This window comes from Phyllobates terribilis, unplaced genomic scaffold (assembly GCF_046119375.1).
Source record: "Phyllobates terribilis strain yellow unplaced genomic scaffold, ASM4611937v1 Scaffold_4__5_contigs__length_816908805, whole genome shotgun sequence".
NCBI lineage: Eukaryota > Metazoa > Chordata > Amphibia > Anura > Dendrobatidae > Phyllobates > Phyllobates terribilis.
In genome coordinates, this window is record NW_027362764.1 from 528,780,314 (window position 1) to 528,852,402 (window position 72,089).

A 72,089-nucleotide genomic window follows, 5' to 3' on the forward strand; every position below is an offset into this window, starting at 1 on the left:
CCACTATCCCAGACTAGATGGCCTTCTGCCGAGGGCACGGTCGCTGTGTGCTCACTTCCGCCGTTCGCATCCCGCAGCTCAGCGACTTACATCTCTACAGAAGTCGTTGGGCCTGCCACTTCACCGGCTAAAATGCGATGTGCCTACCCGGTGGAATTCAACTCTGCACATGTTGCAGCGACTGTGGCAGCACCGACAAGCCCTGGTGCAATACGTTCTGACGTATAGCCTGGGCCAACGAGATCCAGAGGTGGGGCAAATCACGCTGGAGGAGTGGTCTCAGATCAGGGACCTATGCACCCTTCTGCACAGTTTTGAAATGGCGACGAAGATGTTTAGTGCTGACGATGCCATTATCAGCATGACTATTCCGGTGATTTACATGCTGGAGCACATGTTAAACAGAATTCGGAGTCAGGTGGTGGCACAAGAAGAGGTGGAGGAAGTAGAGGAGGAGGAGTTGTATGCGGAAGGGCTAACATCTGCAAGGTCCAGACGGTCGGCAGCACCAAGGCGGCAGGCATGTGAGGGTGGGGGAGATGGTTTTACCAGGGCGCACGGTAGCAGCCAAACTAGTGAGGAAGGTGCAGGAGCCCAGGAAGAAGTGGAGGACGAACTGATGGAAGACTCATCAGATGAGGGAGACCTTGATCACATTTCTGTTGTGCGAGGTTGGGGGGAGAGGACAGAGGAAGGAAGCATGATTGTTACCTCGCCACCAACACAACAGGGACTTGGTGCTCCTGGATGCGCAACACACATGAGTGCCTTCTTGCTCACTACCTGCAACATGACCCTCGAATTGTGAGAATTAGAAATAATCCTGACTACTGGGTTGCCACACTGTTAGATCCCCGGTACAAAAGTAAATTTGCCGAAATTATTCCTGCCATAGAAAGGGATGCACGCATGCAGGAGTATCAGCAGAGACTGTTGCAGAATCTTACATGTGCTTTTCCACAAAACACCAGTGGTGCACGTAGTGAATCTCACAGTTCCAACTTGCCAACCGTGGGACCGTCAAGTGTTCAGCACTCAAACCGTAACAGAACCACAGTATCTGCTGGTAACATCAATTTTGCGGAATCATTTCACCACTTTTTTAGCCCATCCTTTGCAAGGCCACAGGAGACAAGAAGTCTGACACATAGTCATTGCCTAGAGACGATGGTACAGGAGTATCTACAAGTAAACATTGAAGCCATGACTGTGTCACTGGACCCTTGCTCTTTTTGGGCTTCCAATCTGGATAAATGGCCGGAGCTAGCCACTTACGCCTTGGAGATCTTGTCATGCCCCGCTGCCAGCGTTCTGTCTGAACGTGTGTTCAGCGCTGCTGGTGGTGTGCTGACAGATAAGCGCACGCGGCTCTCCACTGATAATGTAGACAGACTCACGTTCATAAAGATGAACAAATCATGGATCCGAAACAACTTTTCTACCCCTGTGTCATCCTGGGGAGAGTAAAAGCTTGATGATTGGTTAAAATCACCCTACCAACCGTTTTAAGCTTTCAAATTACTAATCATGTTTATCTGTATCTTGGCTGGAAAATAATTTGGGCTTTGTAGCAGTGTGCAGCACTGATTCTATTAGGCCATCTATAATAAGCTCCACCAGATTTAAAATTACTAATCATGTTTATCTGTATCTTGGCTGGAAAATAATTTGGGCTTTGTAGCAGTGTGCAGCACTGATCCTATTAGGCCATCTATACTAAGCTCCACCAGATTTAAAATTAATAATAATTTTTAGCTGCATCTAGCCCGGAAAATAATTTTGGGGCTCCGAGATGCGCAAGACACATAAGTGCCTTCTTGCTGCACTACCTGCAACATGACCCTCATATTGTCAGAATTCGAAGTAATCATGACTACTGGGTTGCCACACTCTTTGATCCCCCAAACTTTTCGATCAACCTTTTCATTTTAATAAAGACCAAAAAAATGGTCATTTTTGAAATTATAAGCATTAGCAGGTTATTAGAAACTGAAATCAAACAGTTTTCAACTCAAAACTTTATTCTAGGTGATGTTACATTTTCACATAGGACCCCTTGTTCGAAAGGAGCTTCTGAACTCTCTCGTCCATTGAATTTGTCAGGTTTTGGATGGTTTCTGCTTCAATTGTTTTGCATGAGGACAGAATATCCTCCCAGAGGTGTTGCTTAGATGTGAACTGCCTCCCGCCATCATAGACACTCCTTTTGATGATGCTCCAGTCTATCTGAATAGGGTAGAGGTCAGGGGAGCATGGGGGTCACACCATAAGTTTGTCCCCTTTTATGCCCATATCAGCCAGAGATGCAGATGTTTTATGTGCAGCATGAGATGGTGCATTATCATGCAAAAAAATGATCTTGCTGTGAAATACACGGTTCTTCTTCTTGAACCATGGCAGGAAGTGCTATTTGAGAAAATCCACATACATTATGGAGTTCATCTTTAGCGCCTTCAGGGATCCTAAAGGGGCCGACAATCTCTCTCCCCATGATTCCAGCCCAAAACATTACTCCACCTCCTCCTTGTTGGCGCTGTAGCCGTGTTTGCGTGGGGTGTCCATCAACCAGCCATCCTCCACTCCATCCATCTGGACCATCGAGCGCTGCACGGCACTCATCCGTGAACAAAACAGTTTTGAAATCAGTCTTCATGTAATGTTTAGCCCACTGGAGCCGTTTCTGCTTGTGTGAAGTGGATAGAGGAGGTCGACTGGATGGTGTATGCACAGCTGCAAACCTCTGAAGGACCCTGCATCTTGTTGTTCGGGGGACGTTGGAGGCACCAGCAGCTTCAAAAACTTGTCTGCTGCTATGACAAGGCTTTTTTGCCTCTGCTCTTTTAACCTGACGTAATTGCCTGTAGGAAAGAGTCCTCAATTTGCCCTTATCAGCACGCACACGTGTGTACTGTGAATCAGCTACATACTTCTTGATTGCCAAGACACTTCATCCTGATCATCGCACAATGTTGATTGTAGTCATGCCTTGACCTAAACACTCCACAATTTGTTGCTTCTCAGCAGCCGACACATCCTTTTTCTTTCCCATTTTGGCAGAAAATGTAGGCTGCTTAATAATGTGAGACAGCCTTCTTAAGTAGTCTTGCCTTTCATTGGACACACCTGCCAAACTAATTAGCACAGGTGTCTGCAATTGCTTACAGTGATATAAAGAGCCCTGACACACATCACCATTAATGAGTTTAACTAACAAACAAACAAATTCTTCCCTTATCACTCCTAAACACTTTTTGCATAATAATTTGGAACACAGTGTACATGTGCTTTTCCACAAAACACCAGTGGTTCACGTAGTGAATCTTACAGTTCTCACTTGCCAACCGTGGTCTGTATGGAGTTGTTCAATAAAGGGCCCAAAATTAAGATAACATAGATGGGAGAGGTCTCTATGAATAGGAATTCCTAAGTATTTGATACCCTGTGAGGGCCAGGCAAAGGGAAAGTTGGACTGGATGGAATCCTATATGGATTTGGGGAGGGAGACATCGAGGGCCTCAGACTTCGCTGCATTGATTTTAAAATTTGACCATGTAACAAAGTGATCTATTTCAGCCATAACAGCATGGATGGATATATGTGATTGAGTGATATATACTAGGACATCATCAGCAAATAGAGAGCACTTGTACTCGGTGCCTCCCACCTCAATCCACCTAATATTGGGGTTATGGCGAATTGATGAGAGCAGGTGCTCCGTCACTAGGATGTATAAGAGAGGGGACAGAGGACATCCCTGCCTTGTCCCATTCTCTGCACTGAACTAAGATGGTGCCCACCTTTTATACTCCCTTCTCAATGTACCCAGGAACTGCTTCCTCCCTGCTCCTGCACTACAGGGTTCCCCTTCCTCAGTGTTCCCTCCCCCCACTCCAGCCAGGGACAGGGACTGTCGTGCCCATCTCAGAGGCATATTGGTCGCCCTGCCCCACGGCAATGTGGTGTAATGCATGCAGGTGTCGGGTCCTGATCAACACTCCATCCTTACCTGAGAGTGAGATATCACACCTCTGGGTGAGGTGCAATACCTCTGTAGCAACCGAGCCCTCAGGGTGCTACAGTTCCATTTATCTTCAGCCTAGGTGACGTATTGTGATACAGGGCCGTGATTTTGGCTATAAAAGGGTCCCCTAGACCCCTACCCCAAGCTTTTTAAGAGAATCATATATAGCGTGCCAGGAGACTCTATGGAATGCTTTCTCAGCATCCAACGAGAGTATCTAATTACAAATTTTTAACTGCATCTAGCCCAGGAAATACTTTATGCCTAGTAGTGTTGAGCCACCCCCGTAGTGTTCGAGTTCGGTTCGGTTCGTCGAACACCCGTGTGTTCGCCGTACTGTTCGTCGAACTGTTCGTCGAACACCTTCGAACACCATTAAAACCAATGGCAGGCAAACAAAAACACATAGAAAACACCTTCAAAGGTGTCCAAAAGCTGACAAACTGCTCAGAAGACATAACTAACACATGGAAAAGTGACAAGTACATATAGTCATGCAAAAATAAAAGAGGTGGAGGAGTAAAAGGAGGGGGAGACACAGATATAGGCATGTCATGCCCTTCTAAAATCCAAAAAGTGAGAAGCCGACACGGCCAGTCCGTTCCTGCCCGTGCCACCTCCGTGTCGCCGGGTTTGTGCCAGAGCCGCGGTGGACCCTGATGGCCAGCCCCCCTCTCCTAATACTGGTGCCTGTCCGCTGGTGGGTCGAGCCCCCCGCGGTGGGGGGGGGAGTAACATCTGCAGAAGAAAGACCATCTTCCAGCCAAACTAACATGTCGACTTCTTTTCGTGGACAATGTGATACGATCCCTTTGTTACGGACACGCCCATCGCTACAAATTTCAGATGAGGCACAAAAACAGCAGGTGCTTCAGCGGATATCAAGTGCTCCTTCAAGTGGGCTCTCCTCCACCTCAACTTCAACATCACAAATATTCCAGTCCTCAGAGGTGTCACCCCAATCGCACTTGCTTCCTCACAGCTCCCAAGTCTCCAGCTGCCCGTCTGAGTATGGGGTAACACAGATGGTTGAGTCTGCACAGCTGTTTACTCATACTATAGCCTGGGAAACGGAGGTCTGCTCCAGAGCTTCTGTTAATCCAGACGAGGAAATGATCTGCACTGATGCCCAGAATCTTTATAAGTCGGATCCAGGACCAGATGAAGAAGGTTCTGAGCATAATGTAGACCCTCGTTCCCAAACTGTAACTCCTGTTGGTGGAGACAATGATGTAGACGATGATGAGACTCAAATACCTGATTGGAGCGACAACTTGACTTTTCGGTCAGGGCAGGAAGAGGTTGGCTTTGAGGACGACGGGTGTGATAACACACAGAGTGATGATGACAAGGTTGGAGATCCCACTTACTGTCAACCCACAGTCAGCCAGTCGATGAGGTCACCCGGGCCTTTGCCTGGCCTTTGGGATGTCGCGGTGGTCGGCTCCCTGGCCCATACCCTGGGGTCACTCTTTAAAAGGGTGGATAATTGTTAATTTTATAAGAGTTTGTGACACCACCTGTGGTATCTGGTGAGAAACACCAGCGATGCAGCAGTCCACTGAGGCCCGTGATAAGGCAGCTCGATGGTATAGCTCCCCACAGGTGGAGCTAGGTCTCAGGGCAGCGTATGCAGGGGGAATGCAGGACAGGCGAGACCCAGCTGGGTCAGAGCAAGAACGGAAACGGACACGGTAGTCACTTCAGTACCTTTTACTAGAGGAAATTCAGGCACATCCTGGAGCACTGTAGGGTGAAGTGTGCATATCAGGATCCTCCCCAATGAGCGGGTGTAGGGCCTCCTGTTTCTTGCCTCTGCGCAGTAAGTTTCTGACCTGCCTGGAGCTAGGCCTAACTTTGTCTCTGTCCTGCGCTGGCTGACCTTGTGGTAGGGCCTACTCTTGAAGTTCACGCTCCCAGTATGCGGGGCCTAAGCGTCTCCTGGCTCTGTTACGTATCAGCACCTTAGCGATCCTGGGACTTGTAGTTCTCCAGGGATTCCGGTTATGCCTTACTGGGTCATAGAGATCCCGGTAAGCTCGGATCCGGTGTCCGGTAAATGCTTCGGGGTGAGCTGGTTAAGCTCCTCTGCCCCTTATGTACTAACTCGCCACTCGCCTTCGGCCTACTCGGGCCCTCAATAGGCTATACACACTAACGGCAGCTTGCCGCGCTTCACCGATCTTATGACGCCGGCACACCTTAAGCTCTATCTGGGCTCCCTGAATCTAGCTAGCAGGAGCCTCGTGCTCCACTGCTGAACTATTAACTGAGTTCTCTAGACTAGACTGAGCTCCACTGCAGACTGACCTCTCTTAGGCTTCTCTACTGCAGGAACTCTTCAGAGGAACTGAACTGCCTAGCTCCACCTTCCCTATTTATATCTCTAACGGGCTCCCTCTGCTGGTCTGAGGTGGAAGGTGGAGATGTGTGAATGTTTATGGGGGCCTCTTGTGGAGGATTCCATCAATACACTCTTCTAGGATCTGTGATACCAAGCGCAGCGGGGCGTCACAGATGCTATTGACGACGAGGTTAGGTTGCGCCTTCCTGGACAGAGACGGAGTACTGGAAGCACGTCAACAACTGCATCCTCAACCACAACTCCGCCTCTGACCACAAGTCGTAGTGGCTCTTCAGGTCGCATGGGCTCTAAGCCTTGCATAGCCTGGGCATTTATTCAGATCGATAAGGATGACCCAACTCGTGTTATCTGTAATATTTGTCACCAAAAGCTAAGTAGAGGCCAAAAAATCCATAGTTTGAGTACTTCATGCATGTACCGTCACATGGATATGAAGCATAAGTTGCAGTGGGAAGCTCACTGTGCTACAATGCGGCCTAGCAGGCTGGGCCAACCACCGTCTGCCCCATCTTGTGCATCCGCGGCCTCTTCATCCTCTGTGACTGGGGGGACAGCAGTCACACATGTTTTTGGACGCAGACCTGCCACCTCTTTACCTGCAACAGCCAGTGTGATTGGCAGGTCCTCAGTTCATTGGGAAGTGGAAACACCTGCTGGTGTTGAGAGCTCTCTGACATCGAGAGCACCACCTTTAGATCAAGGCAACCTAACATGTCCGCCTGCATCTTCCTCACAGACCGGCAGTTTGCCAGGGACACCCTACTCAACCCCGTCAAAGCACAACAGCCAGCCCTCGGTCCCTCAGATGTGGACAAGTAAAAGACCATTTCCTCCTAGCCATGAGAAAGCTAAGAGGTTGAATTTCACCATCTGCAAGCTGTTGGCTACAGAAATGCTGCCTTTCCGCCTGGAGGACACAGTGGATTTTTGAGACCTTATGTCCGTCGCAGTGCCCCAGTGCCACATGCCCAGTCGGCACTACTTCTCAAAGAAAGGTGTGCCTGCGCTCCACCAGCATGTCGCACACAACATCACCGCTTCTTTGAGAAACTCTGTGTGTGACAGGGTGCATTTCACCACAGACACTTGGACGAGTAGTCATGGACAGGGGCGTTACATGTCGCTGACAGGGCACTGGGTAACTATGGTGACAGCAGGACAAGGGGCTGCTGTCCAAGTCTTGCCGTCCCCGTGAGTTGTACGTCAATCCTCTTTATCTAGAAGTTCCTCCACTGCTTCTGCCTCCTCAACCTCCTCTCGGTCCTCCACCTGCACCCAAAGCCTGTCTGGTAATGCCACCTGCTTTCTAACTGCTCACCTCCTTACTATGCTGGCAGCAGGGCTCAACGGCATCAGTGTTTACTTTGAAATGTCTGGGAAATGTGAGTCACACAGCTGAGGACTTGTGGTCAGCTCTGGAGACCCAGTTTCATGAATGGTTGTCTCCACTGGACCTGCAACCAGGGAAGGCCGTGTGCGACAATGCTGCAAACCTCTGGCTGAGATGCAGTACCTCTGTGGCAACTGGACCCGCAGGGGTGCCACAGCTGCAGTGCTGATGTAATGTCAACAATGCGATAGTCAGACACCTTCTACTTTCATTCCAATTGTAATTCTTCCTGAGCTACATTATGTATTATTGTCTATTGCACATGAGTTTCATTGTTATTATTCTTCACATAGGTGTTTCTAATTAAAAAGTTTCCATAATAAAAAAGTTAAGATAAGAACAACATTATCTAATATATCTGGGGTCTTGTATCATCTTGTAGTTTAATTTTAATGTTCTGATGAAATATAGAAAAGGTGTTACCCTTTTAAGATATGTTTAATGTCTTTTGAAGTGAACAAAATATTTCATTTGTTTTACCAATTATTAATAAAGTTTGTTAATACCTGACTGGCCACTAATTATATATTTGGATATTAATTTAGTAAGTTGAAGCTTTTGTGTTAGGAATCTTAACAAAATATTATTTGGCTTATAGACAAGAACATCGTGCAATTATATTTTGATTCCATCTTTTATGTTTTTAATGTTCATAATCATTTAATCAACTGTATTAAATATTTCAATGAGTTTTTCTTTTGGGTCAAATTAGTTTTCCTTTAATTTAGATAATGCTTTATCAGATAGTTTACACAGGTGCATATTTGTAGAGTGGGCAAGTGGGGCATTTTACCCAGGCACACCCGACAGGTGGAAGCTGGTGGGCTCGCTAATGCAAGTTTTCTCTTATGCCATGGAATTTTGCCGCCACCCATGAGTGGGATACTCTGTGCCAGTTGTTAAAATAAGCTCAGAGTACAAGTAAAATGCCAGCTCCCTGCACCCAATTGCACTCGCATCTTTAAGGTGATAGTTTAATTGAAGACCTGCATCATCATCCAATCATGATCACTCCTGCACAGTTACACTGTTACAGTATGTAGTACCTCTTTCTTTATAAAAAGGACATTTTTTTGTTGATCTAGACTAAAATAAAGGTTTAAAAATAGTGATTTTCTGATGCAAAAATAAGAACACGTAAAAAAACAAAACAATGTAAAGCGGGTATGACCATAATTGTATTGACCCAAGCAATAAAGCTAACATGTCATTTTTAAAATACAGTATACAGAAAATAATATTCTCAGATTTTTTTTGTGCATGCCACTGTCAAATAATGAATTAAAAAGTTATCGTAAACTCTTATTTAATTCAAAATAGTACAAATAAAATCTACACCTTGATCTGTAAAGCATAAGCCATCGCATATCTTTGTCTACTGAAAATGAAAAAAGTTATAGGTATCAAATTATTTTGATCAAAAAATAGGATATTTTTAAAGTCTTTTTTTATGCAAAATTAGCTAAATATAAAAAAAAACTATATAAATTTGTCATAATGGTATCAATCCATAAAATAAATATATCATGACAATTATATCAAGTGGTCAGCAATGTTTTTTAAAAACTACCGTATATACAATACATTCACAATGAATTTTTTTATTCATTTTTCTTCCCAAAGACTGCAATAAAAAGTAATAAAATGCTGCGTGTACCACAAAATGGTATCAATAAAAATACAGTTTGTCACACAAAAAAAGAAAAAAAGCCCCTGTTGTTAAGCTTTGTTCACATGTGCATCAAAAGCCCATTTCTATATCTTCATGGCATATTTTGACATTGCAGCCTTTTTCTTCTATCATAGCGACATCGATGGGGCCTGTTGGGCGCCAATCGTGTCTGTCACATGGCAGATTCAGCAAAGTGTTGTGAACCGAGTCTAAAGCAAGCAAAATATAAAATTCATGCATCAGTTTATATTGATGATTCCGCTTTCTTACCATCTGTCTCTTATTTTATTTGACAAAAGCTTATTTGTCTAGCATTTTTTTTCTCTTGGAGAATATAATGTAGGATTAATGTCACTTATGCACCATTTCTGATGCTTCTAGGCTTATTGCAGTGCTGTTGAACTCTGTTACTATTTGAATTATATGAAATTTCATTTTTCCTGGATACATTTTCCAACATGTTATCTTAGAACCAATTCTCACTTCTCTGGAGGAAATATGTGATAGAGTCAATGATACGGCAATGGTGTCTTTTTGTTCTGTTCAGTGTTTGTCAATGTAGTCTTATTTCCTGTGACTGTAAATTGTTTACTAGCTCTGCAGATTTTCTGGATAGATTTGTCGGCTTATATATGAGATTTGTCTCATACAATTTTTGTAAGCAGAGACAGCAATTACTTTTTTTTAATTGTGTTTAAATATAATAATTGCTTCAGAACTAATATAATTTTTTAATTTATTTTGGTAAAACTAAAATATTGAAATGTAACATAATCAACAAAACTAATACTTTGAAAAGTTTTTAAAGAAAATTTCTATTATCACCTCTCCAAGGAATATAATTGCATTTCATGATAAAAAAAAGCATATGTCTGTTGGTGCTTCTAATTTATAAAAAAAATACAATTCTATAAATTAGGAGGTATAGTTTTTAATTCGCACTAAAGTAGTGGAGAAAACTCAAAGAGTAGATAAAAAGTGTGTTTTTTATTTAACACAGTTTACTATTAGAAGTATTAAAATATATTATTAAAAACGAGGTTTGTAAAATGATATAAAAGGATATAACACTGTTAGAACCCTCCTGTTAGTTTTTTCTATCTTGTGTTTTGCGGTCACGTGACCATCTGCCTATACATTCCGGCTCCGCCCTTCTGGCTTCAGTGTTGTTTGACTGTTTTGCTAGCCTAGTGCTTCGGTGCCTTTCTCTGTCAGTTTGCTTGGTCTTCTGGGACCTCTAGTATTTTTTGTCAGTTTGTCTTTTGTGTTCTACAACAATTTCTGTTTAGGAGGTGTCCCATTTTTGTCCCAGTCCTTAGTTCTTTTAGGGACCCCTCCCTTAATTCCATAGGTCTTCGTTCAGACTAGCCGAGGACTAAGGCGGGTTTGTTCACTAGGAACAGGCAGCCCGCTACATCATAGGGATTCAGCTTAGTCTTACTGTAGGGACAGCTTTACCCTATCTTTCCTTAGTTCTTGTTGCAGATCATAGCAGTAAGTCCAGCCCAAAAAACTTAAAGGAAAGAAATTCGGGGATCAGTTATGGTTTCCATCCTGGATTTGGCTCAACGCTTGCAGGGATTGTCTCTGGAGGAGGCCGAGCTCCAGCAACACATGAGTAGCTGTTCTGGAGCGCATTTTGTTGAACCCAAGGTAGGACTGCCTGATGTTTTTTATGGTAAGCAGCAAGATTTTTTTTCCTTTAAAAATGCTTGTTTGTTATATTTTTGTTTGAGACCAAGATCCTCTGGGAATGAATCACAGCGCATTGGTTTTATTATGTCACTTTTGTGCAATGAGCCACAGGGGTAGGCCTTTTCCCTCCAACCTAATGATCCCTGTTTAAGGTCTGTTGAAGAATTTTTTTCTGCTATGGGGCTATTATATGACGATCCTGATTGAATCTCATCTGCTGAATCCAAACTTTGACGTTTGAATCAGGGGTCAGATGATGTTGAAAATTATTTCACACACTTCAGGAGATGGGCCTCAGAAGTTAAATGGAATGATTCTGCGCTGAGATGTTTATTTCTTGCTGGTCTGAGTGAAAGGGTTAAGGATTTGCTAATTGCATTCCCTGCACCTGAGACTCTGCAAGAAGCTATGCAGTTAGCTGTTCGCGTGGACACGAGACTGAGGTCCAGGATGAATGATGTAAAAACTCCTGTAATGTCAGGTCCTAGTTCCCAGAAAATCTGCTCTGACAGCAGAGAACCAATGGAGGTGGGGGCAATGTCACTCCGCTCTCAGGAAAGAGACCGGAGATTCGCCGAGGGTTTATGTCTTTATTGTGGTAAAGCTGACCATTTGATTAAGTATTGTGAGCATCGTTTAAGTAAAGAAAAAAAAAAGGTCAGTTACGCCCATACAGCTTGTTTACGCTCTGCAGGAGTATTTCTTTCTGGGAGTATTACTCTGCAGGGAGATTTGATTGAATTTCAGGTATTTGTGGATTGTGGTTCAACACTTAATGTGATTGATAAAGGGTTTTTGGAAAACCTTAAATTGAAATCCAAACCTTTGTCATCACCTATTTCTGTGGTTGCAATTGATAATACTCCTTTGAAATGTATTACTCACAAGACTGCTGCATTTTCCCTCGCTATCAATGAAGTTCACCAAGAAATTTTGGACTTGGTTGTTTTAGATAATTTACCCTCTCCAGTTGTTCTAGGATTGCCTTGGTTAAAACTGCACAATCCTTTATTGGACTGGTCTACTAATGTGATTAAGTCTTGGAGTCTGAAGTGCTATGATAAATGTTGTAATGGTCGCATTGAGGCTGTGGAAAAATGGGAATTACCTGTACCTGTTCAAGATTTTTGGAGTTTTTTTTTCGGAGGAGGAGTCGCAAGTTTTACCTCCTCATAGGGATTATGATTGCTCCATTGAATTTGTTCCGGGTGCTACTCTTTCCAAAAGTCGATTGTTTAATCTGACTATCCCTGAAAGAAAGGCCTTGGAGGAATACATACAGACTAGCCTGGCTGCTGGTCACATTAGACCTTCTAAGTCGCCTGTGGCAGTTGGATTCTTCTTTGTTAAAAAAAAGGACGGCGGTTTACGTCCATGTCTGGATTTTCGTGAAATTAATAAGATTACCGTACGCAATTCCTACCCATTGCCGTTAATTCCTGACTTGTTTAACCAGTTAGTGGGAGCCAAGTGGTTCTCCAAAATTGATCTCCGAGGTCATACAATTTGTTACGAGTGAAGGAGGGTGATGAATGGAAAACTGCTTTTAACACTCCGGTAGGTCATTTTGAGAATCTGGTGATGCCTTTTGGTCTTACCAATGCACCTGCGTTTTTTCAGAACCTTATTAATGACATCCTGAGACCTTTGATTGGTAAGAATGTGGTTGTGCATTTGGATGATATTTTGATTTATTCGCCAGATCTAGAGTCCCATTGGCAGAGTGTACGTGAAGTTTTGCAGTTATTGAGTGATAATTCACTCTTTGTTAAACTGGAGAAATGTGAGTTTGCTGTGCAGAAAATTAGTTTTTTGGGCTACATTGTCTCCAGCGAGGGCTTTGAGATGGACCCTGTGAAGGTTCAGGCTGTGCAGGAATGGCCTAGGCCTATTGGTTTGAAATCTATACAGAGATTTTTGGGTTTTGCCAATTATCACAGGAAATTCATTAAGAATTTTTCTGTAATTGTTAAACCTCTAACCGATCTCACCAAGAAAGGTGCGAATACGGCCCAGTGGACTACTGATGCCAATGAAGCGTTTGAGTATCTCAAAGAGAGGTTCAGTTCTGCCCCTATCCTTATGCAGCTTGATGAGACCAAGCCTTTTTTGGTTGAGGGCGATGCTTCATCGGTGGGGGTCGGAGCAGTTTTGTCTCAGGAGAACAAGGGTGGAGTACATCCTTGTGCCTTCTTTTCGAGGAAATTTTCAGAAACCAAACTGAATTATGATGTTGGAAATCGGGGGTTGCTGGCTATTAAACTTGCGTTTGAACATTGGCGTCATTTTTTGGAAGGCGCTCGATTTCCTATTCAGGTTTTCACAGATCATAAGAATTTGATCTATCTGGATGCTGCCAAGTGCTTAAATGCCCGTCAAGCTAGGTGGGAATTTTTTTTTTCTCGCTTTCATTTTTCTGTTACCTATATCCCTAGTACTAAGAATGTTAAAGCTGATGCTTTATCTCGCAGCTTCTCTCCTATGGTCGGTGCCGAGGAGGAGGAGAGAATTTTGCAGAAAGGAGTTGTGGTGGCGGCTTTTGAATCCGTTTTGGAGAATGGGATTCTGAAAGCTCAAGATGATGCTCCATCTAACACTCCCCATGGGAGGTTGTTCGTGCCTAGAGCCTTTAGGAGAGATTTGTTTGTGGAGTGTCATGAGTCTCGGTTGGCAGGTCATCCAGGAGTTTCGGAGACTAAGAGACTTATCAGTCGCAGTTTTTGGTGGCCTGGATGGCAGAAGGAAGTTATCAAGTGGGTGCGTCAGTGTACTGTGTGTGCTAGGTCAAAGACTTCACATACTCCTGCTGCCGGGTTGCTTTGCCCTTTGGAGGTTCCTAGTGCGCCTTGGACGCATCTCACTATGGATTTTATTACTGATCTTCCTGTGTCCGAGGGTTTTACTGTCATCTGGGTGGTCGTTGACCGTTTTAGTAAGATGTGTAATTTGGTTCCATTCATTAAGTTGCCCAAGACACTCGCTAAGGCATTTCTTAAGGAAATTGTCAAGCTCCATGGCGTTCCCACGGATATTTTTTCTGATAGAGGACCTCAGTTTGTGGCTCGCTTTTGGCGTGCTTTTTGTGACCGGTTGGGAGTCCATTTGTCATTTTCGTCTGATTACCATCCTGAGTCGAATGGACAGACAGAAAGAAAGAACCAGGATGTTGAACAGTTTTTGCGTTGTTTTGTGGCGGACAATCAAGAGGTGTGGTCTGAGTTTCTGCCTCTCGCAGAATTTGCTCTTAACAATCATACATCCTCCTCTGCTGGGTGTTCTCCTTTTTTTTGTTGTACTGGGAGACATCCATCTTTTAGTTCGTTCTCCAAATTGGGGTCGGCGGTGCTGGAGGAGGAGAATTTTTTCGGTGATTTGGAGAGAGTTTGGACTAATGTACATTGTAACCTTCAAGAGGCTAACAAGAAGTCCAAGAAGTATTTTGACAGGAAACGAAAAGAGGTTTTGTTTACTGTGGGTGACATGATTTGGTTGTCCTCGAAGAACCTGCGGTTGAGGATTCCCTCTAAAAAACTGGGTCCTAAGTTTGTGGGTCCACTTAAAGTGCTTCAGGTTGTTAACCCGTCTGCTGTTAGGTTGGATGTCCCTACTTCCTGGAAGATTAATCCTGTGTTTCATGTTTCCTTGTTGAAAAAGGCTGATGAATCTGATAGGGACGCCATTGTCACAGTTCCTCCTGTGGTGGAAGACGGCGAATTTGAAATTTCTCGTATCTTGAATTCTAGAAGGCATAGAGGGAGATTACAGTTTCTTGTCTCCTGGAAGGGTTTCGGTCCCGAAGACAGCTCCTGGGTAATGACGGATGATGTCTCTGGTCCTAGGCTTGTTAAAGCTTTCCGGAGGATCCTCATAAAAGAGGGGGTACTGTTAGAACCCTCCTGTTTAATTTTTCTATCTTGTGGTTTGCGGTCATGTGACCATCTAACTTTATATTCCAGCTCCGCCCTTCTGGCTGTGCTGGACTTCAGTGTTCTACTGTCTCTCTAGCCTGGTGCTTCTGTGCCTTTCTCTGTCAAGTTCTCTTGGTCCTCTGGGACCTGTAGTACTTTTTGTCAGTTTGTCTTTTTGTGTTCTGCAACCACTTCTGTTCAGGGGGTGTCCCTTTTTGTCCCAGTCCTTAGTTCTTTTATGGATCCCACCCCTTAATTCTATAGGTCTTCGTTCAGACTAGCCGAGGACTAAGGTGGGTCTGTTCACTAGGAACAGGCAGCCCGCTACATCGTAGGGATTCAGCTTAGTCTTACTGTAGGGACAGCTTTCCCCTATCTTTCCTTAGTACTTGTTGCAGATCATAACAATATTCTAGTCATCCCTTACCTGGATGATTTTTTTGTGGTGGGCAGATCAAACTCTGTGCACTGGCTCTGGTGAAAGTCATGGCCAGTTTGGGATGGATCCTAAATTTAGAAAACTCGAAACTAGAACCAAAGAAGGTTCAGTCGTTTTTGGGTCTCATTTAAGACTCAGAGAACCAGACATGTCTTCTGCCAGAGGACAAGAAATTGAGTATCAATTCCCTCATCTCACACGTAATCAGCAATCCATCCATGACCCTGAGAAATGCAATGCCTCTATTGGGTACGATGACATCTTGTATCTCAGCAGTACAGTGGGCCTAGTTTCATTCCAGACGTCTACAGCAGGAGATCCTGACAGCGGACAAACAGCTCAGAGGTCACCTGGATGGAAGCATATCCCTTTCAAGTTCGGTAATCATCTCGCTGGAATGGTGGATGAATCCGGTAAATCTATCTCTGGGGGTTCCTTGGTCATTCCAGGTAACAGATACGATTACAACAGACACAAGCGCAGAAGGCTGGGGAGCTCACCTGAGAGACCATTCAATACAGGGCCTCTGGTCAGACAGCGAGATGGATCTCTCCTCCAACATGAGGAAGCTGTTGGCAGTCAGAAATGCAGAAGAGTTCAGTTCTCAACTTCTGGGTCAACACATCTGGATAAAATCGGAAAACTGAACAACAGTCGCCTATATCAATCATCAGGGTGGAACAAGATCCCTTACTCTGATGTTAGTGACAGAACAGATCCTGAATTTTGCGGAGAATCATCTATTTACACTCTCAGCATTGCATATAAGAGGAGAAGAGAACGTAAGAGCTGATTTTTTTCAGTCGTCACATTTTGAAACAAAGAGAATGGGAATTGAATCCTGCGATATTCCAGCAGATTGTCGGCCGATGGGAGCAACCTCAGATAGATCTGTTTGCGAACAAACGCAATCGGAAAACCAAAGTCTTTTGCTCCCTAAATCCAAAGTAGAAGCCTTTTGCTGTGGACGCGCTGCAAATTCCCTGGAACTTTACCCTGGCCGATGCATTTCCCCCTATGCTGATTCCTACTATCCTGAGGAAGATCCAAGAAGAACAGGCGAGGGTTATATTGATTCCCCCCTTTTGGCCCAAGAGACCATGGTTCACGTGGATGAAGAGGATGTCCCAATTAGAACCATGGGTTCTTCCGGACACTCCAGATCTTCTCAGGCAGGGCCCAGTCTTCCATCCCCAGAGATCAGGTCTGCATTGGACGGCCTGGATTTGGAAAGATCACTACTAACACAGGAGTGGTTTTCTCCAGGTCTAGTCGCTACTCTACTGGCAAGTAGGAAGCCGGTGACTACTAGAATCAATGGCAGAACCTTGGCTAAATTTCTGTCTACCTCGGGTCAGTCCGCCAAAGGGAGGGTTCCTATTGGGGCCATTCTGGAGTTTCTTCAGAAGGCCTTTATCATGGGCTTAGCCACCAGTACCCTTAAGGTACAAGTATCAGCTCTGGGGGCACTATATAATTGCGACTTGGCAGCAAATATTTGGATCACTAGATTCATTAAAGCTTGCAGTAGATCTAGACCCATCCCTACTCCAAGGATGCCTCCATGGGACGTTAATCTGGCTCTGGAGGTGCTAACCAAGCCTCCCTTTGAGCCCTTAGAGAAGGTTTCAGAGAAAGTTCTCACCTTAAAAACAGTCATGCTGGTAGCACTAACGTCAGCCCGTAGGGTTAGTGATCTGCATGCGCTATCAGTAAACCATCCATTCACTCAAGTGTCTATGGATAGAGTAACCTTAAGACCAGACCCGGTCTATCTTCCAAAAGTAGCCTCCAAATTCCATAGGACACAAATAATTACTCTCCCTTCCTTCAATCCTGATCCTAGAAATTCAAAGGAACAAAGGTTTCATACTCTAGATGTAAAGAGGATATCAGTCCAGTATTTGGAGGTGACGAAGGCCTGGAGGAAAAGTGAAGCCTTATTCATCTCATTTCAGGGGGCTAGGAAGGGGCTTAAGGTTATGAGGGAGACCATAGCTAGGTGGGTCAGGGACACCATTTTTTTTTTGTTTTTGATCACAAATATTATCTCCAACACCAATGAGATTCTGTGGGTGCCAAGTTCTCATCCTCACTGGCTAACCTGATGGTCGTTTATTTTTTGGGAGGAACAGTTCCTACAGTGAGGAAAATAAGTATTTGTTACACTGACAATTTTGCAAGTTTTTCCACCTACAAAGAATGGAGAGGTCTGTAATTTTTATCGTAGGTACACTTCAACTGCAAGAGACAGAATTTAAAAAAAAATCCAGAAAATCACATTGTATGATTTTTAAATAATTAAATTGCATTTTATTACATTAAATAAGTATTTGATCACCTACCAACCAGCAAGAATTCTGGCTCTCACAGACCTGTTCATTTTTCTTTAAAAAACCCTGCTATTCTGCACTCATTACCTGTATTATTTGCACCTATTTGAACTTGTTACCTGTATAAAAGACACTTGTCCACACAATCAATCACACTCCAACCTCTCCACCATGGCCAAGACCAAATGGAATGGATAGGTCTGTAATTTTTATCGTAGGTACACTTCAACTGTGAGAGACAGAATCTTTATCTAGAAATCAAGAAAATCACATTGTATGATTTTTACATAATTAATTTGCATTTTATTGCATGAAATAAGTATTTGATACAATAGAAAAGCATAACTTAATATTTGGTAGAAAAACCTATGTTTGCAATTACAGAGGTCAGACATTTCCTGTAGTTGTTGACCAAGTTTGCACACAATGTTGCAGGGATTTTGGCCCACTTCTCCATACAGATCTTGTCCAGATCTTCCAGGTTTCGGGGCTGTCGCTGGGCAGCATTGAGTGGTAGCTCCTTTCAAAGATTTTCTATTGAGTTCAGTTCTGGAGACTGGCTTGGCCACTCCAGGAACTTGAAATGCTTCTTATGGAGCCACTCCTTAGTTGCCCTGGCTGTGTGTTTCGGATCAAGGTCATGCTGGAAGACCCAGCCACGACCCTTCTTCAATGCTCTTACTGAAGGAAGGAGGTTGTTTGCAAAAATCTTGCAATATATGACCCCATCCATCCTCCTTTCAATATGGTGCAGTTGTCCTGTCCTATTTGCAGAAAATCATCCCTAAAGTATGATGTTTCCCCCACCATGCTTCACAGTTGGGCCTGTGTTCTTGCATATCGTACTCCTTCTTCTTCTTCCTCTAAACACGGCTAGTGGAGTTGATACAAAAAAGTTCTATTTTGGTCTCATCTGACCACATGACCTTCTCCCATGCCTGGACATTTGCTGGCATGAGCAGTGGGACCTTGCGATCCCTGTAGGATTTTAATCCATGATGGCGTAGTGTGTTACTAACAGTAATTTTTAAGACTGTGGTACCAGCTCTCTTCAAATCATTGACCAGGTCTTCCCATGTAGTTCTGGGCTGATTCCTGACCTTTCTCCGAATCATCCTTACCACCCGAGGTAAGATCTTGCATGGAGCCCCAGACCGAGTAAGATTGACAATCATCTTGCATTTTTTCCATTTTCTAATAATTGTGCCAACAGTTGTTTCCTTCTCACCTAGCTACTTGCCTATTGTCCTGTAGCCCATTCCAGCCTTGTGCTGGTCTACAATTTTGTCCCTGGTGTCCTTAGACAGCTCTTTGAGTTTGGCCATGGTGGAGAGGTTGGAGTGTGATTGATTGAGTGTGTGGACAGGTGTCTTTTATACAGGAAGAGAGTTCAAACAGGTGTAATAGATTCAGGTAATAAGTGCATAGTAGGAGGGCTTCTTAAAGAAAAACTAACAGGTCTGTGAGAGCCAGAATACTTGCTAGGTGATCAAATACTTATTTCATGCAATGAAATACAATTTAATTATATAAAAATCATAAAAAAAAAAATATTTTTAGATTCTGTCTCTCACAGTTTAAATGTACCTATGATAATAATTACAGACCTCTCTATTCTTTGTACGTGGGAAAACTTACAAAATCTTCAGTGTACCAAATACTTATTTTCCCCACTGTATATATCTCAAAAAATCATTTTTTTGTATATAGCTAATGATATGGTAGATTTATTGATGAACTTCTATTTAATTGGTGTGGTGAAGTTTCTGATATTCCTCCCTTTGTCAAATTTATGAATAATAATAACTATAATCTCAGATTCACCTTTAATTTTCATTCTACCGCCAACACCTTTTTGAATCTGCAGCTTACTGGCTTTCCTGATAAGAATGACATGTCATCCATGTACAGAAAACCCACTGCTGGAAATACAATTCTCCATGCCACCAGTCACCCGAAACATACTATTAAATATATACCCATTAGTGAGTATATCAGGGTTTCCCGTAACTGCAATGAAAATATGAATCGTAAATATGAGATTGACAAATCAGAGGCTAGATTGATTGACAGAGGTTATTCTAGGTGGACTCTAAATCATGCATGTAATATTGCTGCCTCCAAGGATAGAATTAATTTGATCAAACATGATGACTAGTGTTGAGCGAGCGCTAAAATGCTCGGGGGCTCGAAGCTCGGGCCGAGCTCGCCGTGATACTCGGGTGCTCGACCCGAGCAACGAGCCCAATGTTAGTCTATGGGAGGCCCGAGCATTTTTGCGGCGGCTCCCCCGGCAGTCTGTAGAAAGCGTAAAAAGTGCCCAAAACGATAGTGACAGTGCTCAAATGACATGGGGACAGCATGGGGATCGCCCCTGGAAGCATTTCTGCCCCCCAGGTCACTGCTGTCAACAACGTGGTCAGAGGTATTAAGCCACTTTTACAGGCTCACAATAAAACGTTCAAAAACGAAAGTGAAAGTGCTTTCCTGTGAAATATGTTAACCCCTTAACGACCATGGGTCTTTCTGTTTTTGTGTTTTCCTTTTTTGCTCCCCTTCTTCCCAGAGCCAGAACTTTTTTAATTTTCGATAAATATGGCCTTGTGAGGGCTTATTTTTTGCGGGACGAGTTGTACTTTTAAACACCATCACTGGTTTTACCATATCGTGTGCTGGAAAATGGGAAAAAAATTCCAAGTGCAGTGAAACTGCAAAAAAAATGCAATTCCACAGTTGTTTTTTGGGTCCTTTTTTACCACGTTCACAGATTGCTAAAACTGACCTGCCATCATTATTTTCCAGGTCGTTACGAGTTCATAGACACCAAACATGTATAGGTTCTTTTTTATTTAAGTGGTGAAAAAAAATCCAAAGCTTGCTAAAAAAGACAAAAAAAATGACGCCATTTTCCGAGACCCTTAGCTTCTCCATTTTTCGGGATCTGGGGCCAGGTGAGGGCTTATTTTTTGCGCGCCAGGCTGACGTTTTTATTGATACCATTTTGAGGCAGATCCGATGTTTTGATCGCCCGTTATTGCATTTTATTGCAAAGTTGTAGCGACCAAAAAAAATTAATTCTGGCGTTTAAAATTTTTTTCTCGTTACGCCGTTTACTGATTGTATTAATTCTTCTTTTATATTGATAGATCGGGCGATTCTGAACGCGGCGATACCAAATATGTGTATGTGTTTTTTTTTTACATATATATATTTTATTTTGAATGGGGCGAAAGGGGGGTGACTTAAACTTTTATATATTTTTTATTTTTTTAAAAACTTTTTTTTTACACTTTCTGCTTGCTTCTATAGTCTCCAGAGGAGACTAGAAGCAGCAGTTGTCTGATTGCTTCTACTGCATACAAGCGATGAGCAGATCGCTTGTATGCAGGAGAAATGCTCACTTGCTATGAGCGCTGACCACTAGGTGGCGCTCATAGCAATGGAGACATGACAACCACAGGCGTCTGCTGCAGACCCTGAGTTGTCATGCCCACCCATTGGTGACCCGCGATCACGTGACGGGGTCACTGATGGGCGAGGCTTAGGACTCCCGGAAGCGCGAGTTAAATGCCACTGTCAGAGATTTAACATGTTAACAGCCGCGGATGGATTGCGATTCCAATAATCAGCTGACATGTGCTCGCTTCAGTGCGGGCTCACCGCCGGAGCCCCCGCTGAACCGGCCTTCCCGACCTGGTGCGTACTATTACTGACCAGGTCGGAAAGGGGTTAAGGAACATCCTTTCCAGGGTAAAGACTTGTGTATAAAGTAAAATAAATAACCAAAAACAAAAATACTCCTCCACACCTTGGGCTATGTTCACAAGTAGCATTTTTTATGCGTTTTTGCACATTTGTATTGCTTTCAACCGTGACAAATGCATTCACCGGGAAATGTCATTTTAACATTTTACAACCTTATCTGGCCATGTGCTGTGTGACACATGCATACAGTGCTAAAAAGACATGGGAACAGCTTGCGGAAGACCCCTGGAAGCATCTCTGACACCCAGGTCACTGCCTAAAAGTGTGCCAATCAGAAGTGATCCTTGCCGCATCAGAAGATGCAGACTTGCAACTATTCCCGGGCAAGTCCTTGTCCCAGGGCAGTGTTCAATTGTACCTCCCCCATAACTTGCAATACAAGCGCAAGTATGCAGCCTGCCACCCACCCACCCCCAGACTGCAATACCATACTGCTAGCTTGCTTTCACTTGAAATTGGGCCTTTTAGGCATGTGGAGGTGGAATCTGGCCACCACGTCATTGCTGCGTCGGTAGCCTGGTGTCCATACTCAGTCCCCAGCCGCGTGGGAGTGGCCGGGTGTCCATAAACGGTCCCCAGCCGCCCCTATTTGTCCCGGTGCACCTTATTCACAAGCGCACATACCAAAACATTACCTGTGCCCTCCCCAGTGCATTTAGTGGGAAGGACAGCCTAAACACAAACACGTGGACAAGTGAATGTGGCCAGGAATGGTCCATCTCACTGACGCCTTCACACTGGGTTAATATTATGGAAGCCGGGACACAGTTGGACACTGGGATGCAACACGTCCTCCAGACATAGAGGATTGCGGGTCCTGTGACAATCAGGCTTCAACACAAAGTTCAGAAGGTAGACAGCAGCAGTGGTCGGCCTCCTACACAATGAGTAAATTATTCATGATCATGAGGCCATCCACCTCCTTAGCTTTCTGTTCCTTGGAATGCAAGCGCATGTATGTAGTAGCAGCTAGGCCTGAGGTGGTCAGCGTTTTGGCGCATACTCTACCTCCTTCGAGGATTGCTGGATGTTTTCCTGCTACTATCCCAGTTCTATGACTCCCGTTAAAACAAAGCTTCAGGTGATGATTGATGGATGAGGTGGTGGCAAAGGAGAAAGAGCAGGAGGAACAGGGACCATTCACATCAATATCAGGCCAGCCAACCACACATGTCTTGTAGGATATGTTTCTGTACCAAAAGGAGCGGTTCAGCTACACAGTTATAAGGCATACAGTGAATGCAATGCCTATCAAAAATTTCGAGGCACTCCAATGCCCCTTGGAAGTGACATGGAGGTCAGAGGGCCTTAATTAAACCGTTTTCTCCATTTATAGCAACTGGGTCTCCTGTACACTGTTGGCCTAAGCAGGGAATGGAAGGCTTTCCAAAAATTATTAGGCACTGCAATGCCCCTTGAAACAGACGTGGATTACAGCGTATTAAAAACCTTCTACCCCTTATTGGGGAGTGGGTCTCCCTTAGTGTTCGCCTATGCATTGAAAAGCAAAAGCTGACAAAAATTAGGAGGAAATGCAATGCCCGTTGCAAGAGTCGTGGAGTTTAGAGGTAATTAAAAACAACATGTCAATGCCCCTTGGAAGAGCTGTGGAGTTCAGGGTGGCTTAACAAGACGGTTTTAATGCCCCTTAGAAGAGACGTGGAGTTCAGAGTGGTTTAACAAGACAGTTTTAATGCCCCTTGGAAGAGATGTGGAGGTCACAGTAGCTTAACAAGATGGTTTTAATTAGAGATGAGCGTTGTTCTACTCGAACTGTTCGCCAATCTCAAATTCGAGCTGTTTTGGGCGGTGTTCGAGCCGTTCGGCGAACACGAACGATTTGAGAAAAATTCGGCTGTTCGAGGTTATGTTCGATAACTGTTCGTGCACCAAAATCATAACTGGATTTTTTCTCAGTAATGATGAAAATTAATGTTAATACGCAGTTTGAGTGTACAGCGGGGTGGGGGGAGGGGCAGGGGATGGATCTCTGCAGGAATAATGAAGATCTCCATTTTTTTTTCTCTTTCCCGCATTTGCAGTGGGGAGGTGCAGTCTGTCAGCCTATCAGCAGCGCACACACGGAGCGAACTGCTGTTTTTCACACAAGCAAGGGCATGTGTCATTGGCAGTGTATGTCACATGTCCTTGCCCTATAAGACCAAGCCATTTTCCCCGTCGCCACCATTTTCTCACTGCTGCAGCTGCGTGTTAGACGGCACCGCTGTTGCTGTGTGCGCTATACCTTGTTAATTTCAAGCCAATTTTCGCACAAATCTACAGATAACTTGGGAGTAGGGAATAGTTGTGATTGCAGTCCTTTTAAGGACTAGGTTACAGCATTTCCTACGACTTTTATCAGGCAGGTCTGTGCTCTTAAATAGATAGATTGTGGGAGTAAAGACTAATTGTAATTGCAGTCCTTTTCAGGACTAGGTTACATCAGTTCCTATCAGTTTTTGCCAGGCAGGTCTGTGCCAGTGCTGTGCAAGTTTTTTTTACAGCATTTGGCTGAATCTAGCAAAGCTAATCCTTTTTGGCCTATTGCAGAGTGTGTTAGTCAGTGGAGTAGCCTATCTGTGTTGCAAGATATACCACCTGTGTATAGAATACCAATTTTTTTACTGCACCTAGTGAAGTAAAATCTTTTGGGCATAGCATCATTCTATTAGTCCATCTATACTGACCTCCATCAGGTTGCAAATTGAATATAATTTTTTTCTGCATCTAGCTCTGAAAAAATATTTGGGCTTCTAGCAGTGTGTGGGACTTGTTCTATTAGTCCATCTATACTGATCTCCATCAGGTTGCAAACTGAATAAAAATTTTTTCTGCATCTAGCTCTGAAAAAATATTTGGCCTTCTAGCAGTGTGTGGGACTTTCTCTATTAGTCCATCTATACTGACCTCCATCAGGTTGCAAATTAAAAATAATTTTTATCTGCATCTAGATCTGAAAAAATATTTGGCCTTCTAGCAGTGTGTGGGACTTTCTCTATTAGTCCATCTATACTGACCTCCATCAGGTTGCAAATTAAAAATAAATTTTATCTGCATCTACCTCTGAAAAAATGTTTGGGCTTCTAGCTGTGTGTGGGACTTGTTCTATTAGTCCATCTATACTGACCTCCATCAGGTTGCAAACTGAATATAATTTTTTTCTGCATCTAACTCTGAAAAAACATTTGGCCTTCTAGCAGTGTGTGGGACTTTCTCTATTAGTCCATCTATACTGACCTCCATCAGGTTGCAAACTGAATATATTTTTTTTCTGCATCTACCTCTGAAAAAATATTGGGCTTCTATCTGTGTGTGGGACTTGTTCTATTAATCCATCTATACAGACCTCCATCAGGTTGCAAACTAAATATAATTTTTTTCTGCATCTAGCTCTGAAAAAATAGTTGGCCTTCTAGCAGTGTGTGGGACTTTCTCTATTAGTCCATCTATACTGACCTCCATCAGGTTGCAAATTAAAAATAATTTTTATCTGCATCTAGCTCTGAAAAAATATTTGGCCTTCTAGCAGTGTGTGGGACTTTCTCTATTAGTCCATCTATACTGACCTCCATCAGGTTGCAAATTAAAAATAATTTTTATCTGCATCTAGCTCTGAAAAAATATTTGGCCCTCTAGCAGTGTGTGGGACTTTCTCTATTAGTCCATCTATACTGACCTCCATCAGGTTGCAAATTAAAAATAATTTTTATCTGCATCTACCTCTGAAAAAATATTTGGGCTTCTAGCTGTGTGTGGGACTTGTTCTATTAGTCCATCTATACTGACCTCCATCAGGTTGCAAACTGAATATAATTTTTTTCTGCATCTAGCTCTGAAAAAATATTTGGCCTTCTAGCAGTGTGTGGGACTTGTTCTATTAGTCCACCTATACTGACCTCCATCAGGTTGCAAATTCAAAATAATTTTTTGTCTGCATCTAGCTCTGAAAAAATATTTGGCCTTCTAGCAGTGTGTGGGACTTTCTCTATTAGTCCATCTATACTGACCTCCATCAGGTTGCAAACTGAATATATTTTTTTTCTGCATCTACCTCTGAAAAAATATTTGGGCTTCTAGCTGTGTGTGGGACTTGTTCTATTAGTCCATCTATACTGACCTCCATCAGGTTGCAAATCGAATATAATTTTTTTCTCCATCTAACCCAGCCAATAGTTTTGGCCTAATACCACAGTTTGGCCACTCAGCTCTGCTCGGTTCCCATCCATTGTTTTTTTGTGCAAACAACTCCAGAGTTGTGAATTAGTTAACCACCAAAATGAGTGGAAAAAGGCCTGCTGCTTGTGGAAAGGGGAATAGGCGTGTTGGGAAGGGGAAAAAAGGTTGTGTCCATGGGGTAGGTGTTAAAGCAACAGTAACATCTGCAGAAGAAAGACCATCTTCCAGCCAAACTAAAATGTCTACTTCTTTTAGCGGACAATGTGATAAGATCCCTTTCTTACGGCCACGCCAATCGCTACAAATTCCAGATGAGGCACAAAAACAGCAGGTGCTTCAACGGATATCAAGTGCTCCTTTAAGTGGGCTCTCCTCCACATCAACTTCAACATCACAAATACTCCAGTCCTCAAAGGTGTCACCCCAATCGCACTTGCTTCCTCACAGCTCCCAAATCTCCAGCTGCCCGTCTGAGTATGAGGTAGAACAGATGGTTGAGTCTGCAGAGCTGTTTACTCATACTATAGCCTGGGAATCAGAGGTCGACTCCAGCGCTTCTGTGAATCAAGACGAGGAAATGATCTGCACTGATGCCCAGAATCTTTATGAGTCGGATCCAGGACCAGACGCAGAAGGTTCTGACCATAATGTAGACCCTCATTCCCAAACTGTAACTCCTGTTGGTGGAGACAATGAGGAAGACGATGATGAGACTCAAATACCTGATTGGAGCGACAACTTTAGTTTTTTGTCAGGGCAGGAACAGGTTGGCTCTGAGGACGACGGGTGTGATAACGCACAGGGTGATGATGATGAGGTTGGAGATCCCACTTACTGTCAACCCACAGTCAGCCAAGAGATGAGGTCAGCAGAGGAGGTGGAGGAAGATGCTAGTGACGACGAGGTCAGGTTGCGCCTTCCTGGACAGAGACGTAGTACTGGAAGCACGTCAACAACTGCATCCTCAAACACAACTCTGCCTCTCACCACAAGTCGTGGTGGCTCTTCAGATCGCATGGGTGCTAAGCCTTGCATAGCCTGGGCATTTTTTCAGATCGATAAAGATGACCCAACTCGTGTTATCTGTAACATTTGTCAGCAAAAGCTAAGTAGAGGCCAAAAAATACATAGTTTGAGTACTTCATGCATGAACCGGCACATGGACATGAAGCATAAGTTGCAGTGGGAAGCTCAGTGTGCTACAATGCGGCCTAGCCGGCCGGGCCAACCACCGTCTGCCATATCTTGTGCATCCGCGGCCTCTTCATCCTCTGTGACTGGGGGGACAGCAGTCACACCTGTTTTGGGGCGCAGACCTGCCACCTCTTTACCCGCACCAGCCAGCGTGATTGGCAGGTCATCATTTTCTTTGGAGGTGGTAACACCAGCTGGTGTTGAGCGCTGTCCGACATCGATAGCACCACCTTTGTATCAAGGCAACCTAACATGTCCGCCTGCATCTTCCTCACAGACCGGCAGTTTGCCGGGGACACCCTTATCAGACCCGTCTAAGCACAATAGCCAGCCCTCGGTCCCTCAGATGTGGACAAGTAAAAGACCATTTCATCCTAGCCATGAGAAAGCTAAGAGGTTGAATTTCACTATCTGCAAGCTCTTGGCTACAGAAATGCTGCCTTTCCGCCTGGTGGACACAGAGGACTTTCGAGACCTTATGTCCGTCGCAGTGCCCCAGTACCAGATGCCCAGTAGCCATGGACAGGGGCGTTACATGTCGCTGACTGGGCACTGGGTAACTATGGTGACAGCAGGACAAGGGGCTGCTGTTCAAGTCTTGCCATCCCCACGAGTTGTGCGTCAATCCTCTTTATGTCAAAGTTCCTCCACTGCTTCTGCCTCCTCAACCTCCTCTCGGTCTTCCACCTGCACCCAAAGCCTGTCTGGTCATGCCACAAGCTTTCTAACTGCGCAGAAGGGATCCTGCACACCTCCTTACTATGCTGGCAGTAGGGCTCAACGTCATCAGGCGGTTTTTACTTTGAAATGTCTGGGAAATGTGAGTCACACAGCTGAGGAGTTGTGGTCAGCTCTGGAGAACCAATTTCATGAATGGTTGTCTCCACTGGACCTGAAACCAGGGAAGGCCGTGTGCGACAATGCTGCAAACCTGGGTGCGGCCCTTCGCCGGGGCAATGTCACACACGTGCCTTGTATGGCTCACGTGTTGAACCTGGTTGTCCAGCAATTTTTAGCCCACTATCCCAGACTAGATGGCCTTCTGCCGAGGGCACGGTCGCTGTGTGCTCACTTCCGCCGTTCGCATCCCGCAGCTCAGCGACTTACATCTCTACAGAAGTCGTTGGGCCTGCCACTTCACCGGCTAAAATGCGATGTGCCTACCCGGTGGAATTCAACTCTGCACATGTTGCAGCGACTGTGGCAGCACCGACAAGCCCTGGTGCAATACGTTCTGACGTATAGCCTGGGCCAACGAGATCCAGAGGTGGGGCAAATCACGCTGGAGGAGTGGTCTCAGATCAGGGACCTATGCACCCTTCTGCACAGTTTTGAAATGGCGACGAAGATGTTTAGTGCTGACGATGCCATTATCAGCATGACTATTCCGGTGATTTACATGCTGGAGCACATGTTAAACAGAATTCGGAGTCAGGTGGTGGCACAAGAAGAGGTGGAGGAAGTAGAGGAGGAGGAGTTGTATGCGGAAGGGCTAACATCTGCAAGGTCCAGACGGTCGGCAGCACCAAGGCGGCAGGCATGTGAGGGTGGGGGAGATGGTTTTACCAGGGCGCACGGTAGCAGCCAAACTAGTGAGGAAGGTGCAGGAGCCCAGGAAGAAGTGGAGGACGAACTGATGGAAGACTCATCAGATGAGGGAGACCTTGATCACATTCCTGTTGTGCGAGGTTGGGGGGAGAGGACAGAGGAAGGAAGCATGATTGTTACCTCGCCACCAACACAACAGGGACTTGGTGCTCCTGGATGCGCAACACACATGAGTGCCTTCTTGCTCACTACCTGCAACATGACCCTCGAATTGTGAGAATTAAAAATAATCATGACTACTGGGTTGCCACACTGTTAGATCCCCGGTACAAAAGTAAATTTGCCGAAATTATTCCTGCCATAGAAAGGGATGCACGCATGCAGGAGTATCAGCAGAGACTGTTGCAGAATCTTACATGTGCTTTTCCACAAAACACCAGTGGTGCACGTAGTGAATCTCACAGTTCCAACTTGCCAACCGTGGGACCGTCAAGTGTTCAGCACTCAAACCGTAACAGAACCACAGTATCTGCTGGTAACATCAATTTTGCGGAATCATTTCACCACTTTTTTAGCCCATCCTTTGCAAGGCCACAGGAGACAAGAAGTCTGACACATAGTCATTGCCTAGAGACGATGGTACAGGAGTATCTACAAGTAAACATTGAAGCCATGACTGTGTCACTGGACCCTTGCTCTTTTTGGGCTTCCAATCTGGATAAATGGCCGGAGCTAGCCACTTACGCCTTGGAGATCTTGTCATGCCCCGCTGCCAGCGTTCTGTCTGAACGTGTGTTCAGCGCTGCTGGTGGTGTGCTGACAGATAAGCGCACGCGGCTCTCCACTGATAATGTAGACAGACTCACGTTCATAAAGATGAACAAATCATGGATCCGAAACAACTTTTCTACCCCTGTGTCATCCTGGGGAGAGTAAAAGCTTGATGATTGGTTAAAATCACCCTACCAACCGTTTTAAGCTTTCAAATTACTAATCATGTTTATCTGTATCTTGGCTGGAAAATAATTTGGGCTTTGTAGCAGTGTGCAGCACTGATTCTATTAGGCCATCTATAATAAGCTCCACCAGATTTAAAATTACTAATCATGTTTATCTGTATCTTGGCTGGAAAATAATTTGGGCTTTGTAGCAGTGTGCAGCACTGATCCTATTAGGCCATCTATACTAAGCTCCACCAGATTTAAAATTAATAATAATTTTTAGCTGCATCTAGCCCGGAAAATAATTTTGGGGCTCCGAGATGCGCAAGACACATAAGTGCCTTCTTGCTGCACTACCTGCAACATGACCCTCATATTGTCAGAATTCGAAGTAATCATGACTACTGGGTTGCCACACTCTTTGATCCCCCAAACTTTTCGATCAACCTTTTCATTTTAATAAAGACCAAAAAAATGGTCATTTTTGAAATTATAAGCATTAGCAGGTTATTAGAAACTGAAATCAAACAGTTTTCAACTCAAAACTTTATTCTAGGTGATGTTACATTTTCACATAGGACCCCTTGTTCGAAAGGAGCTTCTGAACTCTCTCGTCCATTGAATTTGTCAGGTTTTGGATGGTTTCTGCTTCAATTGTTTTGCATGAGGACAGAATATCCTCCCAGAGGTGTTGCTTAGATGTGAACTGCCTCCCGCCATCATAGACACTCCTTTTGATGATGCTCCAGTCTATCTGAATAGGGTAGAGGTCAGGGGAGCATGGGGGTCACACCATAAGTTTGTCCCCTTTTATGCCCATATCAGCCAGAGATGCAGATGTTTTATGTGCAGCATGAGATGGTGCATTATCATGCAAAAAAATGATCTTGCTGTGAAATACACGGTTCTTCTTCTTGAACCATGGCAGGAAGTGCTATTTGAGAAAATCCACATACATTATGGAGTTCATCTTTAGCGCCTTCAGGGATCCTAAAGGGGCCGACAATCTCTCTCCCCATGATTCCAGCCCAAAACATTACTCCACCTCCTCCTTGTTGGCGCTGTAGCCGTGTTTGCGTGGGGTGTCCATCAACCAGCCATCCTCCACTCCATCCATCTGGACCATCGAGCGCTGCACGGCACTCATCCGTGAACAAAACAGTTTTGAAATCAGTCTTCATGTAATGTTTAGCCCACTGGAGCCGTTTCTGCTTGTGTGAAGTGGATAGAGGAGGTCGACTGGATGGTGTATGCACAGCTGCAAACCTCTGAAGGACCCTGCATCTTGTTGTTCGGGGGACGTTGGAGGCACCAGCAGCTTCAAAAACTTGTCTGCTGCTATGACAAGGCTTTTTTGCCTCTGCTCTTTTAACCTGACGTAATTGCCTGTAGGAAAGAGTCCTCAATTTGCCCTTATCAGCACGCACACGTGTGTACTGTGAATCAGCTACATACTTCTTGATTGCCAAGACACTTCATCCTGATCATCGCACAATGTTGATTGTAGTCATGCCTTGACCTAAACACTCCACAATTTGTTGCTTCTCAGCAGCCGACACATCCTTTTTCTTTCCCATTTTGGCAGAAAATGTAGGCTGCTTAATAATGTGAGACAGCCTTCTTAAGTAGTCTTGCCTTTCATTGGACACACCTGCCAAACTAATTAGCACAGGTGTCTGCAATTGCTTACAGTGATATAAAGAGCCCTGACACACATCACCATTAATGAGTTTAACTAACAAACAAACAAATTCTTCCCTTATCACTCCTAAACACTTTTTGCATAATAATTTGGAACACAGTGTACATGTGCTTTTCCACAAAACACCAGTGGTTCACGTAGTGAATCTTACAGTTCTCACTTGCCAACCGTGGTCTGTATGGAGTTGTTCAATAAAGGGCCCAAAATTAAGATAACATAGATGGGAGAGGTCTCTATGAATAGGAATTCCTAAGTATTTGATACCCTGTGAGGGCCAGGCAAAGGGAAAGTTGGACTGGATGGAATCCTATATGGATTTGGGGAGGGAGACATCGAGGGCCTCAGACTTCGCTGCATTGATTTTAAAATTTGACCATGTAACAAAGTGATCTATTTCAGCCATAACAGCATGGATGGATATATGTGATTGAGTGATATATACTAGGACATCATCAGCAAATAGAGAGCACTTGTACTCGGTGCCTCCCACCTCAATCCACCTAATATTGGGGTTATGGCGAATTGATGAGAGCAGGTGCTCCGTCACTAGGATGTATAAGAGAGGGGACAGAGGACATCCCTGCCTTGTCCCATTGGTGATTGTGAAAGGTGATGAAAATGTTCTGATGCACCCCCTGGGCCTTGGGACACCCGGAGCCGGACCCTTTTTGGTGGATGCTGGTGGTTGTAGTCTTCGTGGCGGCGACCCGGTTCCGTGGCTCAGGGTGGTCAAACCAGTGGCGGAACTATTTATGTGGTTTTGATGTTTGAATGTCCGACTACGCCACCCGTGGATTGCGGTCAGAGTGAACCGCCGCTGCAGGGCAGACCGCTGAGGCCGGTGTTGTGGGTGCAGCAGAGCGTAGCATAACTCCCCACGGGAGGAGTATAACCTCAGGGCAGTGTATGCGGAGGATGGGGGTGATGGTGCAGGGCAGCAGCAGTAACGACACGGAGTCAGTGATGCAGTCCAGGGCCTTTACTCACAGTTCTTATTATCCAGACCACGTCTGCAGGTAACGGCTGCCCACGTCGTACTGTGCTCACAAGGGGCTCAGACAACTCCCAGATAACTTTGGAGCGCTTCACAGGACCCCCTTTGTGTGTCCTTTGTCTGGCCTTTCTTACCAACCCTTCTGTCCGGCTGCCTCGGGCCTCCTCTTGGTAAACTTGGCGCCAGTTTCCCTGACTCTATGTGGTGCCTTCCTAGCGGGTGTAGCGAGGGGCTGCGCCACATAAAATGTCAGAGCCTCCGGTTTCTAGCTGAGGGTCGTTTCCTGCCTCCACTAGTTTCGGGGACCGGTCTCCCCCTTTGGCCTGACCCCTCCACGCAGGTGGATTCTGGCGTGCGGTGGCGACTCTCCCGTCCGCACCCCTGGGATCCCTTCATTCCTCGTTCCTGGAGCCTTCTCCACTCCTCTTCCTTTCTTCTCCCTCTTCCAGGCCTGGGCCTCTGTTACTAGGCCCTCCTCCGGAGCAGAGCTCATGCAGAGCCCCTGCTCCCTGCCACTTCTGCTCAGACTTCTCTGCACTGAACTAAGATGGTGCCCACCTTTTATACTCCCTTCTCAATGCACCCAGGAACTGCTTCCTCCCTGCTCCTGCACTACAGGGTTCCCCTTCCTCAGTGTTCCCTCCCCCCACTCCAGCCAGGGACAGGGACTGTCGTGCCCATCTCAGAGGCATATTGGTCGCCCTGCCCCACGGCAATGTGGTGTAATGCATGCAGGTGTCGGGTCCTGATCAACACTCCATCCTTACCTGAGAGTGAGATATCACACCTCTGGGTGAGGTGCAATACCTCTGTAGCAACCGAGCCCTCAGGGTGCTACAGTTCCATTTATCTTCAGCCTAGGTGACGTATTGTGATACAGGGCCGTGATTTTGGCTATAAAAGGGTCCCCTAGACCCCTACCCCAAGCTTTTTAAGAGAATCGTATATAGCGTGCCAGGAGACTCTATGGAATGCTTTCTCAGCATCCAACGAGAGTATCTAATTACAAATTTTTAACTGCATCTAGCCCAGGAAATACTTTGTGCCTAGTACTGTTGAGCCACCCCCGTAGTGTTCGAGTTCGGTTCGGTTCGTCGAACACCCGTGTGTTCGCCGTACTGTTCGTCGAACTGTTCGTCGAACACCTTCGAACACCGTTAAAACCAATGGCAGGCAAACAAAAACACATAGAAAACACCTTCAAAGGTGTCCAAAAGCTGACAAACTGCTCAGAAGACATAACTAACACATGGAAAAGTGACAAGTACATATAGTCATGCAAAAATAAAAGAGGTGGAGGAGTAAAAGGAGGGGGAGACACAGATATAGGCATGTCATGCCCTTCTAAAATCCAAAAAGTGAGAAGCCGACACGGCCAGTCCGTTCCTGCCCGTGCCACCTCCGTGTCGCCGGGTTTGTGCCAGAGCCGCGGTGGACCCTGATGGCCAGCCCCCCTCTCCTAATACTGGTGCCTGTCCGCTGGTGGGTCGAGCCCCCCGCGGTGGGGGGGGGGAGTAACATCTGCAGAAGAAAGACCATCTTCCAGCCAAACTAACATGTCGACTTCTTTTCGTGGACAATGTGATACGATCCCTTTGTTACGGACACGCCCATCGCTACAAATTTCAGATGAGGCACAAAAACAGCAGGTGCTTCAGCGGATATCAAGTGCTCCTTCAAGTGGGCTCTCCTCCACCTCAACTTCAACATCACAAATATTCCAGTCCTCAGAGGTGTCACCCCAATCGCACTTGCTTCCTCACAGCTCCCAAGTCTCCAGCTGCCCGTCTGAGTATGGGGTAACACAGATGGTTGAGTCTGCACAGCTGTTTACTCATACTATAGCCTGGGAAACGGAGGTCTGCTCCAGAGCTTCTGTTAATCCAGACGAGGAAATGATCTGCACTGATGCCCAGAATCTTTATAAGTCGGATCCAGGACCAGATGAAGAAGGTTCTGAGCATAATGTAGACCCTCGTTCCCAAACTGTAACTCCTGTTGGTGGAGACAATGATGTAGACGATGATGAGACTCAAATACCTGATTGGAGCGACAACTTGACTTTTCGGTCAGGGCAGGAAGAGGTTGGCTTTGAGGACGACGGGTGTGATAACACACAGAGTGATGATGACAAGTTTGGAGATCCCACTTACTGTCAACCCACAGTCAGCCAGTCGATGAGGTCACCCGGGCCTTTGCCTGGCCTTTGGGATGTCGCGGTGGTCGGCTCCCTGGCCCATACCCTGGGGTCACTCTTTAAAAGGGTGGATAATTGTTAATTTTATAAGAGTTTGTGACACCACCTGTGGTATCTGGTGAGAAACACCAGCGATGCAGCAGTCCACTGAGGCCCGTGATAAGGCAGCTCGATGGTATAGCTCCCCACAGGTGGAGCTAGGTCTCAGGGCAGCGTATGCAGGGGGAATGCAGGACAGGCGAGACCCAGCTGGGTCAGAGCAAGAACGGAAACGGACACGGTAGTCACTTCAGTACCTTTTACTAGAGGAAATTCAGGCACATCCTGGAGCACTGTAGGGTGAAGTATGCATATCAGGATCCTCCCCAATGAGCGGGTGTAGGGCCTCCTGTTTCTTGCCTCTGCGCAGTAAGTTTCTGACCTGCCTGGAGCTAGGCCTAACTTTGTCTCTGTCCTGCGCTGGCTGACCTTGTGGTAGGGCCTACTCTTGAAGTTCACGCTCCCAGTATGCGGGGCCTAAGCGTCTCCTGGCTCTGTTACGTATCAGCACCTTAGCGATCCTGGGACTTGTAGTTCTCCAGGGATTCCGGTTATGCCTTACTGGGTCATAGAGATCCCGGTAAGCTCGGATCCGGTGTCCGGTAAATTCTTCGGGGTGAGCTGGTTAAGCTCCTCTGCCCCTTATGTACTAACTCGCCACTCGCCTTCGGCCTACTCGGGCCCTCAATAGGCTATACACACTAACGGCAGCTTGCCGCGCTTCACCGATCTTATGACGCCGGCACACCTTAAGCTCTATCTGGGCTCCCTGAATCTAGCTAGCAGGAGCCTCGTGCTCCACTGCTGAACTATTAACTGAGTTCTCTAGACTAGACTGAGCTCCACTGCAGACTGACCTCTCTTAGGCTTCTCTACTGCAGGAACTCTTCAGAGGAACTGAACTGCCTAGCTCCACCTTCCCTATTTATATCCCTAACGGGCTCCCTCTGCTGGTCTGAGGTGGAAGGTGGAGATGTGTGAATGTTTATGGGGGCCTCTTGTGGAGGATTCCATCAATACACTCTTCTAGGATCTGTGATACCAAGCGCAGCGGGGCGTCACAGATGCTATTGACGACGAGGTTAGGTTGCGCCTTCCTGGACAGAGACGGAGTACTGGAAGCACGTCAACAACTGCATCCTCAACCACAACTCCGCCTCTGACCACAAGTCGTAGTGGCTCTTCAGGTCGCATGGGCTCTAAGCCTTGCATAGCCTGGGCATTTATTCAGATCGATAAGGATGACCCAACTCGTGTTATCTGTAATATTTGTCACCAAAAGCTAAGTAGAGGCCAAAAAATCCATAGTTTGAGTACTTCATGCATGTACCGTCACATGGATATGAAGCATAAGTTGCAGTGGGAAGCTCACTGTGCTACAATGCGGCCTAGCAGGCTGGGCCAACCACCGTCTGCCCCATCTTGTGCATCCGCGGCCTCTTCATCCTCTGTGACTGGGGGGACAGCAGTCACACATGTTTTTGGACGCAGACCTGCCACCTCTTTACCTGCAACAGCCAGTGTGATTGGCAGGTCCTCAGTTCATTGGGAAGTGGAAACACCTGCTGGTGTTGAGAGCTCTCTGACATCGAGAGCACCACCTTTGGATCAAGGCAACCTAACATGTCCGCCTGCATCTTCCTCACAGACCGGCAGTTTGCCAGGTACACCCTACTCAACCCCGTCAAAGCACAACAGCCAGCCCTCGGTCCCTCAGATGTGGACAAGTAAAAGACCATTTCCTCCTAGCCATGAGAAAGCTAAGAGGTTGAATTTCACCATCTGCAAGCTGTTGGCTACAGAAATGCTGCCTTTCCGCCTGGAGGACACAGTGGATTTTTGAGACCTTATGTCCGTCGCAGTGCCCCAGTGCCACATGCCCAGTCGGCACTACTTCTCAAAGAAAGGTGTGCCTGCGCTCCACCAGCATGTCGCACACAACATCACCGCTTCTTTGAGAAACTCTGTGTGTGACAGGGTGCATTTCACCACAGACACTTGGACGAGTAGTCATGGACAGGGGCGTTACATGTCGCTGACAGGGCACTGGGTAACTATGGTGACAGCAGGACAAGGGGCTGCTGTCCAAGTCTTGCCGTCCCCGTGAGTTGTTCGTCAATCCTCTTTATCTAGAAGTTCCTCCACTGCTTCTGCCTCCTCAACCTCCTCTCGGTCCTCCACCTGCACCCAAAGCCTGTCTGGTAATGCCACCTGCTTTCTAACTGCTCACCTCCTTACTATGCTGGCAGCAGGGCTCAACGGCATCAGTGTTTACTTTGAAATGTCTGGGAAATGTGAGTCACACAGCTGAGGACTTGTGGTCAGCTCTGGAGACCCAGTTTCATGAATGGTTGTCTCCACTGGACCTGCAACCAGGGAAGGCCGTGTGCGACAATGCTGCAAACCTGGGTGCGGCCCTTCGCCGGGGCAATGTTACACACGTGCATTGTATGGCTCGCGTGTTGAACCTGGTTGTCCATAAATTTTTAGCCCACTATCCCGGACTAGATGGCCTTCTGCAGAGGGCACGGTCGCTGTGTGCTCACTTCCGCCGTTCGCATCCCGCAGCTCAACGACTTACATCTCTACAGAAGTCGTTGGGCCTGCCAGTTCACCGGCTGAAATGCGATGTGCCGACACGGTGGAATTCAACTCTGCACATATTGCAGCGACTGTGGCAGCACCGACAAGCCCTGGTGCAATAGTTTCTGACGTATAGCCTGGGCCAACGAGATCCAGAGGTGGGGCAAATCACAGCAGGAGTGGTCTCAGATCAGGGACCTATGAAGTTGATGCGCCCCCTGGGCCGTGGGGTACCCGGAGCTGGGCCGGTAGACGCTGGGGGTTGTAGTCACTGTGGCGGTGACCAGGTCCGTGACCCAGGGCGGTCAATCCAACGGTAATTTGTATATATGGATTTTATAATGTCCGACTACGCCACCTGTGGAGTGCGGCCAAAGGGGCCGCCGCTGCGGAACAGTCCTCTGAAGCTGGTGGTTTTGCTGCAATGGTATTATTACTCACCACAGGAAGAGTGTAGCTTCAGGGCAGTGTGGGTGGATGATGGTGGTTGTAGTGCAGGGAGTCAGTAATGAACACAGAGTCCGTGTGATGCAGTCCCAAGATCTTTACTCACAGTTGTTGCAGTCCAGATTACAGGTACCAGAGCTATCTCACCCGTCGTGCTGTGCGTACTCAGTGAGGGGCTCAGTCCACCCCCAGATAGCTCCGGAGTACTTAGCAGGACCTCCTTCTGTGTGTCCTTTCTCTGGCCTTCTCCCTGCTCCTCACACCCAGTGACACTTCTATCCGGTATCCTCGGGCCTTGGCGGGCGACTTGTGTTCCGTCCCCTGGGTCCTATGTGGCTACCTTCTTAGTGAGACTGGTGTGGACTTTTGCCTGCAGTACATGAAATGCTGCAGCCTCCGGTTTCTAGTTGAGCCTTGCTGTTTCTCCTCTAGTTGAGGGACCGGTTCCCCTTATCTGGCCTGACCCCTCTACCTCCTGGTAGCAGCGGGAGTACAGGTGGCCTTCTGCACGGCCCGTAGCCCTAGGGTCCCTTCGGTTCCTGGAGCCTTCCTGCTCCCACTCCTCTCTTCTCTCCTTCAGTCCTTGGCCTCCCAGGCTAGGCCCGCCTCCGGAGCAGAGCTCATGCCGAGCCTCTGCTCCTGTCACTTTTCCTCCTCTGACTGGCTTGCTCTTTCTAAGATGGCTTCCTATTTATACTCTCCCTGTCATGTGCTCCCCTAAGCTGCTCCCCTAAGCACCCACTATATAGGATCCTCCCACCAGCTAGGGACCTGGGACTGTGCTCTCCCTTAGGAGCAATCTCGCCCTAACCCCACTGCGGGTATGTGTTGGATGCAGGTGTTAGGGTCCCGAGCCATACGCCTTCCTTACCTGAGGGTGAGATACCACACCTCTGGGTGAGATGCAGTAACTCTGTGGTGACTGCACCCTCAGGGGCGCCACACACCTTTCTGCACAGTTTTGAAATGGCGACGAAGATGTTTAGTGCTGACGACGATGCCATTATCAGCATAACTATTCCGGTGATTTACATGCTGGAGCACACATTAAACAGAATTCAGAGTCAGGTGGTCGGACAAGAGGAGGTGGAGGAAGTAGAGGAGGAGTCGTATGCGGAAGGGATAACATCTCCAAGGTCCAGACGGTTGGCAGCACCAAGGAGGCAGGCATGGGAGGGTGGGGGAGAGGGATTAAACAGGGCGCATGGTAGCAGCCAAACTGTTGAGGAAGGTGCAGGAGCCGAGGAAGAAGTGGAGGATGAACTGGCGATGGGCATGGAAGACTCATCAGATGAGGGAGACCTTGATCACATTTCTGTTGTGCGAGGTTGGGGGGAGAGGGCAGAGGAAAGAAGCATGATTCTTACCTCGTTACCAACACAACAAGGACTTGGTCCTCCTGGATGTGCAAGACACATGAGTGCCTTCTTGCTGCACTACCTACAACATGACCCTCAGATTGCAGAATTCGAAGTAACCTCGACTACTGGGTTGCCACACTCTTAGATCCCCGGTACAAAAGTAAATTTGCCGAAATAATTCCTGCCATAAAAAGGGATTGACGCATGCAGGAGTATCAGCAGACGCTGTTGCAGAATCTTACATGTGCTTTTCCACAAAACACCAGTGGTGCACGAAGTGAATCTCACAGTTCTAACATGCCAACCGCGGGACTGTCGAGTCTTCATCACTCAAACCGTAACAGTAACACAGTATCTGCTGGTAACAGCAATTTTGTGAAATCGTTTCACCACTTTTTTAGACCATCCTTTGCAAGGCCACAGGAGACAAGAAGTCTGACACATAGTCAATGCCTAGAGAGGATGGTGCAGGAGTATCTCCAAGTGAACATCGAAGCCATGACTGTGTCACTGGACCCTTGCTCATTTTGGTATTCCAATCTGGAAAACTGGCCGGAGCTCGCCACTCACGCCTTGGAGATCTTGTCATGCCCTGCAGCCAGTGTTCTCTCTGAACGTGTGTTCAGCGCTGCTGATGGTGTGCTGACAGATAAGCGCACGCGGCTGTCCACTGAGAATGTAGACAGACTCACGTTCATAAAGATGAACAAATCATGGATTCGCAAGGACTTTTCTAATCCTGTGTTATCCTTGGGAGGCTAAAAGCTTGAGGACTTGGTAATATCACCTCACCAACCGTTTTAAGCAACTGTGGGGCAATTGATGCCACTTAACCCTAGAACGCATGACCATAAAAATCTACACTTTCATATACCTGGGGCCTTTTAGGCCCGTGTGCAAATAACATTGAATAATTCAAACTCAAATGACAAACAACTATATACATGAAGAATACCTAGAGTTTCAAAATTATAACTAAAGTAATCTTGCAGAAAATAGAAAACAATTAACAGGGCAGGACTGCGAGGCCCCAGGTATGCGTTCTAGGGTTAAGTGGTGTCTGTGCCACAATTTTGGGAAAAAATGGAAACTCTTTTTGGAGTCCCCTTGCTGTGTCTTACGTGACGTTGGCATCGTCAATTCCAGGTGGGTTGGGTCGCTCCCCCCCCACTTTTAACTGTAAGAAACTAAATACACTATGGCTTGGGGTAACACAGATGATTGAGTCTGAAGAGCTGTTTACTCAGAGGTCTGCTCCAAATCTTCAGTGTCTGCTAGTCAGCGTAGAATTTTTAACTGCATCTAGCCTAGGCAATACTTTGGGCGTAGTAGCCCAGCTGTGAAGCAAGCTGCACCGCCTGTGTATCTAATAAGAATTTTTAAATGCATCTAGCCTAGGCAGACTGTGGGGACCCCCAACCAAACCCAGACGCTCAGCCCCCCTACCGCCCCCCTTTCCTTGACAATACAATAATGTAACTCTTACAACTGGATGGGTGAGGATCGGTCACAGCTTTATTAACTCTTTATACTCATTCCATTAGAAAGACATTTTATTTCTAAAATAATTCAGCTTGTTGCAGCATGCCCTGGGTCTCCACTCCGGCAACTTGGCCAACAAGTGTAACTCTCCAACATGTCCTTTCTATTTCCAGGCCATGGAGGATCCTGCGTACTCGTATGCAGGACTCTGACCCCCACCCATCACTCTTAACGCTTGTTCCACTCCGTCCTGGAGTCCTGACAGGAATATGTCCAGTCCAATATCCATTAAGTGAACACCGTCGGGCCGTATGAGGCCTGCTTTATCTCCTTCCAGTTGTCGGTGTCGTACCACTACACCGCCTCTGTCTCTTCTAAATTTTGCCATCCGAATATTTATTACCCGCCTTGTCCGTTCGATGGCCGTGATGTCTCGCGCAACTTGCCATACCGCTATCGGCACAATCTCTGACCATACTATAGCTAGTTTTGTGAAAAATTCTCTGAAGCGCTCAGTGTCTAGTTTCATTGTTGCCATTAGTTATGCGCTCTTGTGATGACCTAGGTTGTTTCCCCCGGCCTGTATAACTAAGATGACCAGACATCTTGCCTCTCTCCCTACCTTGATTACCTCCATTAGTACCTGTGGCCATAGCAGGCCTCTAATACCTCTCCAGTTGAAATATGCATTATGAAACTCTAATTTCCTCCCGCCTGGGCGGACTTTCGCCCTTTAATCTGCCCAATATATATACGAGTGGCCTATCACCCACACTGTTGGCTTAGCGTCACCTGTAAAAGAAACAAACCACGTTAGGATAACAAGTCCGGTCTTATGTATCTTGCCAAACACGTGGATGACCATCTCTCTATCCTCTGAACTTCCGTTTCTGACAGTCCTGCTCTTGCTGCTTCTGTGGCCGCGCCTGTGCGGAATGAGTGTGTCCCGTAATCTTTGGGGTGGTTCCCTGCCGATGTTATGCATTTATTAAATATAGCTTGGAACTGGTATCTTGATAATGGCGTCCCATCAATGTGTGATAGGAACAAATTACTTTGTGATCTGATGGTTAGATATGGTTTTACTATTGTTACCCGACTCAGTGTACCGTTTGTGGGTTGTAGAAGTACCAAAGTGCCCCTGCCCGCTGGAACCATTTTCGATTTGTGTATGCGTAGACGTATTGCATTATTGCCTATGACTACGTCCTGGTGTAATAAGCCTCCACTGGTGCTAATTTTGGATTGAGGGATTAATTCGCTTATGCAAAGCGCCCCGAAGAAGGCGATCACAAATGCAGTAGACAGTAGTGTTGCTTCAAATTGTGAGTGTCATGTTAATGGTGTTAGGGATATGATGTGAGAAATCAGTTTTAGAGACACGGGACGGGACGTCTACACTCCTGACTTGGCTGAACCCTTTTCCACCCTTTTATGGATTGTCTGATGATGAATCTTTGTCACATCTCCCCAATTCAGTAGTTGGAAGTGAAATGCTACTCCGGTCAGACACCGCTGCGCTGACGCCCCTGATATGCCCCTCATCATTAGCTGGTGGAGAAATTCTATGGTGACTTGTGATCTGGCTTGTTCACATTGGTCAACCCGTCTGCCTGCTACTAGTCGTGTCCACTCTTCCCATGCCTTACCGTATGCTTGCCACGTCGACGGGGCAACTGACGCTCTGATTAATGGCATCAACTATTCGCCACTAGATCCCATAGGGAAGGTGGGCAACTGTTGTCCCGATGGGTGGGCATTGTGGAAGAGCTCTGTGAAAATCTGCCAATTGAATTGTTATAAAGCGTTAGCAGCAGCTTTAGACCCCTCAGCATAGTGGCTAGCGCGGACCCATACATTGTGTTTTAGGCACAGGAATGCTAGCCTGGGTAGTAGGCCTAGCACTGGGAGAGACGATTATGCCATCTTATTAATGCAGTGCGCTAAGCTGGTGTTTTTTGTTATGAAGCGTATATTTTTGTAAGCCAGGAGCGCGCCCCATATTTCTATTGCTACCACTATTGGGAAGAAAAATTATTTTCAGGGCTAGATGCAGCGAAAAATTATTATTAATTGAAAAGCTGGTGGAGCTTGGTATAGATGGCCTAATACAATGAGACCCACACACTGCTAGAAGGCCAAATATTTTTTCAGAGTTAGATGCAGAAAAAAATTATATTCAGTTTGCAACCTGATGGAGGTCAGTATAGATGGACTAATAGAACAAGTCCCACACACTGCTAGAAGGCCAAATATTTTTTCAGAGGTAGATGCAGACAAAAAATTATTTTGAATTTGCAACCTGATGGAGGTCAGTATAGATGACTAATAGAACAAGTCCCACACACTGCTAGAAGGCCAAATATTTTTTCAGAGGTAGATGCAGAAAAAAATTATATTCAGTTTGCAACCTGATGGAGGTCTGTATAGATGGACTAATAGAACAAGTCCCACACACAGCTAGAAGGCCAAATATTTTTTCAGAGGTAGATGCAGAAAAAAATTATATTCAGTTTGCAACCTGATGGAGGTCTGTATAGATGGACTAATAGAACAAGTCCCACACACAGCTAGAAGGCCAAATATTTTTTCAGAGGTAGATGCAGAAAAAAATTATATTCAGTTTGCAACCTGATGGAGGTCTGTAGAGATGGATTAATAGAACAAGTCCCACACACAGCTAGAAGCCCAATATTTTTTCAGAGGTAGATGCAGAAAAAAATATATTCAGTTCGCAACCTGATGGAGGTCTGTATAGATGGATTAATAGAACAAGTCCCACACACAGCTAGAAGCCCAATATTTTTTCAGAGGTAGATGCAGAAAAAAATATATTCAGTTTGCAACCTTATGGAGGTCAGTATAGATGGACTAATAGAACAAGTCCCACACACAGCTAGAAGCCCAAATATTTTTTCAGAGGTAGATGCAGAAAAAAATTATATTCAGTTTGCAACCTTATGGAGGTCAGTATAGATGGACTAATAGAACAAGTCCCACACACAGCTAGAAGCCCAAATATTTTTTCAGAGGTAGATGCAGAAAAAAATTATATTCAGTTTGCAACCTGATGGAGGTCTGTATAGATGGATTAATAGAACAAGTCCCACACACAGCTAGAAGCCCAATATTTTTTCAGAGGTAGATGCAGAAAAAAATATATTCAGTTTGCAACCTGATGGAGGTCTGTATAGATGGATTAATAGAACAAGTCCCACACACAGCTAGAAGCCCAATATTTTTTCAGAGGTAGATGCAGAAAAAAATATATTCAGTTTGCAACCTGATGGAGGTCTGTATAGATGGATTAATAGAACAAGTCCCACACACAGCTAGAAGCCCAATATTTTTTCAGAGGTAGATGCAGAAAAAAATATATTCAGTTTGCAACCTGATGGAGGTCAGTATAGATGGACTAATACAACAAGTCCCACACACAGCTAGAAGCCCAATATTTTTTCAGAGGTAGATGCAGAAAAAAATATATTCAGTTTCCAACCTGATGGAGGTCTGTATAGATGGATTAATAGAACAAGTCCCACACACAGCTAGAAGCCCAATATCTTTTCAGAGGTAGATGCAGAAAAAAATATATTCAGTTTGCAACCTGATGGAGGTCTGTATAGATGGATTAATAGAACAAGTCCCACACACAGCTAGAAGCCCAATATTTTTTCAGAGGTAGATGCAGAAAAAAATATATTCAGTTTGCAACCTGATGGAGGTCTGTATAGATGGATTAATAGAACAAGTCCCACACACAGCTAGAAGCCCAATATTTTTTCAGAGCTAGATGCAGAAAAAAATTATATTCAATTTGCAACCTGAAGGTGGTCAGTATAGATGGACTAATAGAATGATGCTATGCCCAAAAGATTTTACTTCACTAGGTGCAGTAAAAAAATTGGTATTCTATACACATGTGGTATATCTTGCAACACAGATAGGCTACTCCACTGACTAACACACTCTGCAATAGGCCAAAAAGGATTAGCTTTGCTAGATTCAGCCAAATGCTGTGAAAAAAACTTGCACAGCACTGGCACAGACCTGCCTGGCAAAAACTGATAGGAACTGATGTAACCTAGTCCTGAAAAGGACTCCAATTACAATTAGTCTTTACTCCCACAATCTATCTATTTAAGAGCACAGACCTGCCTGATAAAAGTCGTAGGAAATGCTGTAACCTAGTCCTTAAAAGGACTGCAATCACAGCTATTCCCTACTCCCAAGCTATCTGTAGATTTGTGCGAAAATTGGCTTTTAATTAACAAGGTATAGCGCACACAGCAACAGCGGTGCCGTCTAACACGCAGCTGCAGCAGTGAGAAAATGGTGGCGACGGGGAAAATGGCTTGGTCTTATAGGGCAAGGACATGTGACATACACTGCCAATGACACATGCTCTTGCTTGTGTGAAAAAAAGCACTTCGCTCCGTGTGTGCGCTGCTGATAGGCTGACAGATTGCACCTCCCCACTGCAAATGCGGGAAAGAGAAAAAAAAATGGAGATCTTCATTGTTCCTGCAGAGATCCATCCCCTGCCCCTCCCCCCACCCCGCTGTACACTCAAACTGCGTATTAACATTAATTTTCATCATTACTGAGAAAAAATCCAGTTATGATTTTGGTGCACGAACAGTTATCGAACATAACCTCGAACAGCCGAATTTTTCTCAAATTGTTCGTGTTCGCCGAACGGCTCGAACACCGCCCAAAACAGCTCGAATTTGAGATTGGCGAACAGTTCGAGTAGAAAAACGCTCATCTCTAGTGCCTAGTAGCAGTGTCTGCTGGTCAGCGGATTATCCCGGCTGTTAAGCAAGCTACACCACCTGTACTTTGGACACTTAATTTTTTCAAAGGAAATGCTTCGGGACCACGGGATACTCAGTGAAGAGCATCAGGAGGCACCCCAAGGCATAGGGGCTGGGACTGGCAGTAGGATGCCTTGCGGTGGACAGCCGAGCTCGATCCTTATAAAAGCTTTTTAACTGCAGCAGCTTTAGTGGACGCTACTGGAGCTGGAATTACGCGGCTGCTGGCATGAGACTTGCCCTCCAATAGATCCTTGTAAATGGATTTAAAGTGTATTCATTAAAATTAGAGAGACAATTTAAATTAAAAAGCTAAGAGCTGCCTCCACCACAGGGGGGCTCGCTCGACCCACCAGCGGACAGGCACCAGTATTGGGAGAGGGGGGCTGGCCGTCAGGGTTCACCGCGGCTCTGGCACAAACCCGGCGACACGGAGGTGGCACGGGCAGGAGCGGACTGAACGTGTCGGCTTCTCACTTTTTGGATTTTAGAAGGGCATGACATGCCTATATTTGTGTCTCCCCCTCCTTTTACTCCTCCACCTCTTTTCTTTTCGCATGACTATATGTACTTGTCACTTTTCCATGTGTTAGTTGTGTCTTCTGAGCAGTTTGTCAGCTTTTGGACACCTTTGAAGGTGTTTTCTATGTGTTTCTATGTGTTTTTGTTTGCCTGCCATTGGTTTTAACGGTGTTCGAAGGTGTTCGACGAACAGTTCGACGAACAGTTCGGCGAACACACAGGTGTTCGACGAACCGAACTTGAACACTACGGGGGTGGCTCAACACTAGTTTTAATGCCCCTTGGAAGAGACGTGGAGTTCAGAGTGGTTTAACAAGACAGTTTTAATGCCCCTTGGAAGAGTGGTGGAGGTTACAGTGGAATAAAAAGACAATATCAATGCCCCGTGGAAGAGACGTGGAGGTCACAGTAGCTTAACAAGACGGTTTAAATGCCCCTTGGAAGAGTGTTGGACGTCGCAGTGGAATAAAAAGACAATATTAATGCCCCTTGGAAGAGTGGTGGAGGTTACAGTGGAATAAAAAGACAATATCAGCGCCCTGTGGAAGAGACGTGGAGGTCACAGTAGCTTAACAAGATGCTTTTAATGCCCCTTGGAAGAGTGGTGGAGGTCGCAGTGGAATAAAAAGACAATATTAACGACCCTTGGAAGAGACGTGGAGGTCACAGTAGCTTAACAAGACGATTTTAATGCCCCTTACAAGAGCCATGCAGTACAGCATATTAAAAACATTATTCCCATTATTGGGGAGTGGGTCTCCCATAGTCTTTGCCTATGCCTTCCAAGCAAAAGCTGCCAAAAATTAGGAAGGGGGAACTTGCAATGTCCCTTACAAGAACCATGCAGTACAGCATATTAAAAACATTATTCCCATTATTGGGGAGTGGGTCTCCCATAGTCTTTGCCTATGTCTTCCAAGCAAAAGCTGCCAAAAATTAGGACAGAGGAACTTGCAATGCTGGCAACATGGACCACGGTCACCCTGGTGGTATAGTGGTCGTGGAGGCTGAGGATAAGGAGAAGAGCAAAAAACAGCCGAAATGAGGAAGCGTATACCTATGTGTGGGTGTGAAGCGATGCATGGGAATACACCTCCCGAAATAACACAGTGGATTTGACTTTATGTTACTCTGCTGTCATTTGGTGGTGATGAGAAGTCTGGCCCAATCCAGCCCTTGTTCATTTTGATAAGGGTCAGCTTGTCAGCATTGTCAGTTGACAGGCGAGTGCGCTTATCAGTTATAATTCCCCCAGCGGCACTAAAAACACGCTCCGATAACACGCTACCGGCAGGGCAGGCCAGGACCTCCAAGGCATACAGAGTGAGTTCATTCCAAGTGTCCAGCTTGGATACCCAATAATTAAAAGGCACAGAGGAATCACGGAGGACGCTGGTACTCCCTCACCATCTTTTGAAACTTTCCACTCCTTGTGAGAGTACCCTGCACCTCAGGGCCTGTAAGCTGGGCAGGTCTCAGAAAACTGTCCTAGAACATTGACAGTGTTCCCCTGCCTCTGCTGGATTGGAGTTGCGTCTCTCTCACCTGTATGCCTTAGTTGGGCAGCGAACTGTTACCTCTGCCGCTACCGTGTTCAGATGGGAATTTTTTTAATAGTTCTGCAGCAAGGGCCTTCTGGTACTGCCCCATTTTTGTAGACCTCTCCAACTCAGGAATAAGAGAGTGAAAGTTCTCCTTGTAGAGGGGGTCTAAAAGTGTCATCAACCAGTAATGACTGTCACCCAACATTTTGACAACGCGAGGGTCACGGTTAAGGCAGCGTAACATAAAGTCAGCCATGGGTGCCAGACTGGTAACGGGCAAGACTTCCGTGTCCTCACCAAGATGACAACTGATAGTGTTGAGCGATCACTAAAATGCTCGGGTGCTCAAAGCTCGGGCTGAGATTACCGTGATACTCGGGTGCTCGACCCAAGCAATGAGCCCAATGTTAGTCTATGAGAGACCCGAGCATTTTTGCGGCAACACCCCCGGCAGTCTGTAGAAAGCCTAAAAAGTGCCCAAAACGATAGTGACAGTGCTCAAAAGACATGGGGGCAGCATGGGGATCGCCCCTGGAAGCATTTCTGACCCCCAGGTCACTGCTGTCAACAACGTGGTCAGAGGTATTAAGCCACTTTTCCGGGCTCACAATAAAACGTTCAAAAACGAAACTGAAACGGTTTTCCTGTGAAATATGTTAAGGAACATCCTTTCCAGGGTAAAAACTTGTGTATAAGGTAAAATAAATAACCAAAAACAAAAATACTCCTCCACACCTTGGGCTATGTTCACAAGTAGCATTTTTCATGCGTTTTTGCACTTTTGTATTGCTTTCAACCGTGACAAATGCGTTCACCGGGAAATGTCATTTTAACATTTTACAACCTTATCTGGCCATGTGCTGTGTGACACATGCATACAGTGCTGAAAAGACAAGGGATCAGCATGGGGAAGACCCCTGGAAGCATCTCTGACCCCCAGGTCACTGTCTAAAAGTGTGCACATCAGAAGTGATCCTTGCCGCACAAGAAGATGCAGACTTGCAACTATCCCCGTGCAAGTCCTTGTCCCAGGGCAGTGTTCAATTGTACCTCCCCCATTTCTTGCAATGCAAGCGAAAATATGCAGCCAACCACCCACCCACCCGCAGGCTGCAATACCATACTGCTAGCTTTCACTTGAAATGGGGCCTTTTAGTTTGGAGGAGGCCGAAGCTGGCCACTACCTCATGGCCGCTTCGGCAGCGAGGTATCCATACTCTGTCCCCAGCCGCCCGGCGGCCGGGTGTCCACGCTCGGTCCCCAGCCGCCAGGTGGCGGCCAGGTGTCCATACTCGGTCCCCAGCCGCCCTAATTTCTCCTGTCACCTTCCCCCACACTTTTCTTAGCCTGGCCTGCTTTAGGGCAGCATTGGACGAGCCCACCAGAGAACCAGACTCCTCCGGTGGGCCCTGGCTTCTCCATCAGGGGAGTTGAGAGTGCCTAGGTGAGGAGCATGATGATGATGATAGAAGTTAGCATCTGCTTTGTTTTCTTGGAATGCAAGCGCATGTATGTAGTAGCGGTTAGGCCTGAGGTGGTCCGCGTTTTGGCGCATATCCTACCTCCTCCGAGGATTGCTGGATGTTTTCCTGCTACTATCCCAGTTCTATGACTCCCGTTAAAACAAAGCTTCAGGTGATAAATGATGGATGAGGTGGTGGCAAAGGAGAAAGAGCAGGAGGAACAGGGACCATTCACATTAATATCAGGCCAGTCAACCAGATATGTCTTGTAGGATAAATTTCTGTAACAAAAGGAGCGGTTCGGCTACACAGTTATAGGGCATACAGTGAGTGCAATGCCTACCAAAAATTTCGAGCCACTCCAATGCCCCTTGGAAATGACATGGAGGTCAGAGGGCGTTAAATAAACCTTTTTTTCGATTTATAGCAACTGGGTCTCCCGTGCACTGTTGGCCTAAGCAGTGAATGGAAGGCTTTCCAAAAATTATGAGGAACTGCAATGCCCCTTACAAGAGCCATGTGTGGCACCCCAGGGGTCTGGTCACCACAGTAATAGAGATATTACGTCGGAGAGCAAGTGGGAGGTTTCCTGGTCAGGATCCCTTAAACATGCAACATCCTCCTGCCCCAGTCCTGGGAGGGGAGAATTCTGCCCTTATAAACTGGATCTGGGGCGGGGTTGAGTGAGTCAGAGAACAGTCAGTGTCAGAGTGAGAGCAAGGGAAAGTAACAGCAAGGAGCTCTGTAGGAGCTAGGAGCTAAAGACCAGGGGCTGGAAGCTGAGCAGAGCTCGCCCTGGCAGAAGACAATAGGAACACAGGAGTCCGAAGCTGTGAGTACTTATATATCCAGCAGCAGAAACCAGCCGGCAGGGGATTTCAGGTCCTCTGGCCATAGAAGCCCGGAGGCTCAGTCACAAGCAAGGGACCAGCACCACCGTCGTGGAGCGGAGGCTAACAGAAGGCCCCAAGTCACCAGCCATACGGGTGAGCACTACACGGTACACTCAGGGACGTGGGCTACTTCTACCCGCTTACAGCAAGGTAGCCAGGAAGAGTGCAGACAGACGGGGAGGCCTACAACTCCACCTGGCCAGGGGAACTCCTGCTTGCTCACAGACTGACCAGGCCTCTTATGCTAGCCAGTACTCCCGGGAGGGTCTACCTTATAATCATCAGTAAAGACCCTGAACTGCACTGCAAAGACTCTGAGTCGTTCCTGCTGCGCTCGTGCACCATCACCCCCATCATCCACGCTCACTGCCCTAAGGCTATACTCCTCCCGAGGGGAGTTATCCCATTCTATGCTGTGCACACAACACCAGCCTCAGCGGTCTGCCTCGCAGCAGTGGTACTCCCTGACCGCAATCCACGGGTGGCGCAGTCGGACAATTAACCTCAAAACCTAAGAAAGACTGCCACTGGTTTGACCAGCCTGAGCCACGGGACCGGGTCACCGCCACGGAGACTACAGACCCCAGAGACCCGGCACCGGGTATCCCACACACGTGTACACACGGCCCAGGGGGCGCGTCACATGCAATACAGCATATTAAAAACATAAGTCCCATTATTGGGGAGTGGGTGTCCCATAGTATTTGCTTATGGCTTGAAAGCAAAAGCTGCCAAAAATTAGGACGGAGCAACTTGCAATGCCCCTTACAAGAGCCATGCATTACAGCATATTACAAACATAAGTCCCATTATTGGGGAGTGCGTGTCCTATGGTATTTGCTTATGCTTTCCCAGCAAAAGCTGCCAAAAATTAGGACGGAGCAACTTGCAATGCCCCTTACAAGAGCCATGCAGTACAGCATATTACAAACATAAGTCCCATTATTGGGGAGTGGGTCTCCCATAGTATTTGCTTATGCTTTCCCAGCAAAAGCTGCCAAAAATTAGGACGGAGCAAGTTGCAATTCCCCTTACAAGAGCCATGCAGTACAGCATATTACAAACATAAGTTCCATTATTGGGGAGTGGGTGTCCCATAGTATTTGCTTATGCCCTGCAAGCAAAAGCTGCCAAATATTAAGACGGAGCAATTTGCAATGCCCCTTACAAGAGCTATGCAGTACAGCATATTACAAACATAAGTCCCATTATTGGGGAGTGGGTCTCCCATAGTATTTGCTTATGCTTTCCCAGCAAAAGTTGCCAAAAATTAGGACGGAGCAACTTGCAATGCCCCTTACAAGAGCCATGCAGTACAGCATATTACAAACATAAGTCCCATTATTTGGGAGTGGGTGTCCCATGGTATTTGCTTATGCTTTCCCAGCAAAAGCTGGCAAAATTAGGATGGAGCTACTTGCAATGCCCCTTACAAGAGCCATGCAGTACAGCATATTACAAACATAAGTCCCATTATTGGGGAGTGGGTCTCCCGTAGTATTTGCTTATGCTTTCCCATTAAAAGCTGCCAAAAATTAGGACAGAGCAACTTGCAATGCCCCTTACAAGAGCCATGCAGTACAGCATATTACAAACATAAGTCCCATTATTGGGGAGTGGGTGTCCCATGGTATTTGCTTATGCTTTCCCAGCAAAAGCTGCCAAAAATTAGGACGGAGGAACTTGCAATGCTGGCAACCTGGTGGTATAGTGGTGGTGGAGGCTGAGGATGAGGAGAAGAAGATTAAACAGCCGAAACGAGGAAGCGTATACCCATGTGTGGGTGTGAAGCGGTGCATGTGAATACACCTCCCGAAATAACACAGTGGATTTGACTTTATGTTACTCTGCTGTCATTTGGTGGTGATGAGAAGTCTGGCCCAATCCAGCCCTTGTTCATTTTGATAAGCGTCAGCTTTTCAGCATTGTCAGTTGTCAGGCGAGTGCGCTTATCAGTTATAATTCCCCCAGCGGCACTAAAAACACGCTCCGATAACACGCTAGCGGCAGGGCAGGCCAGGACCTCCAAGGCGTACAGAGTGAGTTCAATCCAAGTGTCCAGCTTGGATACCCAATAATTAAAAGGCACAGAGGAATCAAGGAGGACGCTGGTACGATCGGCAAGGTACTCCCTCACCATCTTTTGAAACTTTCCACTCCTTGTGAGAGTACCCCGCGCCTCAGGGCCTGTAAGCTGGGCGGGTGTCAGAAAACTGTCCTAGAACGTTGACAGTGTTCCCCTGCCTCTGCTGGATTGGAGTTGCATCTCTCTCGCCTGTACGCCTTGGTTGGGCAACGAACTGTGACCTCTGCTGCTAGAGTGTTCTGATGGGAATTTTTTTAAGAGTTCTGCAGCAAGGGCCTTCTGGTATTGCCCCATTTTGGTAGACCTCTCCACCTCAGGAATAAGAGAGTGAAAGTTCTCCTTGTAGCGGGGGTCTACAAGTGTCACCAACCAGTAATGACTGTCACCCAACATTTTGACAACGCGAGGGTCACAGTTAAGGCAGCGTAACATAAAGTCAGCCATGCGTGCCAGACTGGTAATGGGCAAGATTTCCGTGTCCTCACCAAGATGACGACTGACCATGCTCTCCTCCTCCTCCTCTTCCTCCTCCCCCCTGTCCTCAGGCCACCCACGCTGAACCGACGGTATGACACTTGTACAGGTACTACCGTCTACAACGCATGATAGCAGCTCCTGTTCTTCCTCCTCCTCCTCTCCCTCATTGTCCCCCAATGCACATTGGGATGAGATGAGGCTGGGCTGTGTGTAATCGCCCGCTACGGCTTCTTGATCCATCTCATAATACTCTGGCTGCAATGACTCCTCTTTAATTCTCTGCCGAGAGCGTTGCAAAAGACAGACAAGTGGGATGCTGACACTAATGATGGCTTCATTGCCACTCACCATCTTGGTGGCCTCCTCAAAGTTTGTCAGGATGGTACATATGTCAGACATCCAGGTCCACTCCTGAGGTCTTATGTGTGGAGTCTGACCTGAATATCGACGGCCTTGTTGCAGCTGGTACTCCACAACTGCTCTCTTCTGCTCACAAATCCTTTGCAACATGTGGAGGGTAGAGTTCCAACGTGTGGGGACATCACACACCAGTCGGTGTGTCGGAAGCTGCAAACGCTGCTGCAACACAGCAAGGGCGGCAGAAGCTGTAGCCGACTTGCGAAAATGAGCTGACAGGCGGCGTACTTTCACGAGCAGATCTGGCAACTCGGGGTAAGATTTAAGAAACCGCTGAACCACGAGGTTAAGCACATGAGCCAGGCATGGTACGTGTGTGATCTCATCTCGCCTCAGAGCCGCCACCAGATTACGGCCATTGTCACACACGACCATGCCGGGATGTAGGTTCAGCGGTCTCAGCCACAGATCTGCCTGCTCTTTCACAGCTGTCCACAACTCACAAGCAGTGTGAGGTTTATCACCTAAGCTTATGAGTTTCAGCACAGCCTGTTGCCGCTTGGCGGAGGCAGTACTGCAATGCTTCCAGCTTGTAACTGATGTGGTGGTATCTGAGATGGAGGCTGAACATGAGGAGGAGGGGGAGGAGGAGGATGCGCAGGAGCTGTACACTGTGGGGGCAACTCTGACTGAGATAGGGCCCGCAATCCCCGGTGTGGGGAGGATGTGTTCCGTCCCAAGGTCCGACTGGGTCCCGGCTTCCACTATGTTTACCCAGTGTGCCGTCAGAGAGATGTACCGTCCCTGGCCACAAGCACTTGTCCACGTGTCCGTTGTCAGGTGGACTCTCCCAGTAACTGCGTTGTTGAGGGCACGGCAGATGCTTTGGGACACGTGCTTGTGTAGTGCGGGGATGGCACACTGGGCAAAATAGTGTCGGCTGGGGACCGAGTACCGAGGGACGGCCACCGCCATAAGATTGCGGAAGGATTCCGTCTCCACCAGCCTAAAAGGCAGCATTTCCAATGCAAGCAGTCGTGAAATGTGCGAATTTAGGACTGTGGCCTGTGGGGCATTAGCTGCGAATTTCCGCTTTCGTTCAAAGGTCTGGGATATGGACAATTGAACGCTGCGGTGGGACATGGACGTGGACGTTGATGCTGTTTCTTGAGAAACTGCCATAACAAGTGAAGACTGAGAGGAGGCGGCATCATTGCATGCAGTATGGACAGGGGATTGCCTTGCACACACAACAGGGGGTTCTATTGCACGCACAACAGTGGAAGAAGCAGTGGTGACACCCGCTGACACTGGTCGTGGACCCTGGGTTTTGCCCCACAAAGTCGGGTGCTTTGCTGCCATGTGCCTGATCATGCTGGTGGTGGTCAGGCTGGTAGTTTTGTCACCCCTGCTGATGCTGGCATGGCAGCTGGAACATATGGCCTTTTTGGGGTTATCAGCAGAGTCTTTAAAAAAATTCCAGACTCTGGAAGACCTACCGCTTGTACTGGCAACGTCCCTCGTGTTGGTGTTACGGGGAACGGTTGCCTGCCTTCTGTCTGCGGCCACCGCACTGCTTCTTCCTGCCTGTTGGGGTACTCTGCCTCCCTCCCCCTGTGTGCTGCTGGCCTCACTCTGCATGTCCTCCTTCCACGTTGGGTCAGTTACTAGATCATCCACCACCTCCTCCTCTTCCACTTGCGCACCACGATCCTCCTCCTCACTTCCTCGGCATGGTGGGAGGAAGGAGCATCAGGGTGAGGAGGAGTATGCGGTCGAGACTCACGGCTACTAAGAGTTGACTGTGTGGAAGACAGACCGGAGGTGGTGGTGCCCAGGTAACTGGAAGTATTGTCTGCTATCCAATTAATAACCTGTTCACACTGATCAGTTCTCAATACTGGTGTTGTTCTGTGCTTCCCTAGTAATTCGGTTAAGAAGTGGGAGCGAGAAGATGTGGCTGTTGGTTGTGGCACATTTTCACCTTGGCCACGGCCCCGTCCTCTGCACGAACCATCACCAGAACGTCCACTTCCACGTCCCTTGCCACGCGCCTTGCCCATGGTAAATGAAGTAAAATAGCTTACACTTGCACTATCAATGGAAAAAGGATAATAAAGAGTAGATTAGAACCGTGGAAGAGGAAAACCACAGTTATTGTTTACTGGGGTATACCACACTTTTTAAATAGAGATATTTGCGGCTGAACAGTGAGCGACACACTCAAACTGCTTTTTTTTAGATACCAAAGGCCCAAAACTGGATAGTACAGCGATTTCACCCGTGGAACTGCGAAACCACACTGGGATGTCGGGCCTACACAAGACTATTTTCAACAGATATATTTTTGTGTCACAACAGTCAGGAGACACTACTGTTTTTCTTTCCGGAAAAAACTACCAAAACCTGAATAATAGAGATTTTTTACCGTGGAACAGCAAAACCACAGTTATAATTTACTGGTGTATACCAGGCTTTTTAAAATATATATATATTTGCGGCTGAACAGTGAGCGACACACTCAAACTGTTTTTTTTAGATACCAATGGCCCAAAAGTGGATAATACAGAGGTTTGTACCGTGGAACTGCAAAACCACACTTGTATTTCTCGGGCCTACACCAGACTATTTTCAACAGATATATTTGTGTCTGAAAAATCAGGGAGACACTATTTTTTTTCTTTTACAGCAAAAAATGCAAAAAGCAGGATAATAGAGATTTTTTACCGTGGAACAGCAAAAGCACACTTCTGTCTCTCTGGCCTACACCAGACTATTTTCAACAGATATATTTGTGTCTGAAAAATCAGGGAGACACTATTATTATTTTTATACAGCAAAAAATGCCAAAAACAGGATAATAGAGATGTTTTACCGTGGAACATCAAAATCACAGTAATAATATACTGGTGTATACCAGGCTTTTTAAAATATATATATTTTTGCGGCTGAACAGTGAGCGACACACTCAAACTGTTTTTTTTAGATACAAATGGCCCAAAAGTGGATAATACAGAGGTTTGTACCGTGGAACTGCAAAACCACACTTGCATTTCTCGGGCCTACACCAGACTATTTTTAACAGATATATTTGTGTCTGAAAAATCAGGGAGACACTATTTTTTTTTTTACAGCAAAAAATGCAAAAAGCAGGATAATAGAGATTTTTTACCGTGGAACAGCAAAAGCACACTTCTGTCTCTCTGGCCTACACCAGACGATTTTCAACAGATATATTTGTGTCTGAAAAATCAGGGAGACACTATTATTATTTTTATACAGCAAAAAATGCCAAAAACAGGATAATAGAGATGTTTTACCGTGGAACATCAAAACCACAGTAATAATTTACTGGTGTATACCAGGCTTTTTAAAATATATATATATATTTGCGGCTGAACAGTGTTATGATCTGCTACAGGGAGTAAGGAAAGACAGGAGAACTGTCCCTACAATAGAACTAAACTAGATCCCTACGATGTAACGGGGAACCTGATCCTGCGATCAGACCCGCTAAAGTCCTCGGCTAGTCTGTACGAAGACCTATAGATGTGAGGGAGGGATCCCTACAAGAACTAGGAACTGGATAAGTTGGACACCTCCTAGCAGAAATAGTAGCAGTCAAAGACAAACACACAACAAAAAGCATAGAGGTCAGAAGACCTAGCAAAACTAACAGAGAACGGCAAAAGAGCACCAAGCTAGCTCAAGAGTAGTAAATACAATGAAGTCCAGCAAGACCAGGAGGGCAGAGCCGGATTAAATAGGTAAAAATGGTCATGTGACCAGCAAACTAAAAAAATCCTAACAGGAGAGTTCTAACATACAGTGAGAGACACACTCAAACTGTTTTTTTTTTTAGATACAAAAGGCCCATAGAACTGCAAAACCACACTTCTATTTCTCTGGCCTACACCAGACTATTTTCAACAGATATATTTGTGTCTGAAAAATCAGAGGCACACTTTTTTTTTTTGGGGGGGGGGGGGACACCAAAAGGTTAATAAGATGGGTATTTGTACATTGTGAAGGAGGAAAAAAAAAAGAGGATTTAGATAAAAAAAAGGATTTTTCCTGGCCCCCGGGACCTGGAGCTAAGTCCAGCAATTTCAGCAACAGGAGCAGTTCACAGGACTGTAATGCAGCGTTTGCTGGTATAACCACTGCGTCTCCTATACAGCGTGCCTGCCTGCCTGCCTGATAAACTAGGGATGGATATTAGTCCTGAGAAGGACTGTTTGCTTGATCTGGCAGCCTTTACAGACCCTACACTAACTATTTTGAAGGATATATCTCTCCCTAAATCAGCAGCGCTGTCCCTACACTGTCTGATCCGGAGCGACTGTGTCCAAGATGGCGGCGCCCGGTTTTAAATACTCGAGGTGACGCTGTGCGGCCAGCCAATCACTGTAATGCCCACAAACAACATGGCTGCGGCATTACAGTGACTGGCTGGCCATCCCTGCATGTTCATTGGCTCTGTAAAGAGCGCCAAACATGCAGGGCGGAGACCCGAGCTCCCGCCCGAGTAACCCGGAAATGCTCGATGCTCGCCGAACATCCCAAGTAGCGTGATGCTCGGGCGAGTACCGAGCAGTGTCGAGCATGTTCGCTCAACACTAATGATGACATAAAACTCCTTCAAATGCCACCACTAAATTTAAGAAACCTGTCCTTTCTATTCAATTCTGCCCACAATTTAATACCATCAAACAAATCATATTGAAATCTTTACCTGTACTTCATGAAGGCAAGATTTTAGCTTCTATTTAGAAGTCTGGCTGCAATTTTATAACTAAAAAAAGCCTCTTCTCTAGGAAAAATGTGCAGATATGCATGCCCCAGCAACACTTTTGTAAATTATAATAATAGGCAAACATTTCATTACATTTCATCGTCATTAGAGACAATTGTCTTCTTTACAGGTTTTCAGCATTGAAAGGAACCACCTCGGTGTGGGGATAAGAGAAGAAGTTAACTTACCACAGAAGCTGTCTAGATATTCAAATTAGGGACTAGATCCCCTGAAGATTTAAACCTGCTTCGAGATAATATGTGTCATTATTAAGGCTTTCTATTTTCATCTTGTTTTTAAATGCTTTATTTTCTATTAATTCATGTTTTTCACTGTGTGTTTTCTATAGAAACGTCTCAGCTGTTTAATATGTGTGTTTTAAATATATGTGATCATTACCCTATAGCAGCGATGTCAAACTCAAGACACACAGAAGGTCAAAATGAAAAACTTGGACAAAGTCGCGGGCCAACCAATATACAGTACAATGGGCCCCACAAAGTCCTCCATACAGAATAATGGCGTAGAAGTCGGAGGGCCTCCTGGAATCAACGTTCCCATTATTAGGAAGTGTGTCTCCCATAATATTTGCCTATTCAGTGAATGCAATGGCTTCCAAAAATTTGGAAGAACTCCAATGCCCCTTGCAAGAGACATAGATATGGTGATATGGTAGATATGGTGGTTATATGGTGGTGGAGGATGAGGATGAGGAGAAGGAGGAGACAAAGAGCAAATAGACAAAATCAGGAAGTGTATTCCTATATCTGGGTGTCAAGACAGAGGTGCATGGGAATAGAGTTAGACCTCCCAAAAAAATACATTGTTTTTGAGTTTGTTACGCTGATATCATTCGGTGGTGTTGAGAAGTCTGGCCCAATCCAGCCCTTGTTCATTTTTATATGAGTCAGTCTGTCAACATTTTCAGTTACACGCGGATGCGCCTATCAGTTATTATTCCACCAGCGGCACTAAAAACATGCTCTGACGAAATGCTAGTGGCAGGGGAGGCCAGGCCATCACCTCCAAGGTGTAGAGAGCCAGTTCATGCCACATGTCCATCTTGGATACCCAATAATTATAAGGCACAGAGGAATCATGGAGGACATTGTTATGGTCAGCAAGATACTCCTTCCCCATCTTCTGAAATTTTTCCCTCCTTGTAAGAGTACCCAGCGCCTCAGGGCCTGTGCCATGGGAGGGTCTGAGAAAACTATCCCAGAACTTTGACATTGTTCTCCTGCCTCTGCTAGATTGGATTTGTGTCTCTCTCGCCTGTACTCCTTGGTTGTCCAACAAACTGTGACCTCTGCCGCCAGCGTTTTCAGATGGGAGTTTTTTTAATAATTTTGCAGCAAGAGCATTCTGGCATTCTGGTACTGCCCCATTTTATTAGGCCTGTCCGGCACCGGAATAAGAGATATAAAGTTCTACTTGTAGCGTGGGTCTAGTAGTGTCACCAACCAGTAATGACTGTCACCCAAAATTTGAACAACGTAAGGGTCACGGGAAAGGCAGCGTAACATAAACTCAGCCATGTGTGCCAAACTGCTAACATGTAAGACTTCCGTGTCCTCACCAAGAGGACGACTGTCCATGCCCTCCTCCCTGTCCTAAGGTCATCCACACTCCTGTTCTTCCTCCTCCTCCTCCTGTTCCTCATTGTCACCCAATCCACATTGGGATGAGATGAGGTTTACCTGTGTGTAATCACCCGGTATGGTTACTTGCTCCATCTCATCGTGCTCCACATGCAATGCATCCTTTTTAACTGTGAGTAGAGAGAGTTTCAGAAGACAGAGAAGCAGGATGGTGATGCTAATTATGGAATCATCACTAGAGATGAGCGTTGTTCGACTCGAACTGATCGCCAATCTCAAATTCGAGCTGTTTTGGGCGGTGTTCGAGCCGTTCGGCGAACACGAACGATTTGAGAAAAATTCGGCTGTTCGAGGTTATGTTCGATAACTGTTCGTGCACCAAAATCATAACTGGATTTTTTCTCAGTAATGATGAAAATTAATGTTAATACGCAGTTTGAGTGTACAGCGGGGCGGGGGAGGGGCAGGGGATGGATCTCTGCAGGAATAATGAAGATCTCCATTTTTTTTTCTCTTTCCCACATTTGCAGTGGGGAGGTGCAATCTGTCAGCCTATCAGCAGCGCACACACGGAGCGAAGTGCTTTTTTTCACACAAGCAAGGGCATGTGTCATTGGCAGTGTATGTCACATGTCCTTGCCCTATAAGACCCAGCCATTTTCCCCGTCGCCACCATTTTCTCACTGCTGCAGCTGCGTGTTAGACGGCACCGCTGTTGCTGTGTGCGCTATACCTTGTTAATTTCAAGCCAATTTTCGCACAAATCTACAGATAGCTTGGGAGTAGGGAATAGTTGTGATTGCAGTGCTTTTAAGGACAAGGTAACAGCATTTCCTATGACTTTTATCAGGCTGGTCTGTGCTCTTAAATAAATAGGTTGTGGGAGTAAAGACTAATTGTAATTGCAGTCCTTTTCAGGACTAAGTTACATCAGTTCCTATCAGTTTTTGCCAGTCAGGTCTGTGCCAGTGCTGTGCAAGTTTTTTTCACAGCATTTGGCTGAATCTAGCAAAGCTAATCCTTTTTGGCCTATTGCAGAGTGTGTTAGTCAGTGGAGTAGCCTATCTGTGTTGCAAGATACACCACCTGTGTATAGAATACTAATTTTTTTACTGCACCTAGTGAAGTAAAACCTTTTGGGCATAGCATCATTCTATTAGTCCATCTATGCTGACCTCCATAAGGTTGCAAATTGAATATAATTTTTTTCTGCATCTAGCTCTGAAAAAATATTTGTCCTTCTAGCAGTGTGTGGGACTTGTTCTTCTAGTCCATCTATACTGACCTCCATCAGGTTGCAAATTCAAAATAATTTTTTGTCTGCATCTAGCTCTGAAAAAATATTTGGGCTTCTAGCAGTGTGTGGGACTTGTTCTATTAGTCCATCTATACTGACCTCCATCAGGTTGCAAACTGAATATAATTTTTTTCTGCATCTACCTCCGAAAAAATATTTGGGCTTCTAGCTGTGTGTGGGACTTGTTCTATTAGTCCATCTATACTGACCTCCATCAGGTTGCAAATTGAATATAATTTTTTTCTGCATCTAACCCAGCCAATAATTTTGGCCTAATACCACAGTTTGGCAACTCAGGTCTGCTCGGTTCCCATCCATTGTTTTTTAGTGCAAACAACTCCAGAGTTGTGAATTAGTTAACCACCAAAATGAGTGGAAAAAGGCCTGCTGCTGGTGGAAAGGGGAATAGGCGTGTTGGGAAGGGGAAAAAAGGTTGTGTCCGTGGGGTAGGTGTTAAAGCAACAGTAACATCTGCAGAAGAAAGACCATCTTCCAGCCAATCTAAAATGTCTACTTCTTTTAGCGGACAATGTGATAAGATCCCTTTCTTACGGCCACGCCAATCACTACAAATTCCAGATGAGGCACAAAAACAGCAGGTGCTTCAACGGATATCAAGTGTTCCTTTAAGTGGGCTCTCCTCCACATCAACTTCAACATCACAAATACTCCAGTCCTCAAACGTGTCACCCCAATCACACTTGCTTCCTCACAGCTCCCAAATCTCCAGCTGCCCGTCTGAGTATGAGGTAGAACAGATGGTTGAGTCTGCAGAGCTGTTTACTCATACTATAGCCTGGGAATCAGAGGTCGGCTCCAGCGCTTCTGTGAATCCAGACGAGGAAATGATCTGCACTGATGCCCAGAATCTTTATGAGTCATATCCAGGACCAGACGCTGAAGGTTCTGACCATAATGTAGACCCTCAATCCCAAACTGTAGCTCCTGTTGGTGGAGACAATGAGGAAGACGATGATGAGACTCAAATACCTAATTGGAGCGACAACTTTAGTTTTTTGTCAGGGCAGGAACAGGGTGGCTCTAAGGACGACGGGTGTGATAACGCACAGGGTGATGATGATGAGGTTGGAGATCCCACTTACTGTCAACCCACAGTCAGCCAAGAGATGAGGTCAGCAGAGGAGGTGGAGGAGAATGCTAGTGACGACGAGGTCAGGTTGCGCCTTCCTGGACAGAGACGTAGTACTGGAAGCACGTCAACAACTGCATCCTCAAACACAACTCTGCCTCTCACCACAAGTCGTGGTGGCTCTTCAGTAGAGATGAGCGTTGTTCTACTCGAACTGTTCGCCAATCTCAAATTCGAGCTGTTTTTGGCGGTGTTCGAGCCGTTCGGCGAACACGAACAATTTGAGAAAAATTCGGCTGTTCGAGGTTATGTTCGATAACTGTTCGTGCACCAAAATCATAACTGGATTTTTTCTCAGTAATGATGAAAATTAATGTTAATACGCAGTTTGAGTGTACAGCGGGGTGGGGGGAGGGGCAGGGGATGGATCTCTGCAGGAACAATGAAGATCTCCATTTTTTTTTCTCTTTCCCGCATTTGCAGTGGGGAGGTGCAATCTGTCAGCCTATCAGCAGCGCACACACGGAGCGAAGTGCTTTTTTTCACACAAGCAAGGGCATGTGTCATTGGCAGTGTATGTCACATGTCCTTGTCCTATAAGACCAAGCCATTTTCCCCGTCGCCACCATTTTCTCACTGCTGCAGCTGCGTGTTAGACGGCACCGCTGTTGCTGTGTGCGATATACCTTGTTAATTTCAAGCCAATTTTCACACAAATCTACAGATAGCTTGGGAGTAGGGAATAGTTGTGATTGCAGTCCTTTTAAGGACTAGGTTACAGCATTTCCTACGACTTTTATCAGGGAGGTCTGTGCTCTTAAATAGATAGGTTGTGGGAGTAAAGACTAATTGTAATTGCAGTCCTTTTCAGGACTAGGTTACATGAGTTCCTATCAGTTTTTGCCAGGCAGGTCTGTGCCAGTGCTGTGCAAGTTTTTTTCACAGCATTTGGCTGAATCTAGCAAAGCTAATCCTTTTTGGCCTATTGCAGAGTGTGTTAGTCAGTGGAGTAGCCTATCTGTGTTGCAAGATATAACACCTGTGTATAGAATACCAATTTTTTTACTGCACCTAGTGAAGTAAAATCTTTTGGGCATAGCATCATTCTATTAGTCCATCTATACTGACCTCCATCAGGTTGCAAACTGAATATAATTTTTTTCTGCATCTAGCTCTGAAAAAATATTTGGGCTTCTAGCAGTGTGTGGGACTTGGTCTATTATTCCATCTATACTGACCTCCATCAGGTTGCAAATTAAAAATAATTTTTTTCTTCATTTAGCTCTGAAAAAATATTTGGGCTTCTAGCAGTGTGTGGGACTTGTTCTATTAGTCCTTCTATACTGACCTCCATCAGGTTGCAAATTAAAAATATTTTTTTTCTGCATCTAGCTCTGAAAAAATATTTGGGCTTCTAGCAGTGTGTGGGACTTGGTCTATTAGTCCATCTATACTGACCTCCATCAGGTTGCAAATTAAAAATAATTTTTTTCTGCATCTAGCTCTGAAAAAATATTTGGGCTTCTAGCGGTGTGTGGGACTTGGTCTATTAGTCCATCTATACTGACCTCCATCAGGTTGCAAATTAAAAATAATTTTTTTCTGCATCTAGCTCTGAAAAAATATTTGGGCTTCTAGCAGTGTGTGGGACTTGGTCTATTAGTCCATCTATACTGACCTCCATCAGGTTGCAAATAAAAAATAATTTTTTTCTGCATCTAGCTCTGAAAAAATATTTGGGCTTCTAGCGGTGTGTGGGACTTGGTCTATTAGTCCATCTATACTGACCTCCATCAGGCTGCAAATTAAAAATAATTTTTTTCTGCATCTAGCTCTGAAAAAATATTTGGGCTTCTAGCAGTGTGTGGGACTTGGTCTATTAGTCCATCTATACTGACCTCCATCAGGTTGCAAATTAAAAATAATTTTTTTCTTCATTTAGCTCTGAAAAAATATTTGGGCTTCTAGCAGTGTGTGGGACTTGTTCTATTAGTCCTTCTATACTGACCTCCAGCAGGTTGCAAATTGAATATAATTTTTTTCTGCATCTAGCTCTGAAAAAATAGTTGGGCTTCTAGCGGTGTGTGGGACTTGGTCTATTAGTCCATCTATACTGACCTCCATCAGGTTGCAAACTAAAAATAATTTTTTTCTGCATCTAGCTCTGAAAAAATATTTGGGCTTCTAGCAGTGTGTGGGACTTGGTCTATTAGTCCATCTATACTGACCTCCATCAGGTTGCAAATTAAAAATAATTTTTATCTGCATCTACAGTACCTCTGAAAAAATATTTGGGCTTCTAGCAGTGTGTGGGACTATTTGTATTAGTCCATCTATACTGACCTCCATCAGGTTGCAAATTAAAAATAATTTTTTTCTGCATCTAACCCAGCCAATAGTTTTGGCCTAATACCACAGTTTGGCCACTCAGCTCTGCTCGGTTACCATCCATTGTTTTTTTGTGCAAACAATTCCAGAGTTGTGAATTAGTTAACCACCAAAATGAGTGGAAAAAGGCCTGCTGCTGGTGGAAAGGGGAATAGGCGTGTTGGGAAGGGGAAAAAAGGTTGTGTCCGTGGGGTAGGTGTTAAAGCAACAGTAACATCTGCAGAAGAAAGACCATCTTCCAGCCAAACTAAAATGTCTACTTCTTTTAGCGGACAATGTGATAAGATCCCTTTTTTACGGCCACGCCAATCGCTACAAATTCCAGATGAGGCACAAAAACAGCAGGTGCTTCAACGAATATCAAGTGCTCCTTTAAGTGGGCTCTCCTCCACATCAACTTCAACATCACAAATACTCCAGTCCTCAAAGGTGTCACCCAAATCGCACTTGCTTCCTCACAGCTCCCAAATCTCCAGCTGCCCGTCTGAGTATGAGGTAGAACAGATGGTTGAGTCTGCAGAGCTGTTTACTCATACTATAGCCTGGGAATCAGAGGTCGACTCCAGCGCTTCTGTGAATCCAGACGAGGAAATGATCTGCACTGATGCCCAGAATCGTTATGAGTCGGATCCAGGACCAGACGCAGAAGGTTCTGACCATAATGTAGACCCTCATTCCCAAACTGTAACTCCTGTTGGTGGAGACAATGAGGAAGACGATGATAAGACTCAAATACCTGATTGGAGGGACAACTTTAGTTTTTTGTCAGGGCAGGAACAGGTTGGCTCTGAGGACGACGGGTGTGATAACGCACAGGGTGATGATGATGAGGTCGGAGATCCCACTTACTGTCAACCCACAGTCAGCCAAGAGATGAGGTCAGCAGAGGAGGTGGAGGAAGATGCTAGTGACGACGAGGTCAGGTTGCGCCTTCCTGGACAGAGACGTAGTACTGGAAGCACGTCAACAACTGCATCCTCAAACACAACTCTGCCTCTCACCACAAGTCGTGGTGGCTCTTCAGGTCGCATGGGTGCTAAGCCTTGCATAGCCTGGGCATTTTTTCAGATCGATAAAGATGACCCAACTCGTGTTATCTAGTGTTGAGCCACCCCCGTAGTGTTCGAGTTCGGTTCGGTTCGTCGAACACCCGTGTGTTCGCCGAACTGTTCGTCGAACTGTTCGTCGAACACCTTCGAACACCGTTAAAACCAATGGCAGGCAAACAAAAACACATAGAAACACATAGAAAACACCTTCAAAGGTGTCCAAAAGCTGACAAACTGCTCAGAAGACACAACTAACACATGGAAAAGTGACAAGTACATATAGTCATGCGAAAAGAAAAGAGGTGGAGGAGTAAAAGGAGGGGGAGACACAGATATAGGCATGTCATGCCCTTGTAAAATCCAAAAAGTGAGAAGCCGAGACGGCCAGTCCGCTCCTGCCCGTGCCACCTCCGTGTCGCCGGGTTTGTGCCAGAGCCTCGGTGAACCCTGACGGCCAGCCCCCCTCTCCCAATACTGGTGCCTGTCCGCTGGTGGGTCGAGAGAGCCCCCCTGTGGTGGAGGCAGCTCTAAGCTTTTTAATTTAAATTGTCCCTCTAATTTGAATGAATACACTTTAAATCCATTTACAAGGATCTATTGGAGGGCAAGTCTCATGCCAGCAGCCGCGTAATTCCAGCTCCAGTAGCGTCCACTAAAGCTGCTGCAGTTAAAAAGCTTTTATAAGGATCGAGCTCGGCTGTCCACCGCAAGGCATCCTAGTGCCAGTCCCAGCCCCTATGCCTTGGGGTGCCTCCTGATGCTCTTCACTAAGTATCCCGTGGTCCCGAAGCATTTCCTTTGAAAAAATTAAGTGTCCAAACTACAGGTGGTGTAGCTTGCTTAACAGCCGGGATAATCCGCTGACTAGCAGACACTGCTACTAGGCACAAAGTATTTCCTGGGCTAGATGCAGTTAAAAATTTGTAAGTAGATACTCTCGTTGGATGCTGAGAAAGCATTCCATAGAGTCTCCTGGCACGCCATATATGATTCTCTTAAAAAGCTTGGGGTAGGGGTCTAGGGGACCCTTTTATAGCCAAAATCACGGCCCTGTATCACAATACGTCACCTAGGCTGAAGATAAATGGAACTGTAGCACCGAGGGCTCGGTTGCTACAGACGTATTGCACCTCACCCAGAGGTGTGATATCTCACTCTCAGATAAGGATGGAGTGTGGATCAGGACCCGACACCTGCATGCATTACACCACATTGCCGTGGGGCAGGGCGACCAATATGCCCCTGAGATGGGCACGACAGTCCCTGTCCCTGGCTGGAGTGGGGGAGGGAACACTGAGGAAGGGGAACCCTGCAGTGCAGGAGCAGGGAGGAAGCAGTTCCTGGGTGCATTGAGAAGGGAGTATAAAAGGTGGGCACCATCTTAGTTCAGTGCAGAGAAGTCTGAGCAGAAGTGGCAGGGAGCAGGGGCTCTGCATGAGCTCTGCTCCGGAGGCGGGCCTAGTAACAGAGGCCCAGGCCTGCAAGAGGGAGAAGGAAGGAAGAGGAGCGGAGAAGGCTCCAGGAACGAGGAATGAAGGGATCCCAGGGGTGCGGACGGGCGAGTCGCCACCGCACGCCCGAATCCACCTGCGTGGAGGGGTCAGGCCAAAGGGGGAGACCGGTCCCCGAACTAGTGGAGGCAGGAAACGACCCTCAGCTAGAAACCGGAGGCTCTGACATTTTATGTGGCGCAGCCCCTTGCTCCACCCGCTAGGAAGGCACCACATAGGGTCAGGGAAACTGGCGCCAAGTTTACCAAGAGGAGGCCCGAGGCAGCCGGACAGAAGTGTTGGTAAGAAAGGCCAGACAAAGGACACACAAAGGGGGTCCTGTGAAGCGCTCCAAAGTTATCTGGGAGTTGTCTGAGTCCCTCACCTGGTGAGCACAGTACGACGTGGGCAGCCGTTACCTGCAGACGTGGTCTGGATAATAAGAACTGTGAGTAAAGGCCCTGAACTGCATCACTGACTCCGTGTCGTTACTGCTGCTGCCCTGCACCATCACCCCCATCCTCCGCATACACTGCCCTGAGGCTATACTCCTCCCGTGGGGAGTTATGCTACGCTCTGCTGCACCCACAACACCAGCCTTAGCGGTCTGCCCTGTAGCGGCGGTTCACTCTGACCGCAATCCACGGGTGGCGTAGTCGGACATTTAAACATCAAAACCACATAAATAGTTCCGCCACTGGTTTGACCGCCCTGAGCCACGGAACCGGATCGCCGCCACGAAGACTACAACCACCAGCATCCACCAAAAAGGGTCCGGCTCCGGGTGTCCCAAGGCCCAGGGGGTGCGTCAGAACATTTTCATCACCTTTCACAATCACCAATGGGACAAGGCAGGGATGTCCTCTGTCCCCTCTCTTATACATCCTAGTGACGGAGCACCTGCTCTCATCAATTCGCCATAACCCCAATATTAGGTGGATTGAGGTGGGAGGCACCGAGTACAAGTGCTCTCTATTTGCTGATGATGTCCTAGTATATATCACTCAATCACATATATCCATCCATGCTGTTATGGCTGAAATAGATCACTTTGTTACATGGTAAAATTTTAAAATCAATGCAGCGAAGTCTGAGGCCCTCGATGTCTCCCTCCCTAAATCCATATAGGATTCCATCCAGTCCAACTTTCCCTTTGCCTGGCCCTCACAGGGTATCAAATACTTAGGAATTCCTATTCATAGAGACCTCTCCCATCTATGTTATCTTAATTTTGGGCCCTTTATTGAACAATTCCATACAGACCACGGTTGGCAAGTTAGAACTGTAAGATTCACTACGTGAACCACTGGTGTTTTGTGGAAAAGCACATGTGCACCGCGTTCCAAATTATTATGCAAAAAGTGTTTAGGAGTGATAAGGGAAGAATTTGTTTGTTTGTCAGTTAAACTCATTGATGGTGATGTGTGTCAGGGCTCTTTATATCACTGTAAGCAATTGCAGACACCTGTGCTAATTAGTTTGGCAGGTGTGTCCAATGAAAGTTAAGACTACTTAAGAAGGCTCTCTCACATTATTAAGCAGCCTACATTTTCTGCCAAAATGGGAAAGAAAAAGGATGTGTCGGCTGCTGAGAAGCAACAAATTGTGGAGTGTTTAGGTCAAGGCATGACTACAATCAACATTGTGCGATGATCAGGATGAAGTGTCTTGGCAATCAAGAAGTATGTAGCTGATTCACAGTACACACGTGTGCGTGCTGATAAGGGCAAATTGAGGACTCTTTCCTACAGGCAATTACGTCAGGTTGAAACAGCAGCGGCAAAAAAGCCTTGTCATAGCAGCAGACAAGTTTTTGAAGCTGCTTGTGCCTCCAACGTCCCCCGAACAACAAGATGCAGGGTCCTTCAGAGGTTTGCAGCTCTGCATATGCCATCCTGTCGACCTGCTCTATCCACTTCACACAAGCAAAAACGGCTCCAGTGGGCCAAACATTACATGAAGACTGATTTCAAAACTGTTTTGTTCACGGATGAGTGCCGTGCAGCGCTCGATGGTCCAGATGAATGGAGTGGAGGATGGCTGGTTGATGGACACCCCACGCAAACACGGCTACAGCGCCAACAAGGAGGAGGTGGAGTTATGTTTTGGGCTGGAATCATGGGGAGAGAGATTGTCGGCCCCTTTAGGATCCCTGAAGGCGCTAAAGATGAACTCCATAATGTATGTGGATTTTCTCAAACAGCACTTCCTGCCATGGTTCAAGAAGAAGAACCGTGTATTTCACAGCAAGATCATTTTTCTGCATGATAATGCACCATCTCATGCTGCACATAAAACATCTGCATCTCTGGCTGATATGGGCATAAAAGGGGACAAACTTATGGTGTGACCCCCATGCTCCCCTGACCTCTACCTCATTCAGAACCTTTGGAGCATCATTAAAAGGAGTGTCTATGATGGCGGGAGGCAGTTCACATCTAAGCAACAGCTCTGGGAGGGAATTCTGTCCTCATGCAAAACAATTGAAGCAGAAACCATCCAAAACCTGACAAATTCAATGGACAAGAGAGTTCAGAAGCTCCTTTCGAACAAGGGGTCCTATGTGAAAATGTAACATCACCTAGAATAAAGTTTTGAGTTGAAAACTGTTTGATTTCAGTTTCTAACAACCTGCTAATGCTTATAATTTCAAAAATGACCATTTTTTTGGTCTTTATTAAAATGAAAAGGTTGATCGAAAAGTTTGGGGGATCTAAGAGTGTGGCAACCCAGTAGTCATGATTACTTCGAATTCTGACAATATGAGGGTCATGCTGCAGGTAGTGCAGCAAGAAGGCACTTATGTGTCTTGCGCATCTCGGAGCCCCAAAATTATTTTCCGGGCTAGATGCAGCTAAAAATTATTTTTAATTTTAAATCTGGTGAAGCTTATTATAGATGGCCTAATAGGATCAGTGCTGCACACTGCTACAAAGCCCAAATTATTTTCCAGTCAAGATACAGATAAACATGATTAGTAATTTGAAAGCTTAAAACGGTTGGTAGGGTGATTTTAACCAATCATCAAGCTTTTACTCTCCCCAGGATGACACAGGGGTAGAAAAGTCGTTTCGGATCCATGATTTGTTCATCTTTATGAACGTGAGTCTGTCTACATTATCAGTGGAGAGCCGCGTGCGCTTATCTGTCAGCACACCACCAGCAGCGCTGAACACACGTTCAGACAGAACGCTGGCTGCGGGGCATGACAAGATCTCCAAGGCGTAAGTGGCTAGCTCCGGCCATTTATCCAGATTGGAAGCCCAAAAAGAGCAAGGGTCCAGTGACACAGTCGTGGCTTCAATGTTTACTTGGAGATACTCCTGTACCATCGTCTCTAGGCGTTGACTATGTGTCAGACTTCTTGTCTCCTGTGGCCTTGCAAAGGATGGGCTAAAAAAGTGGTGAAATGATTCCGCAAAATTGATGTTACCAGCAGATACTGTGGTTCTGTTACGGTTTGAGTGCTGAACACTTGACGGTCCCACGGTTGGCAAGTTGGAACTGTGAGATTCACTACGTGCACCACTGGTATTTTGTGGAAAAGCACATGTAAGATTCTGCAACAGTCTCTGCTGATACTCCTGCATGCGTGCATCCCTTTCTATGGCAGGAATAATTTCTGCAAATTTACTTTTGTACCGGGGATCTAACAGTGTGGCAACCCAGTAGTCAGGATTATTTCTAATTCTCACAATTCGAGGGTCATGTTGCAGGTAGTGCAGCAAGAAGGCACTCATGTGTGTTGCGCATCCAGGAGCACCAAGTCCCTGTTGTGTTGGTGGCGAGGTAGCAATCATGCTTCCTTCCTCTGTCCTCTCCCCCCAACCTCGCACAACAGAAATGTGATCAAGGTCTCCCTCATCTGATGAGTCTTCCATCAGTTCGTCCTCCACTTCTTCCTGGGCTCCTGCACCTTCCTCACTAGTTTGGCTGCTACCATGCGCCCTGGTAAAATCATCTCCCCCACCCTCACATGCCTGCCGCCTTGGTGCTGCCGACCGTCTGGACCTTGCAGATGTTAGCCCTTCCGCATACAACTCCTCCTCCTGTACTTCCTCCACCTCCTCTTGTGCCACCACCTGACTCCGAATTCTGTTTAACATGTGCTCCAGCATGTAAATCACCGGAATAGTCATGCTGATAATGGCATTGTCAGCACTAAACATCTTCGTCGCCATTTCAAAACTGTGCAGAAGGGTGAATAGGTCCCTGATCTGAGACCACTCCTCCAGCGTGATTTGCCCCACCTCTGAATCTCGTTGGCCCAGGCTATACGTCAGAACGTATTGCACCAGGGCTTGTCGGTGCTGCCACAGTCGCTGCAACATGTGCAGAGTTGAATTCCACCGGGTAGGCACATCGCATTTTAGCCGGTGAAGTGGCAGGCCCAACGACTTCTGTAGAGATGTAAGTCGCTGAGCTGCGGGATGCGAACGGCGGAAGTGAGCACACAGCGACCGTGCCCTCTGCAGAAGGCCATCTAGTCTGGGATAGTGGGCTAAAAATTGCTGGACAACCAGGTTCAACACGTGAGCCATACAAGGCACGTGTGTGACATTGCCCCGGCGAAGGGCCGCACCCAGGTTTGCAGCATTGTCGCACACGGCCTTCCCTGGTTTCAGGTCCAGTGGAGACAACCATTCATGAAATTGGTTCTCCAGAGCTGACCACAACTCCTCAGCTGTGTGACTCACATTTCCCAGACATTTCAATGTAAAAACCGCCTGATGACGTTGAGCCCTACTGCCAGCATAGTAAGGAGGTGTGCAGGATCCCTTCTGCGCAGTTAGAAAGCTTGTGGCATGACCAGATAGGCTTTGGGTGCAGGTGGAAGACCGAGAGGAGGTTGAGGAGGCAGAAGCAGTGGAGGAAAAATGACATAAAGAGGATTGACGCACAACTCGTGGGGACGGCAAGACTTGGACAGCAGCCCCTTGTCCTGCTGTCACCATAGTTACCCAGTGCCCAGTCAGCGACATGTAACGCCCCTGTCCATGCCTACTCGTCCAAGTGTCTGTGGTGAAATGCACCCTGTCACACACAGAGTTTCTCAAAGAAGCGGTGATGTTGTGTGCGACATGCTGGTGGAGCGCAGGCACACCTTTCTTTGAGAAGTAGTGCCGACTGGGCATCTGGTACTGGGGCACTGCGACGGACATAAGGTCTCAAAAATCCTCTGTGTCCACCAGGCGAAAAGGCAGCATTTCTGTAGCCAAGAGCTTACAGATGGTGAAATTCAACCTCTTAGCTTTCTCATGGCTAGGAGGAAATGGTCTTTTACTTGACCACATCTGAGGGACCGAGGGCTGGCTATTGTGCTTAGACGGGGTTGATAAGGGTGTCCCCGGCAAACTGCCGGTCTGTGAGGAAGATGCAGGCGGACATGTTAGGTTGCCTTGATCCAAAGGTGGTGCTATCGATGTCGGACAGCGCTCAAGACCAGCTGGTGTTACCACCTCCAAAGAAAATGATGACCTGCCAATCACGCTGGCTGTTGCGGGTAAAGAGGTGGCAGGTCTGCGCCCCAAAACAGGTGTGACTGCTGTCCCCCCAGTCACAGAGGATGAAGAGGCCGCGGATGCACAAGATATGGCAGACGGTGGTTGGCCCGGCCGGCTAGACCGCATTGTAGCACACTGAGCTTCCCACTGCAACTTATGCTTCATGTCCATGTGCCGGTTCATGCATGAAGTACTCAAACTATGTATTTTTTGGCCTCTACTTAGCTTTTGCTGACAAATGTTACAGATAACACGAGTTGGGTCATCTTTATCGATCTGAAAAAATGCCCAGGCTATGCAAGGCTTAGCACCCATGCGACCTGAAGAGCCACCACGACTTGTGGTGAGAGGCAGAGTTGTGTTTGAGGATGCAGTTGTTGACGTGCTTCCAGTACTACGTCTCTGTCCAGGAAGGCGCAACCTGACCTCGTCGTCACTAGCATCTTCCTCCACCTCCTCTGCTG